This window comes from Lepidochelys olivacea (assembly GCF_965140295.1).
Source record: "Lepidochelys olivacea isolate rLepOli2 genome assembly, chromosome: 14".
NCBI classification, from domain to species: Eukaryota; Metazoa; Chordata; order Testudines; family Cheloniidae; genus Lepidochelys; species Lepidochelys olivacea.
The window spans coordinates 43,104,685-43,169,194 of record NC_140424.1 but is presented as its reverse complement, the minus strand read 5'-3'; the positions used below and the strand labels follow the sequence as shown (position 1 = coordinate 43,169,194).

Genomic DNA, 64,510 nt, shown 5'->3' with positions numbered 1-64,510 from the left:
CCCATTGCAAGCCTTAAGACGCTGGTCTGCCTCCAGCAAGCTACAGCTACAAGCTCAGATGCTCATCAAACCCTCTTATCCCTTTTGACCCAAACGACTCGCCAAAAATGTGGCGTCTTGCAGTTACGAGGAGAAACGGACAGTGGGGTCTGGTCCCCTTTCATACAGTCTGGCTTATTTACAAAGTACAAAGTTGTGTTACTCCAAACACGGGAAGAGTCAAACGATGGGAGACAGTTTCCTTGCTCATAGTTCCCAGCCTCTTTCAGCCAGCACTGTGCCCAAAAGCGCCCTCTCAAGGTTCCTTCTCAGGGTCCCTCTGCCAGCGCTTCTGTGTCTGGCTTTCTGGCTGCCTGCTTCCTGCGCTTCTCTGGTGCTTTTTTTTTTTTTTTTCCCCTCTGTCTTGTGCACACATACACACACACACATCTACTCACAAACAGTACCCAGGCAAGCCCCTCTCCTACATAGCTCAAACTCCTGAGTAGCCCACAGATGTTGGGATAGGGGTGCTCTGATTTCATAAAGGAGCTTAACTGTAAGAAAGAATTATTGTAAAGGAAGGGTGGTGGTTACACCCAGTAGCTTCAACAACAACCACCTAGAACGTGATCAAGTCTCTTTGGGGGTCTGCTGAGCCTACTAAGGCTGCTTGTTAGTGATGGTTGTCACAGGACAAGCCAGACCAGTGTAGCCAAGGTGTTAGAAGAAGCCAGTCCCCAGGTGTCTGTCAGAGGCAGGTATGCCCCACCCAGGATGGGTTCACATGCAGCGTTTGGGGGTTGAACCCCTGTACCCTGTTATCGTTGCTGTCATTCCTCTTCTGGGGGCAGGTCACTCTGTAGCACGATGTCTCCAGGGTCAGCCTTGGTTTTTCCTTGTTGCTTTTCAATGAGACTTATTACAGTTGAAGACAATGTCTGTCACTCCCTGATATGTGGGACACTGCAGTGAAAAATGCCTCTGTCACATCTAGTCCACAGTCTCCCCTCACTATACAGTACCAGGGAACCTGCTCAGGTTTGTGGAGGGGTGTGTGCTGTGGGGATAGGGTTGGGTTATTTGTTGTTGTTGTTTTTCTGTTGGGGATTTTGTACCACACCCAGAGCCATGGTCCCTGGTTGTTAGGATCTATGGTATAAATTAACAAAACAGGATGTTTTCACTGAGAGTAGGTGGGGAAATTGTCAGTTAAGCTGTTTTTTAAATGTAAATGACTGAAACGGTCATCATATTCCCCACTTCACTAGGTCAAAGCTCGCAGGAGTCATGTTTTCCAGTGGAACACAGGCAGAGTTAGGTAAACAGGGGAGGTGGCGAGGAGACTAAGGTGTGTATTTTAGGGCTGAGCTGCATGGGAGATTTATACAGGGTATAACTTCCCATGTGGACATTCTTATTCTGCAGTAAGTCTGGCTTTTTTGGTTTAGCTTGAACCCCTTCCAAAGCAATGTTAGCTGACCTAAAGGCCGCTCATATACTGGAATAAGAGCCTCCCCATGGAAGGCTGAACAGGTATAACTATTGGTTTAAATTCCCACCTTGGCTTACACTGGGATCGCTTTCCCATACAGACAACCCTTTATATTCCAGTGGATGGCAACCGGTGGTCTGAAGTTTGTGGCTGTCTCCTTGGGTAGGAAGAGCTGAAAAAAGCTGGTTCGGAGGAGACTTCTGGGCATCAGACAAAATCTGCCCTCTGCTCTTCTAGTTGGCTTTAGCTGAGATGGCTTTAGATGAGCAGGCAAAGACCAGAGCCAGCTAAGGGATGATTTGAAGCACCATGAAGGGGCCTGATGCTCTTTAGAACTAGAATTTGGGAAGGAAATAAAAGGAACCTAAGACAATTGCCGAGGGAGGTTGTGGAATCTCTGTCGTTGGAGGATTTTAAGAGCAGGTTAGACATACGCCTGTCAGGGATGGTCTAGATAAGACTTAGTCCTGCCATGAGTGCAGGGGGCTGGACTAGATGACCCCTCGAGGTCCCGTCCAGTCCTACGATTCTATGAAAAGAGACTGACACAGCAAATCACCAAAAAGTAAAGCCCGGCACCGCCCCTCTGGGCCCTTTGTGACTTGTACTCTCAGCCCACGCCCAGTCACTGGACTTTGGCCGAGTTTTCCAGGATCTTTTAGCCCAACCATCTTAACTCGAAAACTCAACCATCTCGGGGAGCCTGAAATATGTCAACAGCCTTTCAGTTTTCCCAGCATGCTCAGCGGGACTTGAGCTAAGTGTCTTCAAGCCTCTCCCCAAAATTCCAAGCTAACAGACCGTGCTCCAGAGGCCTCAAATCCATTTGGGTCTTTTTCACTGTCTCCTGGAGGCAGAAGCCACTGAAACAGAGGACGCCCATGATGATAATCCCCAGGTCTGACAGCCCTTGTCATCAGGAGATCTCGGAGCACTTTACCAAGGGAAGCCAGTATCGCTCTCCCCGTGTTAGGGAGGGAAACTGAGCCCCAGAGAGGGGATGTGACTTGCGCAAAGTCAGGCAGTAGCAGAGTTGAGAACAGAACCCAGGCCCCAGTATCCCAGGGAAGTGAGCTGACTTAAGCAGGTTGTCCCTAGTGAAGCAGTGGGGATAGGTGGGTGTAGGACCCTGCCCCCAGCTTAAGGGGAGAAGCCACTGAACCCAGGCTTTCAGCTGGTCACTGTGGGGACAACAAATGAAAAAACAGGGATGGGAGTGAGGGTCACAGATTCAAAATCCGGGATTCAGAGAGGGACACCGAGAAAAGAACCCAGGACAGCGCCCATCACACCTCACTGGTGTCCTGGGAGCCATTGGACACGGCGCAGAGGAACTCTGCCCAGAGACGTGACTTCAGGAGGGAACAGGTTGCAGGTGGAGAGATGTGCTGAGATTCCCTTCTCCATTTCCCTCGCTCTCTCTGACTGCTTTTTCCTGCTCCATCCACCCACCCCAAATTCCATACTGTCCTCTGCAGACCCCTCCAGCAGAGCAAACATCTGTATGCACCTTAGCAGGGCTGCAGAAGTGGGGTGCAGGGTCTGGAAAGGGCTAGTGGGGGGCAGCCAAGCAGGGAGGTGCCCTGAATTTCACTTGTCTAGCAGATGAAGCCAAAACCGACCTTTAACCATCTCACTGTTAAGTTGGGATCTGGGGGTTTTTTACAAATTTTTGGGGTTTTTTAAGTTTCTAACTCGTGACAGTCGCTAAATAAAACTAACTTGAATTATATGAACAGTAGTTTAAGAGGGGAGAGTAGGGGAATTTATCACCCGCCCACTGATTGCAAATGTACTGTAAGTGCCCTGTTTTGATTTACCTTAAATCGGTGTTTGGGTTTTTTAATTGGGTTTTTTGAAGTGATTCATTTGCTAAATCAAAAGAGGACACAACGCTTAACATCTCAACTAGGATTGTCACTGCCCAGACTTGCCAGAGAGCCAACACAACACGAGGGGTGGGTGCAAGTTGGTGTTGACCAGTCCCCAACTCTGCAAATGTCTAAGCTTCTGTTTAAGGGACTGTCCATACTGCAGCCAGGGGCGTGTTTGCAGACCTGAGCTAGCTTTCATTTAGTGAGTGGCACTAAAAACAGCAGCGGAGCAGTGGCCCGGCTTTCAGCATGGGTGGTGTGAGCCCCTCTGACCCCCCACCCCGTATGTACCTGCCTTCCTAACTCGCACCAAACCCTGCACTGACGCTGCTCGCTGCTAGATTTTGGCGACACTCGCTAGATCCGGCACGTCCACCCGAGCTGCAGTCACACCTGCCGACTGCAGTGTAGACGTCACCTGGTCCCCTCCACGCCAAGGTCTGGCTGATGCTGGAGGAGGGTGAATGAGCAGCGGGAGGGATCGAGGGCAGGGAGGATGCAGCGGTGGGTGGGGGAAGGGGTCATCAGCCAGAGGATCAGCAGTGGTTCGGAAGGGAAGGTGTCAGCTGTGGGTGGGAGAGATGTGTGTGTTGGGGGGGCGGGAAGCAGCAGTGGTGGGAAGGGAGGGGAGGAAGCAGCGGGGTGGGACAGGAAGCCAGTAGCAAGGGGGGAGGGTGTATGGGAAGGGAAGGGGCCAGCAATGGATGGGGTGGGGACGATGCAGACTGGAAACCCCTGAGCAGCGTGACTGGCGCATAAAGCGATCACAGGATGTCACACGGACGCCCACGCCCTACAGGAGCGTTGGAGCAGTTCCTTGCTTGTGACTCAATGTTTCTAGCATCTCGGTCCCTGTGTAGATGTCGGTGCAGACGGCTGTTAGCTGCGGCTCTGGGGCTGTGACGCTCGGACGGCCTGGGAAAGCGGGGAAGGGAGCTGAGGTACAGCAGCCCCTTGACCGCCATAGAGAGCCAGGCAGCGAAGGGGAACCAGCTCGCTGGAGCGTCCCTGGCTGGAGAGAGGCTGCGGCTTGCACAGGTGGGGTTCTATTTTCAGCGTTGGCTGTAAACGGCCAGGCCCTTTGGGGCAGCGGGGAGCTGATCACCGTTATGAGCAGGGCAGCCGGTTTGCACTCGCAGCTGCTATATCCTGTGTGTGCATCTGGGATCAAGGCCGTGTCCTGGGGGGTGGGGGGACTTGGCAATAGCCCCTTTATTTCCTTTATTTAGGTCTCCCTTTATTCTCCTGCCTTCCTGATCCTCTTCCTTCTGTTGTTGAGGGCGAGATTTTCACAGGTGCATCCACCCCAGTGGGCTCCTACAGGCCTGAACAACCAGCTGGGATTCTGACTGGGGGGAGTGTGGTGGGGAGGGGCGGAGCAGATATATCCTGCGGGGCCTCATCTTGCACCCCCATTTGAAGATCGGCCCTGTCTCTCTCCCTTCACCACCTCATGTTCCTTTTTCCTGCTGTTCTTTGGGGCCAGTTTTTCCCCGTCCGTGTGTGTGGACACAGGCGGTCCTGCCGCATGTTTCCTGTTCCCGTGTGTTACAAACCCCCCTGTGTGAACCCCACCGTCCTGCACAGCTGCTGGGACTGCAACTCCCTCAGCTCATTGTGCACACCTGACTCTTTGTAGCTGTGAGTCACACTGATTGGGGGCAGGATTTTTTCCCATTCACCCCAGCACTGACTGTTGAGGGAAGGGTGGCCTAGTGGTTTGGGGGCTAGGCCAGGCATTGGAAGACCTGGGTTTGATTCCCTGTATGACCTTGGGCAAGTGTTAGTCTCTCTCTGCCTCAGTTTCCTATCTTTACAATGATCAGAACAGTAATTCCCACTCTCACAAGGCAGCTGTGTGGATAAATTCATTAACAGACTGTGAGGTGTTCACATGTTGTGGACGGAGGGGCCAAAGAAGACCTTACCTAGATAAGGCAGGAGATTTTTTATGTTGGGGGCTGATCTAGTTCCCCCAGACCCCAAGGACTCCTCTCCCCCAGGGGCTGCCTGGGTTCTTTCCGTCCATATCTGAGATCATCATGAATCGTCAGTGAGCAAAGATTCAAAACTCCTTCAGAGGAAATGCGTAAAGCTGGTGGGAACATTTTCCATCAAAATATGTAGCTTCATTGAAGCTAAAATGTTTTGCATAGTTGTATCAATTTTGATGGGAAGGTTTCTGAGGTCCACAGTGCTCTGATCACTTCTGAAGAGAGAGGAGCATATGTCTACACTGCGGGAAAAGGTGTGTTCTTAACTGGGGTAGGTAACCCACATTAGCTCACTTGGGTGAAAATAGCAGTAAAGACATGGCAACTCGGACTAGCAGCTCACATTAAAGCCTGAAATGGAGCCTGGGGTTGAACTTGGGGGGCTAACCCCAGTTGCTTTAAAGGTCTTTGCTGCCATTTTAACCCGAGTTAGCTCATACAGGGTAGCCAACCCCACTTCAGAACATCCCTTTTTCTTTGCAATGTGGACGTACACAGAAAAAGGCACTTTTGAAAAATTTGTGGTTTGAACTAAAACATATGAAAACTATTTTCCAAAGTGAGAAAACTATCACAAAAAGGAATTGGCATCAGCTGGCCAGCCTGGAATGAGTTTCTTGTGTGAAGAAAGAAACTCTCAGCTGTCTCTGGAGCAGCCCAGCCTCTTAGGCACAGCTAGGCATGCAGACTTAGTGTCTGGGAGAGGGCACAGGCTGGGCAGGGGCACAGACTGCCAAGTGAGGGTGAGTCCCACACTCCTGTCCCTTCTCCCACGTTCGCTTGGAGCCAGTCGCCCTTGGGACATTCTGCATGCCAGCACTGGGAGAGGCCGGGAAGGAGCAGGGAGTGGAATTAAACAGCCCCGTTCATCATGTGGCACAGGCCGGGCAGCTGGGCTAAGTAAGCCGCCATCTGGGCAGTCATCCCTCATGCAGCCAATGAAACTGTTGCACGCAAACTGCATATAGAGTAAGGACGGCGATTGGTTGAGTCACCTCTGACATCACGATGGTCGAGGCCAGCGGTTCATTCGGGATGGTTATTTTTTACGGCCGGGAGCGCTCTCCCCCGGCGATAAAGCGACACTGCACTGCCCATGTCACAGCGCTGCCGTGGCCGTGCCCTAACGTGGGCCCTGAGGCCCCCCCAACATGCTATAAAAACTCCACGGCCCACCAGTGCCACGACAACTGTTTTAGAAGGTAGCAAGCAGGGCGGCTGCCCGGGGCCCCAAACCACAGGGGTCCCCAAGACTAAGTTGCTCAGGTTTCTGCTTCAGCCCCCGGTGGGAGGCTCAGGGCCCCGGGCTTCAGCCCTGCACAGCGGCGCTTGGGCTTTCGTCCCTGGGTCCCAGCAAGATTAACACTGGCCGTGCTCGGCAGACCCCGGAAACCTGCTTGCGGCCCCCAGGGGGCCCCGTATCCCTGGTCGAGAACCGCTGGTCTAGGCTCTGGGCATGGCATAGATATATCCCTTACTGTCGCTGTACACTGCACAGTGTAATCTGTAAAGTCTAAATGGCTGAGAGCTTAAAAAGTAGGTGGTAGGAGGCCGGGGATGTCAATGGTGAATGAACCTGGTGATATTCCAAACAAAAAGAGCTTTCAACCATATTAGTAGCTACCTCCATGGCTTCCCAGTAACTCTGCAGACATCGTAGGCTCCAGAGTGACACACACAGACAGACTGACACTCCTGGGCTCCTATTCCATCGATCGCTAACGGCAGCCATTCAGCGCAATGCTCCTTGCCCCAACGCAGCTCAGACCCTGGTGCCGCTACTGACTCCGGGTACCCCGCTCTCAGGAGGATTAAGGGCTTTTTCTCTTTCAGGTGATGGCCGAAGCTGCAGGCTCGGGACGTGTACAGTCGCAGTGAGCGTTGTACTTGTCATTCTGATTGCTGCTGTTGTTGCTCTGGCAGGTGAGTGGCTAATCCCGGGGTCTACGTGTTCCATTTACATCGAGCCGGCCACGCCGCTCAGGGCTGTGAAAAATTCCATGCCCGGACCACCACGGTTAGATCAACCCACCCCCCGGTGTAGACACGGCTGGATCAACAGAAGGGTCCTTCCATCGGCCTAGCTACCGCCTCTCGGAGAGGTGGGTTAACGACCGCGATGGGGAAAACCCTTCTGTTGATGTAGGACGTTTCTATGCTCCGGCACGACCATGGCACGGCTGCGGCCTCCTAGCAGTGCCGTTGTCGTGCAGACGTACCCAGCGTCACAGGCTGTCTCCTCTCAGGCATCAGCCGTGGGGGCCAGGAATGCATCCTCAGACTCTCCTTCCTTCCTGATCCCTTCTGGAGCCTTGTTTGTGACAACAAAACTGGCCCTTTACGCTGTCTTCCTGGGGAAGTATGTATCTTTGTAACGAAAGGGAAAAATGTCAGTTCCTGAGATAATACAAACGGGAAAGGAACTTCTCCTCCAAAGAGCCTACCGTGTCGGGGATGTCTGCCCTACGGAGACTACACTGGCATAGCTGTGTCGCTCTGGCTATGCCGGCATAACACCATAGTACAGACCCAGCCTACGCTGACAAAGATTTTCCCTCGGTGTTGGAACACCACCTCCCTGAGCAATGGTACCCAGCCGAGCATGGGACAAACCACAGGTCATGCCCCAAAAATCATGAGATCGGCTTAGAAATTATGTGACTTTAAAAAATAAATTTGGGTTTCGACATCTGCACTGCAGTTTATAGCCCTGCAGGCCGAGCCCCATGAGCCCAAGTCAGCTGACGTGGGCCAGCCGCAGGTGTTTTATTGCAGTGTAGATGTACCCTAAACTGCAGCTCCCAGAGTATGTCTACACTGCACTGACAAGGAACAGCGACAACTAAAGGCCTGTTACATTGATTCCGGGTTTGACCTGGACTCTAGAAACTCCCCTGTACTTATAGTGTCACCTAGTGGCTGGTTAGAGTAATCCCAGAGGTGAATAAGACAGATCTCATGACCTTTAATATTGCCTCACCATCACCAGTACGGATAGAGGATTATGTTCTCACCAATGTAGAAACATTCACATACTTGGGCAGCACCATCAGCCAGGACAGTGGAACAAGCCAGGACATCTGGAACAAAATCAATAAAGCCAGGAACACCTTTAGGAGCTTAAATAAGGTCTGGAAACAACACCAAAACCAAACTCAAGATTTATCAGAGCTGCGTGCTTTCAACACTACTTTATAGTGCGGAAAGCTGGGGAATGAGAAAGTATCACATGCCCAGACTGTCTTCATTCCATACGACCTGCCTCAGAAAAATCCTCCATATCTTTTGGCCCAGAACAATCTCAAACCAAGGTCTATTGACACGGTGCAGCCAAGAGGATCTGAGGAGCATCATTGCCAGGAGGTGTTGGAGATGGATCGGCCATGTGCTTTGGATGGAAACTGATTCCATCACCAGAGTAGCAATAAGATGGACACCTGAAGCAAGCGAAAACGAGGCCACCCGAAAACAACATGGCAAAGAGCTGTGGAAGCCAAGCTAAAAAACCTGGGGCACAGCTGGGGAACCATTGAAAGACTTGCCAGAAACAGACAGGCATGGAAGAGCTTTGTCACGGCCCTAAATGCCAGAGGCGTAATAGGAACATGATGATGATGAACTCCCAAAGCTGATTTCGGTACAGAAAGGTGGTAGATGTGTGTCTCATTTCTAGCCTGCAGGGGGCAGTGGGCCAGGCTCAGCTTTCCTGTTTAACAGTGGGCGTTTGACTGTGATGTGGGATTTTGGTTTCTGACTGCCGTATTCCCCAGATTTCCTTTTCTACCTCCCCACTCTCAGGGGAGCGGCCAGATTTTTCAGGACTGTGGACCCCAGATAGGGTGACCAGACAGCAAATGTGAAAAATTGGGATGGGGGTGGGGAGTAATAGGAGCCTATATAAGAAAAAGACCCAAAAATCAGGACTCTCCCTATAAAATCGGGATATCTGGTCACCCTAACCCCAGATGAATTCATCACACAACGCTGCCCTGTTCTTTGCACACTGAATGAGGCAGGGGTCCTGTGGAAAAACATAACAGGTGACCACATATAGTATCATAACTAGGGCCCTGTCAAATTCACGGTAGTGAAAAACCTGTCACAGACTGTGAAATCTGGTCTTTTGTGTATTTTTACCCTTTGCTATAAAAGTACCCTATACTATATGGTAAAAGTACACAGAAGTACACAGCGTTTCTCAAACTGGGGGTCCCACCCCCAAAGGGGATTGCAAGGCTATTGTAGGGGGGGTCACGGAATTGCCATCCTTACTTCTGTGCTGCTGCTGGCGGCATCGCTGCCTTCAGAGCTCGGCACCCGCCTCTGCACTCCGGCCACCCAGCTCTGAAGGCGGAGCAGAAGTAAGGGTGGCAATACCATAATCTCCCTACAATAGCCTTGTGCCCCCCTTTTGGGTCAGGACCCCCAGTTGGTGAAACGCTGAGTCTTACGGGCTTTACGTGTTCATATTTTGCCATTTTTAAATACGTATTCGTGTTTTGTTGTAACACCGTGAAACGTAAGTTTTAAATATCTGAAACCGTGAAATTCAAGATTTTTAAAACGCTGTGACCATGAAATTTAGGAAGATGAACGGTGAATTTGGTAGGGCCCTAGTCATAACTGATACACATAAAAAGGAAGCAGCAGGGAAACCTTTGGAGCCTTTCCTCATTTCCATCTGGTGGGTATTTGCATCTGGGGGAGGGAAAGGATGAGCTCTTACCCTTATGTCGCTCTCTCAATTTCAGTGCTGGTACTTAAAGCAGAGCCCCAATTCATGGCCTGCTGCCCGGACGGCTGGATCGGATACCAAGGGAAATGCTACTATTTCTCCAAGGCTGAAGAGAACTGGAACAACAGCCAGAGACGCTGCTCTGTGCTCGGCGCTTCCCTGGCTCTGATTGACAGCGAGCAGGACCTGGTGAGAAGAAAAACAGACCCATTCTGGGGACAATAGGCTATGCTAGAGTTATGGTCAAGGTCTTCAAGGCGCTCCGGGGCCTGGGCCCAGGGTGTCTAAAAGAGCGTAAGGCTCCAGGATGAAGACCTTGGTTGACAGCTCTGCTCCTCTGGCACCATTTAAGGGCAAAACTTCTCAGTGAGGGAGATGGAGCTTCCTTGGTGGCTGGTCCTAGTTTGCAGAATGGACTCCCCCAGGAACTAAGGATCCTCCAGAACCTCACCACCTTCTGCTCCGAGAGCGAGGTGCACTTTGTGCTGTCTTCTTGGATATCAATGTAACCCACTGGTGAGTGTGTCACTGGTTACACTCTGCTCGTCCACACAGGATCTGTGCTGACTGGAGAGGGTTGCCTCGTTAACTCCAGGGGGCGTGACTTGGGCTTTTTCTCTATGGGGGTTCCCAGTGTGTCAGCCAAGATGGCCGCCTTCACATAAACACGTAGCGAGTACACTTCAAATAACAAAACCCTACCAAAACAAACTGCTCCCCACACACACACCAATTCTCCCCCTTGGGAGAGAGAACGAATCACATGTAACTTGTTAATCGTGTCACTTAATTCATGAGTGGAAGATGCTGAACTACAAGGGGGTGGGGTAAGACCCCACGTAGAACAGTGCAGGCACACGGGATGATGCATATTGTTAAAATCGCCTAAGCCACTGGTCCCCAAACTGTGGGGTGTGGCCTCCCCTAGGGAGGTGCGGAGGAATGTGTGTGGGGGGTGTATGGTGGGGCCTGAGCCAGACCCCATGGGGGGCGGGGAGGAAGCCCCAGCCGAGGTCTGGCCCCAGCCGCAGGGCCGCCCCGCCCCGCAGCTGCAGCCCCACCCCTCAGCCGCAGGGCCGCCCCACCCCCAGTCCAGCTCCGCCTCCCAGCCACAGCTCCGCCCACCCCAGCTCCGCCCTCATTCCCTCTCCTCCCCCAGGCCAGTTTTGGCCCCAGCTGCAGCTCTGCCTCTCGCCCCATCCCCTCCCCCATCCCCAGCTCCGCGTTCAGCTCAAGCCCCCCTTCTAACAGATTCCGTCACTGGTACGTGGGGACACGACAGGAAACATTTGAGCACCACTGGTCTAAGCATTTCCATTTTTTCAGTTGCTTATAACTGTGCCCCGGGTTTTCCTTTTGTGTTCTTTGGGGCGGGGCAGGGCAGGGGTTCAGGGGTTCTCTGAACTTTACTCTCTCGAGGGGAGGTTTTTTTCCTGAAAGTTTCAGCAAATCCACTTGATTATTTTTCTCGGGGTCGCACCTAGGAACTCCAGCCCGCAATTTTTCAGTGCATTTACGAGTCACCAGAAACTTGCCCAGCTCTAACTGGAAGTAAGTCAAAGTTCCCAAGTGCCACCTTAACTCTGGTTTTCCTTCTCCTTCTTTCTGGTGTGGATCAGTTATGATCCAGTCTTTAGTTATGTGATTCCCCTGCTGTGGTTTCCCATGGGACCCCTGCCTCATTCAGCAGGCAAAGAATGAGGCAGGGTTGTGTGATGAATTCCTCTGGGATCCGCAGCTTCTTGCCACGTTCACTGCACCAGTTGTACAAGGTGCCGTGACTGAGGCGGGGCTGAAGGGACGGGCTTGAGGTTAAGCCACTAAAGTGAAACCCAGGAGTTCTAGTTTCAGTTCCACACTTTGCTTTAACTAACTTGGGAAATTTTCTGTATAACGTGACTCTGTCCTGCCCGGAGCCCTGTGAGCAGCGCACATGGAATCCAACTCTTTCGTTTTTCTCTGTTACAGGCTCTCATGATGAGATACAAAGGTGTCTCCGAGCACTGGATTGGCCTCTGGAGAGAGCAGGAGGGGCAGCGCTGGAAATGGGTGAATGGCTCTGATCTCAACAGCTCGTGAGTCCTTTTTCTATCTGTTTAGGTTCTGAACACTAGGTTGTGAGGCTGAATTCAGACGGAGCCAACATTCACCATGTAAACCTCAACAATCTCCCCCTTTATGGGCTGGGCTCCCCAACTGGACTACAACTCCCATGGTGCAGCATGGCCAAGGGATTCCATGATGCACCACCTCCCCTCACCAGTAGAGATCGGGGGCACCATGGGAGATGTAGTTTGGACTTGGAGCTCGGCCTATAGAGAAGAATGGGAGTCTGAGGCTGTTGCACTGCATCTTCCATGATGTATTGACTCCTCTTGACCAGTAGTGTGACCATGGTGCACCCTGGGAGAGGTAGTCCGAACAGGGAACCTGGCCTATAGAAGAAAAGGGGAGCACGAGGCACCTGAACTACAGCTCCCATGAGGCACCACGGCAGCCTTTCCAAAAATTGAAATATTTTAAGTTGTGATTTTTTTTTTTTTTTTTGGTCAAACTTGTCCGGGCCGAATCCACCCACCTCATTTCCTCCCACTCAGACTCCAGTCCCTGGAGAGCTGCAGGCCCGATGCCTTTGGAGAGTCTAGAGGGAGTCGGAGGCTGAAGGAAAGGGGTGATACCTGGTCCGGGGCTGTACGTTTGACACCCGTATCTTAGACTGAGACAACGTTAAAAAGAGGGAGCAGAGTTTGCATGTGCGTCAGGATGACTGAACACAAAAGCGGCCACCTGTCTCCACAGACTGCAGAGTCCTGTGAGATTCAAGGGAAAGCAAAAGGCACCACAGTGAGTCAGTTCCACCACAGCTAACAGACCTCACGGTTTGAGTTACCCACATGGCGGCGACCGTCCATCCGAAAGGGGCTGCAGAGAAACCCTCCTGAGTGGAGACTGATTCCCATGCTCACAGCCACACGGGGCCACCTTTAGGAATTGGGTTGCTCATTGCAGCCCAGCTAGGCCAAGTCCTCCATGAGCCTGTCACATACCCAGGAGCACAGGAAGTCCCAGGCTGGTTCTGACCAAAGGTCCATTTGGCCCCATCTCCTGTCTCTGACAGTGGCCAATGCAGGCTGCCTCAGAGGAAGGTGTATGATCTAGAGCTGTCGGAATGAGCGATATTGCCGTTCGCTGGCTGAACTGAAAATTGGGAGCAGAAGAACCTGCATCAACCAGAAACTAAACATTTTCAGTTTTCTGGGCAAAACAAAGCGCCAAAGATTTTTACTTTCACGTCAAATGAAATTTCTTTTGTTCAACCCAAAATGAAATATGTCCTTTCAGTTTCAGGCATTTTTAAACTGCCCTTTTTTTTTTTTCTTTTTTTTTTTTTTTTTAATTAAAAGCAAAGGAAATTTGGAAGCACCAGGCACAAACCCAATGGTGGTGTCCGTCCTCCATCCCCCGTACTCCCTAGTCCTTGGTTAGGGCACTCCACCTGGGTCTTCTGTATCCCAAATCAAGTCCTCGCCCTGTCTCATTCGAAGTAGAAGTAGCGCCCTGTGCTATTCTCATCCCGGATAAGCAGGCTAATGACCTGGTGGCTATCGGGTTTACCACCCCGTCTTTCTCCAGTTTTGTGAAGGGCACCCAAGTCCCCTTGTCAATTTAGCCTGAAGAAAAAATTAATTTAGGGCCAAATGTTTCAGGAGACCTAAAATTCCATTTTTTGGTGAATAAATTCTTCATCTGAAAAACGTTACCTGGCTCTAGCTAGAAAACCCTTCCCACACACACTTGCAAGAGTAGATGTGGGCTCATTTGGCCCCCCTCACACATTGGGGAGAGCTACAGTAGTCCAGGCTGCAGGTGTTAGCTCAGCAGTTCCCAAACTGGGGGTCGTGCCGTCAGCAGATGGGGGGGGGTGACCCCTAGTGTGCGGAGGGTGCCACTTTGCTCCACACGGCGACCCCTCGCATGTACAGTTCCTGCGAGGGCACGGTGCATGGAGGACGCCATTTTGCTCTGCAAAGTAGCATCCTCCACACCGCATGACCTAGGCATGAGCTCGCGCTGTGGGGCGGATGCCATTTTGTAGAGCAAAATGGCGTCCTCCGTGCGGCGTGACTTTGCACAGGAGACCACGCTGTGCCATAGGTGCCGACTTACTCAGATCCCAGGGGGTGCTTGACCCTCCCCCCCGTTCTGCCCCAGGCCCTGCCCCCACTCCTCCCCTGCCTCCCCCCATGCCTCTTCCTGCCCCTGCTCTGTCCCAGGCACTGCCCCCACTCACCCCTTCCCCCAAACCCTCAGCCCGGCCCCTCCCCTGCCTCTTCCTGCGGCTGTTCCTCCCCCTCCCCGTCATGCATCCTGCACGCCGCTAAGCAGCTGATCCGCGGTGGGTGGGAGGCATTGGAGCTGATCCCCGGGGCCGCCAGCAGGCAGGAGGCGCTGCAGGGGAGGCGCTGATCCGCAGGTGGCTGGTGGGTGCTGAGCACCCACGATTTTTTTTTTCCCCATGGGTGCTCCAGCCCCGGAGCACCCACCGAGTCAACGCCTATGCGCTGTGTGGAGGACGCCATTTTGCACTACAAAATGGCGTCCTCCATGCTGCCTGGGAGGAAATAATTCATTAACATGGGGTCATGCTGGCAAATGCATCAGGCACATTCTCCCGCTGGCAGTAACAGGACAGGCCCATCTGCTGGCTGACGACGGCTTCGTTCTCTCTCGTTGCAGGCTCCCGATAAGAGGAGGCGGTGACTGCGCGTACCTGAACGACAAGAACGTCAGCTCTTCCAGGTGCATCACCGAGAGAAACTGGGTCTGCAGCAAACCTGATGCGTTTACAAGCCAGAAAAACGCAAGACAGAGCAGTCAGGAGCTGAAAAACCTCACGACAAGCTATTAGAGAAACTCGCACAACCGGTCTACAGCCGAGCTTATAAACGAGGATTAAAAAATAAAATAGCAAAATTTCCAGTGGACCCTGAATTATTAGGTTAATCAAACTGAAAAACAGGAGGAACTTCAGCAGGATCTAGCCACGTGAGGGGAACGGGCCACCCACTAACAAATGAAATAGTCTGACAAATACAGATAGGATCCAGTGGAGAAACAATTGAGGATTACTCATCCATCTTCCTAGCTGCTAAAATAACTACAACAGCTCAGGAGAAGGAGCAGGGGTGAACTGCTGACCCCATTGAAATTTATGCGCATTTTCCCATTCAATTCAAGGAGGCCAGCATCTCACCCAGGGGTGTCAGTGGAGATCGCCCAGCGCAGACCTCGGCTGAGCGTGCAGCAGCTGACAACAAAGCAAACAAGATGTTGGGGGTACATAAGGAACGCACTAGGTGAGAATACAGAAAATTCTCTGATGTCATTATATGAATCAAAGGGACACCCTGATGGGGAACACTGTGTGCAGTACGGGTCACCCATCTCCAAAAGGACACTGCAGAACTAGAGGAGGTTCAGAGACTGGTGACAAGAATGATGGGAGGCCACATGGGACTTTCGTGTGCCGAGATTGGAGCTGTTCTTGTCAGAGAATAAGGGGACGTGAACAAGGGGAGAAAAACAAAGACTGGGCCGGGGAAGGTAGATTGGGGTGCTGCTATTCAGTCCATCTCTTGATACAAGCACAATGGGGACGCTTAACAAAATTGAAAAATCAACAAATTTGAAACTGATCGAAGGACCTATGTTTTCCCACAACGCACAATTAGCCTGCGGAACTCACTGCTGCAAGATGTCATTGAAGCCAAGAGCTTGGCAGGACTGTTTTTAAAAATGGACTGGGTCATTAGCTCCTGTTGTTCATACAAGAGAGGAAATGGACAGGAGTTTGGGAAGGGATCCAAACCTTCTTTCTTCAGGGCATGAACCACCATCTAAGTAATGAAGATCAGGAGCAAACTTCTCCATTTGGCCGGTTATTCCATCACTGTCCACTAGGATTTCTCTTGACCTGTCTTCTGAAGCCGCTGGTGCGGGCCATGAATGCACTACAGCTCTGAATTAGTCTTGCACTTACTATGTTAATTGCCTCGACCACGTGACCTTGCCCTTTAATAACCGATGGTTTTTTTCCTGAGCCAAAGACTAGTCATGCTGCTTTTAGATATGAATTCAGCGTTAGTTTTGCTTCCTGGGGCAGGACCCCTGGGCTGTGTGGATTTTTGCCGAGCAGTGCGGCTGGATAGCAGCAGATCTTCCGGATGTCCTCAACCAAGCTTCCAGCCGTGGGGCTCCTTTTCAATAGAGCATTTTCCCTGCTGGAGCTGCCCAGTGCTTGGGAAGGAGCATTTAAGAGAGTGCTTCTAAGCTCCATGGTGGATTATGCAAGATGGAATTGCTTCGTTTGATCTCATTTAACTTATTTATTATTAGGGTGACAGTTCTGAATAGCTGATAGACGGTTTGGAAAACAGGGTTGGTTTCACTGAATCTCCTGACTCCAAATTTATTGGGGGAAAAATATTTTGAAATTTTCAAAACAAAATGTTTTGACGCATTCAAACCAGAATGTTTTGGGGCTTTAGAGCCGGAACAACGTTTTCTTTTGACATTTTTAGGAATTTTAACTGTGGGGAAAAAAAAGTTACAATGGAAACATTTTGAAATTATCAAAACCAGCGGTTTCAATGGACCCAGAATGAATTTTTGGTTTAGTTTATTGACTCTGGACAATTTTCTAGAGTTTGACTCTTCACCTTGATTTGGGATGGGATAAAATGTTGAAATCTCCCAAATTCTCATGCATGGGAAAGGAGTTTCCCACCTAGCTCCACCCCAAAGCCACACAGATGCTTTTGAAAATTACATCCTCTGGGCCCACTTGTGTAGAACGAGGCATCTCCAAGCTCTGCCTATATACCAGTGTTGGCAACTCCTGCAGTTTATGGCACTGTATTTGTTGCTTTTTGGCAAAGCCTGGTCCTTGGAATGAGCTGATCTGAGAACCTCAGCTTTCTGCTGTTATTTTTTTAAGCAAGTTTTTAGCCCACAGTATCATGGCGAAAAGCTTAAAATTGTGACTCGAGTTCTTCCTAGAGACTCACAAACCAGAAGGCAACGAAAAAGAACCCAAAATTTTTAAAGCAAATTTCATTTTTCATTATTTTTGTACATCTGGAGTTGGCAGTAGTGGGTCTCAGGCTGTCAGAGACTTGTAGATTCCAAGACCAGAAGGGATCTCTGTGAAAATCTCAGATGACCTGTGTAACACAAGCCGTACGACTGCCCTGAATTAATTCCTGTTCGAACTAGAGCAAATCTTCTAGAAAAACATCCAATCTTGATTTTAAAAATTGTCAGTGATGGTGAATCCATTGCAATTCTGGGTAAATTGGTCCAACGGTTAATTATCCTCACTGGTAAAAATTTGCATGTTCTTTCTAGTCTGAATTAGTCTGTTACTTGTTTACACATTGCCTTCATTGTACTATGTGTTTGTTTGATTGTGAAGTGTAAGAAATGGATAACTGGGTTACTACTATGCAAATGTTATTTACTGTTCATAGCCTTTATCCACATGTCTTTACCTTACTGTATATTCATGTGGGTATTCCTAGAATCATAGAATATCAGGGTTGGAAGGGACCTCAGGAGGTCATCTAGTCCAACCCCCTGCTCAAAGCAGGACCAATCCCCAACTAAATCATCCCAGCCAGGGCTTTGTCACGCCTGACCTTAAAAACTTCTAAGGAAGGAGATTCCACCACCTCCCTCGGTAACGCATTCCAGTGTTTCACCACCCTCCTAGTGAAAAAGTTTTTCGTAATATCCAACCTAAACCTCCCCCACTGCTACTGTATTGCCTTTTGTTACCTCCTTGAAACAAAATAAAATTAAATCCTGTTTGTAACTGCGCGGCATCCACCTCTCACCTCACCTTCTAGCCGGAAGGGTCTGCAGTCTTTCAGTTTGTGAGGAGCCCTGTCGGTGATTTCTCAGGCGCTTTTTCAGTGACTCAGCCCCCTGGCCGACTCTCACACACCGTCTGGGGTATGCAGCCCACCAGAGGCCTACACCACTACCCCTCTGTTGGTATCGCTGTAGCCCTTCCTCAGATACACTGAAAGGGTTAAACTTCAGCCATTCACTGACTTGCATGGTCATCTTTCCCGGCTGCTGGGTCTGAGGAGAGCAAGGTCTCACTGAGTATAAACTGGCTTGGGTTAGAGCCACTCTCAGAGCGGGTTAGAGCAGTTCCCAGAGCAAGCCACGATCATGAAAACTTGACATTGGTTAGACAGCTGAGATCCCAGCCAGTCATGCTGACCACGATTGTCCCATTGTTTCTTTGTACTCCCACTGTCTCTGTCTGTCTGATAGATTCCAAGGTTAGAAGGAGCCCCTGTGACCACCCAGTCTGACCACCTGTATAACATCGGCCACACAGCATCCCTGAATTAATTCCTGTTGGAGCCAGAGCAGATCTGTTAGAAAACATCCACCTGATGTCGCTTGTCTTAGATTGTGGGGCCGGGACTGTCTTTTTGTTCTGTGTTTGTCCAGCGCCTAGCACAATGGGGTCCTGCTCCAGGCGGGGGGCTCCTAAGCACTGTGGTGATACAGATAGCTACTAATCATTATAATAATAAAATCTCCCAGCCCGCTGCCACTCCGGAAGCTCTAGCGCCGCCCTGTGCCCGTTTCATGTCACTGGGTCTAAATTACAGCCTATTTCCTGAGAGAGACAAAGTGGGCGGGGTCTATGAGGGTACGTCAACACGGCAACGAGACACCTGCGGCTAGCCCGGGCCAGCCGACTCGGGCTCGCGGGGCTCTTCCATTGCTGTGCAGACGCCTGGGCTTGGGCTGGAGTCTGGGTTCTAGGACCCTCTGTGGTGGGAGGGTCCCAGATGTCTACACAGCAATGAAACAGGCCCCAGCCCGAGTCGGCTGGTTTTTCTTTGCTGTGTAGACATACTCATAATGGACCCATTTTGGTTGGTGAAAGAGTCAAGTTCTCGGGGCCAGACCTGACCCAGACCTTAATAAGAGCTCTGTGAATCCTGAAAGCTTGTCTCTCTCACCAGCAGAAGTTGGTCCAATAAAAATAAAAACTCCTCGACCTTGTCTCTCATGTCCTGGGACCAACACGGCTATAACCCTGCAAACAGCATATATCTGATCTCTTTCCCCTCCCTTTTATCCCAGGTTCCGCCCTGTGCCTACACGGTATGCAACGCACGGAGCTGAGGTCCTCTTAATATACACAATTATCATATAAACCACCACGTCCCTCGTCCCTCGACTGCCCTGTGGTACTAAATCATTGGGCTGTCTCTCCAGGGCACGTTTCTCCTCGAGTTTAGATCCAAACAAACCTGTTTCATCACTACTTTTTTTCTTTAACAAAAAAACGGCTTTTGGAATCAAATGATATTTTTGCAAAAAAGGAGTTCAATTTCTATTGAAAGTTCTCAGCCCCGCCCTGGGCCCTGCCCCCACTCCTCCCCTGCCTCCAACCTCCCTGCCCCTATGCCTCCAGCATCAAGGGAACAGTTCCAGACCGAACAGGAAGCAGATGAAAGTCTCCAGAGAGCTTGGATGCACGGAGCAACCCACCGCCTCTCAGCTCTTCTAATTGGTCCAGGTTTGTTGTAGAAAGAAGACTTTTATACAAGGAAACTCTTTCTGGTGGACACCAGGAAGACTGGCATCCTCAGAGACAGTTGGTAGTTCCAACTAAGTACCAGGTCAAGCTCTTGAGCTTAGCCCATGATCATCCTAGTGGCCATGCTGGGGTGAACAGGACCAAAGACCGTTTGTGGAGGTCATTCCACTGGGAAGGAATGGGCAAGGATGTTTCTACCTACGTCCAGTCTTGTGAGGTACGCCAAAAAGTGGGAAAACCCCCAAGACCAGGTCAAAGCCCCTCTCCAGCCACTCCCCATCATTGAAGTTCAATTTCAGCGAGCAGCTGTGGATATTCTGGGTCCTTTTCCGAAAAAGACACCCAGAAGAAAGCAGTACACGCTGACTTTCATGGATTTTGCCACCCGATGGCCAGAAGCAGTAGCTCTAAGCAACACCAGGGCTAAAAGTGTGTGCCAGGCACTAGCAGACATTTTTGCCAGGGTAGGTTGGCCCTCTGACATCCTCACAGGTGCAGGAACTATGGAAAGCCTTTGGGAAGCTCATGGGGTAAATCACTTGGTTGCCACTCCTTACCACCATCAAACAAATGACATGGTGGAGAAGTTTAATGGAACTGTGGGAGCCATGATACGTAAATTCGTAAATGAGCACTCCAATGATTGGGACCTAGTGTTCCAGCAGTTGCTCTTTGCCTACAGAGCTGTACCACATCCCAGTTTAGGGTTTTCACCATTTGAACTTGTATATGGCCACGAGGTTAAGGGGCCATTACAGTTGGTGAAGCAGCAATGGGAGGGATTTACACCTTCTCCAGGAACTAACATTCTGGACTTTGTAACCAACCTACAAAACACCCTCCGAACCTCTCTAGCCCTTGCTAAAGAAAACCTACAGGATGCTCAAAAAGAGCAAAAAGCCTGGTATGATAAACATGCCAGAGAGCGTTCCTTCAAAGTAGGGGACCAGGTCATGGTCTTAAAGGCGCTCCAGGCCCATAAAATGGAAGCATCGTGGGAAGGGCCATTCACGGTCCAGGAGCGCCTGTGAGCCGTTAATTATCTCATAGCATTCCCCACCTCCAACCGAAAGCCTAAGGTGTACCATATGAATTCTCTAAAGCCCTTTTATTCCAGAGAATTAAAGGTTTGTCAGTTTACAGCCCAGGGAGGAGACGACGCTGAGTGGCCCGAAGGTGTCTACTACGAAGGGAAAAGTGCTGGTGGCGTGGAAGAGGCGAACCTCTCCATGACCCTTGGGCGTATACAGCGACAGCAGAGCCAGGAGCTGTGCACTAGCTACGTGCCGACGTTCTCAGCCACCCCAGGACTGACTGAATGGGCATACCACTCCATTGACACAGGTAATGCTCACCCAATTAAAGTCCAACCTTACCGGGTGTCTCCTCAAGCTAAAACTGCTATAGAACGGGAGATCCAGGATATGTTACAGATGGGGGTAATCCGCCCCTCTAGAAGAGCATGGGCATCTCCAGTGGTTCTAGTTCCCAAACCAGATGGGGAGATACGTTTTTGCGTGGACTACCGTAAGCTAAATGCTGTAACTCACCCAGACAACTATCCCATGCCACGCACAGATGAACTATTAGAGAAACTGGGACGGGCCCAGTTCATCTCTACCCTGGACTTAACCAAGGGGTACTGGCAGGTACCGCTAGATGAATCCGCCAAGGAAAAGTCAGCCTTCACCACACATGTCAGGCTGTATGAATTTAACGTTCTCCCTTTCGGGCTGCGGAATGCACCCGCCACCGTCCAAAGACTTGTAGATGGTCTCCTAGCGGGATTAGGAGAATATGCAGCCATAAGGAACGGGCCACCCACTGGCAAATGAAATAGTGTGACAAATACAGATAGGGTCCAGCGGAGGAACAATTGAGGATTACTCATCCATCTTCCTAGCTTCTAAAATAACTACAACAGCTCAGGAGAAGGAGCAGGGGTGAACTGCTGACCCCATTGAAATTTATGCGCATTTTCCCATTCAATTCAAGGAGGCCAGCATCTCACCCAGGGGTGTCATTGGAGATCGCCCAGCGCAGACCTCGGCTGAGCGTGCAGCAGCTGACAACAAAGCAAACAAGATGTTGGGGGTACATAAGGAACGCACTAGGTGAGAATACAGAAAATTCTCTGATGTCATTATATGAATCAAAGAGACACCCTGATGGGGAACACTGTGTGCAGTACGGGTCACCCATCTCCAAAAGGACGCTGCAGAACTAGAGGAGGTTCAGAGACTGGTGACAAGAATGATGGGAGGCCACGTGGGACTTTCGTGTGCCGAGATTGGAGCTGTTCTTGTCAGAGAATAAGGGGACGTGAACAAGGGGAGAAAAACAAAGACTGGGCCGGGGAAGGTAGATTGGGGTGCTGCTATTCAGTCCATCTCTTGATACAAGAACAATGGGGACGCTTAGCAAAATTGAAAAATCAGCAAATTTGAAACTGATGAAAGGACCTATGTTTTCCCACAACGCACAATTAGCCTGCGGAACTCACTGCTGCAAGATGTCATTGAAGCCAAGAGCTTGGCAGGATTGTTTTTAAAAATGGACTGGGTCATTAGCTCCTGTTGTTCATACAAGAGACCGTCCTGCCCGGCCCTTCAGCTCCCAGCCAGGGAGTGCTATTCCCCCTCCCCCGCAGCCTCAGCTCGCCGTGCTGCCCGCGCTGTGGGCGGCGGGGCTGCGAGCTCCTGCTGGGCAGTGGGGCTGCGAGAGTTGCCGGCCTGCCCCGGTGCGCTAGACTGCGTTGCGGCATGGCTGGCTCCGTCCGGGCGGTGCGGCTGTCAGTTCTGGTGCTCTGAGCCGCATGCTAAGGGGGCGGGGGGTGGGGTTGGATAAGGGGCAGCGGCGTCTGGGAGCGGGGTGGGGGAAGTCAGGGGGCAGTTAGATGGGGTGGAGGTTCTGTGGGTGGGGGGCGGTCAGGGAATGGGGAACAGGGGCAGTTGGATAGGCGTGGGAATCCCGGGGGGCCTGTCGGGGGTGGGAGTGTGGATAGGGGTCAGGGCAGCCAGGGGACAGGGAGCAGGAGGGGGTTGGACAGGGGGTGGGGTCCTGTGGGGGGCATTTAGGGGCAGAGGGTTCCGGGAGGGGGCAGTCAGGGGACAAGAAGCAGGGGAGTTTGGATGGGTGGAGGGTTCTCAGGCGGGCAGTCAGGGGGCGGGAAGTGGGAGGATGGGGATGGGGGCGGGGGCCAGGCTATTTGGGGAGGCACAGCCTTCCCTACCCGGCCCTCCATATGGATTTAGAACCCCGATGGGGCCTCAGGCCAAAAAGCTTGCCCACCCCTGCACTATATACTCGTTTGATTCCGAGGAGTAAGAAGTAGGTAACTAGCTTATTAGTATGCAAATGTTAGTTACTGTTCCTATCCTTTATCTATAGTCCTACTCGTGTCTTTGCCTCACTGTATATTCATTTGTATTTCCATTAGTTGCCTCTTTGAAATTAAATAAAATTTAATCCTGTTGTTCACAATGGACTGGGGAGTTGTGAATAAAGCAGATTTCACGGTCACACTGACTCCACTTTGACTGCCTCTGCACCTTTGTCATTATCGAAATTGGACTGAACCATTTTTTGCCTTTGCTTAGACTTCACCAGAAAAAATTCACCTTTAGGCAAGAGCTCAGATGTGACCGTTTTCAGCCCAAAAGGCACAAGGAAGAGTTCGGCAGGTGGTGAGCTAGAGGAGTCAGGGATATGCTCATGAACTCCGTCAACAAAAGTGAACTCTGCCCATTCCGCATGCCAGAATGAGAAGCCACTCCCAGGAGCTGGTGCACATGTTCAAAAGGTGACCATGCATGATCCTTGGACTCCCTGGGTTTAGATAAAATATATTTTTCTATAAACTTGTTTTAAGTGATTACAAGTAATGAGGCATAAAAGTCAGAATTGGTTACAAAGCAAATAAGATAAACCGCGTGCTAATACTTAACTCAACAAGCTAAATGAACTTAAAAGCAAAGCATTTCTCTCACCATAAACTTACAGCTGTCTGGCTGGATTGCTTCAGCCAGGACCTCCCACACAGTTCAGTGATGCTTCCTTTGTCTTTCAAACATTGTAGCTGCCATGAGTAGAGATGAGGGGAGAGAAGTAATTTGTGTTGTGTGTGTTCTCTATTTTTATACAATTCTCCCCTCTTTGAGGATTAGCTCCAGCTGGCATTCAGGCGACAGCCCGTCTGTTTACACAGGATGTCCAGCTGTTTCCGTTGCCAATATGTAAAGTTCTTGCTCACACCATTCTTCCTGCCAAAGAATGGCCGCTTAACTAGCTGATAGTCCATGACAGTTCATTTGATTATGCTGATGCCTGCCTGGGGCACCAGTGTGTCTTTGTCTCTGAAGAACAGGTCTGGGCCTGATTGTCTAACTCTGGAATATGTCACAGCAATGTAATACAGTAGAATCTTATAAATTTACAAACAATGATACTGCAAATATTTTACCTGGACAATAATGTTCAGCAGATTATGAGTTCTCAAATGATACCTCACAAAAATTATCATTAGCTGGTAAAAAGGATGAACAGTCTGTCCTACCCATTATTAAGCTGGCTGCACCAGATCAATAATCATCCTCTGACACTCTCAGCGTCCTGGAACAAAGCTGTATACTGTGGTCGTGGACATTCAGCGCTATGGACCTCCGCCATCTAAGTGTATTGTTGTTGTCAATGTCCCCCTGGAAAATCCACAGCCAAGCCAGCTTCCAGGTATTATTACGCATATTACTATATACCCAGATACCCCAGTAAAGATATGGGTCCCATTATGCCAGGTGCTGCCCAGCAGAGACAGTCCCTGCCCCAGCTGAGATCAGGGCCCCGTTGTGCTGTGCTGCACAGACACACAGAGACACAACCACAAGTCCCATCCTCCTTCTGCATACAGCACCCACATATGAGCTTTCTAATTCCCAAAAGGTTAACATGCTTTGAGCTGTAGATAACACAGAGCTGTGTTGCAATTTGACTATTTTCTCATTTAATGCTAGTTTATGGCATTACATTTGTGAGAGCAGTGAAATCTGGTGGCTATGCAAGGTACTACAATGTGTAAAATGCAGTAAAATAAGTCTTTTTATTTGCTAATTTGCTGCTTTGTGGTGTAAAGGGCTTGGCAGTTTTAATTTTTTCTTTTTTTTTTTTGCTTTGTCTTAAATAGATCAGTAATATCAATTTTTGTAATTTTTTTAAAAGTTTTATTTGGTCAATATTTTTGAAATATAAGTTGGTTTGTTTGCGGGAGTTTTTGGTCAAAAATGACCTTTTTCTCAACATCAATATTTTTCATTAAAAATAATTTCTTTTTAAAATTTTCCCCCTATTTTTAGCAAATTTTCCCTTGAGCATTTGTTGTTTATTGCTTTCCTTTTGCAAACAATTTTTTTTAAAAATGTGAAATAATTAAATAAAAATCCACCATGTGCCTAAACTGCCAAAAACATTAAAATAACCTTATTCTGAAAATGAAAGATTATAAAATGTTGATAATTTATTAAAAATGAGAAATGAAGAGAGGTGGTTAGAAATTACAAATGATTAAAAATTCACAAAAATATGAGAAACGCGTTGTGGTTAGCAACGTTCTGATTTTTTCTTTTTTTGTCAGAAAATGCCAACTCCTCGAAACTGAAACTGTTCAAGAGCCATTGTCAGCTTTCATGAAACACCTGATTTGAAAAACATTGGGTTAAAAAGGTTTCAAGGTTGTCAAGGAGATGCTGAAGGAAGGATAGTCCGAAAAGCAGGAGAAGACGCAGGAGAGCTGAGGAGATGGCAGAGAGACCAGATCCAGGAGAACAAGGATGTGAAAGTGTCCCTCCCACTGGGCTAGGTGGAGAACAAGGGAATTAAAGTACCGGGCGTGAGAGGCAGAAAGCAGAAGAGGTGAAGGAGGAAGGGGTGGAGCCAGGGAATCGATGATGGTGGAATGGGAGACAGTGGGAGGAAGAGGTGTGCTCTTGCTGGGCCAGAGTCAGTGGTGCAGTGTTCACGTCCATGAGATGCGCCTTTGGCCTTGGGCCTGCTTTGCACACGCATTTACCTGAGTTGAAGATACACATAGCTGGTTTGAGGATGCATGTACATGTCTCCACAGGCACATCCGGTCCTGGAAGTCTGGCCCGAAGACTGAAACCCAAGGCAGTGTACCGGTCTGTTACAGGAATGAGTGTCTCTAATGCCACTGTTTATAGCGGCATGGCTTCCTTCTGGCAAATCCATTTGAATTCAGCACTGCAGGTTTCAGAGTGAATCCGATTCCCTTTTATCACCCCGCAGCTGTTCACGTCAGCAGGACCCGTTACAGGGAACCTGTAAAACAGGAGAAAGGAAGTCAATGAGCCAAATTCAGACCCTCTGTAACTCTGCCGAAATCAATGGAATTGATTACATCAATCTGAGGCAAATTTGTCCTTCTGTGTGTAAGCAGTGTCAGGATGAGCTCCACCCTGACATCTGGTGGTGAGGTGTGGCAAGTTGTGGAAAAGAACTTCAGGGGCTGATCTCATTTGCATAGGCACACCCACCACGCCTAGAATGAGACCATAGCTAACCAAATGGTCACTTTGGCTGCTGTGGGATCCCCAGTGTCTCTGTTATTGGGGCAGGAAGAATAAATTGTTATTACCCTGATTATGGGAACTGTGCTTGGAACTGTACGTGGCCTTTTGTTATGATGGAGGGATTCACCATCAACTAAGTAGCACTCGCTAGGCAAGGGTCATGGGTTCCAAAACTGTGTGAATGGAGAGAGGCTGGGGACAAGTATTAATACTTGGTGGCATGGGCCCCCTGGTGAGGGCCTTACATGCTAATTGCACTTCCTCCTCTCTCCACTGTGGAATATCAGAGCTAATTTTGATTTCATTAGAAGTCTAGTTATAGGCTGCTGAGCTCACTTTGGGCTGAGAGTGCACCAGCACTGGTGCTCCCCTATTATAAGCTGAATTCACCTAAGAGCTGAAATCACTGAGTGTTGTGTTAAGTAGTGGGGGAGCCTGAAGATATATTGTGGAGCAGTTTGCGGGACGGCTGGTGAAGCAGTTCGACGCGGCGCAGTGTGTGGATGGCAGGAGCTGCTTGTGGGCCGTGGAGCTGAGTGAAGGAGTTCGTGGGGCGGCTGACGGAGCGGAGCGGAGAGCAGCTGAGTGAAGGAGTTCGTGGGGCGGCTGGCGGAGCGGAGCGCAGCTAAGCGAAGGAGTTTGTGGGGCGGCTGGCGGAGCGGAGCGCAGCTGAGCGAAGGAGTTTGTGGGGCGGCTGGCGGAGTGGAGCGCCGCTATGGAGCTATGGGGCGGTCAGCTTCAGATCACGTAAGGTGCCTCTTACCCCTGTCCCATTTCCACCCAGGTTGGGAGGTAAAGCTCCGCAGATAAACTTTCGAACTCTGGGGCTGCCCTGACCGGGGACAGAGACTTTTGGGGCATTGGACTTTTGGGACTTTGGGTGATTTGGGGTTGCTGGACTCAAGAACCAAAGGGAAAAGGGCATGCCCCCAATTTGCCTGGGGTGGGTTTTTTGCTCATGGGTTTTGTTATGAATCCTGTTGGTGGTGTTTCCCCAACATAATGCCACATTGTTTCTCTCTGTTATTAAAAGACTTTTGCTACACTCAGACTATGTGCTTGCGAGAGGGGAAGTATTGCCTCTTGGAGGTGCCCAGCGGGGGTGGTATATATTGGTCCCAGGTCACTGGGTGGGGGCTTGAGCCGGTTTGCATTGTGTTATTGGAATGGAACCCCTAGATATTGAACCCGGCCCTTGTTGCTGCCAACTCTGACGGGCAGAAGGGTTACATGTGCTTAGATTAAATAAAAGGAACCTAAAGTAGTGGAGTCTTCATTCTAAGCCAAAGGGCAGTTTGAATTCTTTCATGAGCTCTGTGTAATCCATGCTCGCCCGGGGTCTCTCTTTGTGCCTGTCTAGTGGCTACACCACAGACAGAGGCTTATGAGGCTGCTGCTAGAGCTAAGCAAATCATTGACTTTTTTTCAGTTTGGGAGCTGACCTGAAAAATAAAATAAAAATAAAAAATTTGTTTGGTTCAAACCAAAACTGATTTTTGCCCCCTAGGTTTTTCTTTCTGGAATGAAAAACTGAACAGGGAAAAAAAATCATTACGAGTTGAAAAACAACCCTCCATTAAATGAAACGAAGATAGATAGATATTATTCCTTGTTTTGTTTTGGGAACTTTTACATCTTTTCTTTTTAATACACATCGCTAAATTTTGAAACAAAGCATCATTTCGAAATGAAAAGTTGCAACACTGCATTTCAAACAGTCAAGCAAACCATTTAAACATTTTTTGAGGGGGGGGAATTGACAGCCAAAACTATTGGCTAATTTGTGTTGACTTCACAACTAGTTTCATTGCCCCGAAAAATACCTTATTTTTTCCAGTGAATTTACTGGTCACTGACAAACATTCACCATTGTAGTTGCTCGAGTCCCTATGCTCACAGAGTTGGCCCTGGTGCCGAAGCAATCTTGCAGTTTGGTTTGTTTAGATGCACGGCTACATGTGCTCAAGGCCTAGGAATAGCTAAACCAGAGGGTGCCATTACATATGCTTTTTTAAAAAATAAAATAAAATAGCAACCACTGGGCAACACTCACAGAGTTTGGTCTAACATGGAGCTGTCCACCCAGGTCCAGTTCTTCCCTGGAGATGTAACCCGGAGCCCGAGCCAGACATGATATAGACCCCGTGTGATGTTCTCTATGAACGCCTGGGGGGTGAAGACAAAGGGTGAGTGCAACCTGCTAGACTTCTAGGATTCTTTGCTTCAGCCAGCAAACTTGACAGTCTGTTCTCAAAACAGGCACTTAAGTATTTAGGCCCCATCTGCACTGGAAGTTCTTCTGCTGCTATGTCCCAGCATTTCTACCATCTGTGTAGCAGCACCGTGGGAGTGCTCATGTAAACGGGGCTCAGGGCTAGATGACGCAAGTGTCTCCGGGAATTAGGAGCAGAAGTAACCGTGACAGTCACGTGGCACCCCATTGACCGGGACTGATGCTCCTAACTCCCTTTTGAGCTTCTGAAAATCACACCCAGAGTGGTTAATATACCTCTCAACCTCCTGCCTTGCTGTTCCCCATGCTTGGATCCTGATGGGGAAGGAGCATCCATCAGCTTGAGACAGGAGGAGGAATAAGCGGAGGCAGGGGGACAGATGGGGTTGGGGCGCTCCCGGTTCTCCAATCCCCCCGTTGATGGGGAGCAAAGCATGTGGGAGCTACGCCGGCTGTAATGCTGCATTAGCATCCTCAGGAAGAAATCCCCTTCACCTCTGGCACATCTGGGACCATGTAACCAGTGACCCACTCCAGCAGAAGTCTAGCCCCCTCTGTTTTACTTTACCATCTCCTCCCCATCCTGGATCACTAGCTTTCGAGAGCTTTTCGCTGAGCAGTCAGCACGGCTCTCGTTCCAGGTTTTGCTGTCTTTGGAAAACCAGTAACACTTTCCCCTGTGCGACAGCCAGTCCATGGGGCAGAGTTTGCAGCTGGAGCCGTCTGGAGAGAGATGTGGCGAGACAGAGCATTAATGATTGTTAGCCCCAGGGAACATGCTTACAACAGCTCAGAGAGGGTACAAATCCCACTGAGTTAGGCACTATCAGTGATCCCATCCAGAGACTTTCTCAATATTTAACAATGAGAGCTGGTCAGAACATTTTCCTCAAAACCCTTTTTCAGTACAAAAGCTGTTTCAACAAAATGTTCTCACGAAACCGTGTCAATTTCGAGACATATTCTCACAGAAAAAGAAGTTCCAGAAAAACAAGTTTTTTTTATTGTGGAAAATGTTCCGTTCCGAACATTTCAAAATTTCACTTTGAAGTTCATTTTATGGATTCTTATTTTTATACGATTGGTATAATTCTTTACATTGTTTCATGCCGTGTTATAATAAGTTGAAAGAGTCTGTGATTTAATTTTATAATTCCTTAAGGGCAGCTGCTACTTTGTGCTGATCAAAAACAATGTTGATAAACTGCAGAGGGTTCAGAGAAGAGCCACGAGAATGATCTAAGGATTAGAAAATCTTTTGCACAGTGATAGACTCAAAGAGCTAGAGCTACTTAGCTTAACAAAGAGAAGGTTAAGGGGTGACTCGATCACAGTCTGTAATCATCTATGTGGGAAACAAATATTTCATAATAGACTACTAGCAGAGAAGTATAACGTGATCCAATGACTGGAAGTTGAAGCTAGACAAATTCAGATTAGAAATAAGGTGTAAATTTTTACCAGTGAAAGTAATTAACCATTGGAACCATTTACCAAGGGTCGTGGTGGATTCTCCATCACTGACAATTTTAAAATCAAGATGGGATCTTTTTCTGAAATATCTGCTCTAGGAATTATTTTAGGCAGTTCTCTGGCCTGTCATACGGGGGTCAGACTAGCTCAGGGGTTCTCAAACTTCATTGCACTGCGACCCTCTTCTGACAACAAATATTACTACACGACCTTAAGAGGGGGGACCGAAGCCTGAGCCCTTCCCAGCCTCACCGCCCTGGGAGGGGGACCAAAGCCAAAACCTGAGACCCATCACCCAGGGCTGAAATCCTCAGGCTTCAGCCCCGGGAGGTGGGGCTTGGGTTTGGGCTTTAGCCTTGGGCACCAGCAAATCTACCACCAGCCCTGGTAACTCCATTACAATGGGGTCGCGATCACTTCAGGGTTCTGACCTCCAGTTTGAGAACTGCTGGACTAGATGATAACAGTGGTCCCTTCTGGCCTTGGAATCTACGAATCTATGCTTGAAACATCTGATTGTCTTTTCTTTTCTAGATCAACCGGTCTCTGGTTTGCGTTGTAATGAAGTAGTCTGGCACTTTGTGTCAAACTCTTTTCATTGCGTGGCAAAGAGGAGACACTTTGATCTCACTGGCAAACTGTTTCACTGTTTAATTATGACACAAAGTGGAACAGTTTCAACAGGAGAGATTTCCCCTATAAGACTCAACAGCCCAGGGTTTGGGGCACTCAGCTGGGAGAGCTGGGTGCAATCCCCAGTTCCAGATCAGGCAGCATTCAAACCTGGGTTTCCCACCTCCTGGCAGAGGGCTGTAAGTGGGAGTAAGAGAGACGCGCTACCAGCCAAAATCCTGTAGCAACCCCAGCTGTCCTTTATGCTACACACCTACAGAGTTAAGTGGCAGCTGGGAGTGGGTGTTGAGGATCTCAGCAGTATCGAAATGTTGGATTTAGTCTCCTCGATGGCAGTTAATCATCTAAGTCCCTTTGTGGATCTAGCCCTAGGGTCCTCACTCAGCGTTACGCCCGTCACTATCGCTGCACCCTCGACCGTCACCCAGAACCACCCGGGCATTCCCAGCCCCAGGCATCAGCCACAACTAGCCTGACACGCTCAGCCTCAGCCATACCCGGCTGCCTCCGCGCTGCCCCTGATCTCCACTCCTCTCGCAGGCCGGAGCAAAACCCGAAGGACGCCCTCAGCCCCGACAAAGCAGATCCGCTTGGTTCCCAAACCAGGGGCAGTGTAACAGGCAGACGTGCTGCTCTGTTGTTACAAGAGAGCGTCTGAGGTCACTGCTCAGGTTTCTGTGTGAGGGTTGGGGGGAAGCCGGGATGCCTTGTGCTTTCTGGTAGCCGCTGGAGGTGGGAGTGAAGGCCTCAGAGACCACTGGAGTGTGTTTCTGACAGTGCTGTAGGCAACATGACTGTGCCTTTGGGTGGATGGATACTGGGTACCCTGATGAAATCTTTACGATCACTAAATACAGTCTTTCTTGGAATTCATTATACTAGTATCATAGAACAACCTGTCCTGCTCAATAGAGCTGGGGGGGGGGGGAATTTCAGTAAATAGTAAATTTGCCAAATTATGCATTTTTTTTGCACTCAGGCTGTTCACAATTTTGGATTGAATTCTTCCACCAATCGTTTTGGCCCCCTATGTTGTTTGTTTTCCGGAAAAAGACAAAATGGTTCATTTCAGCCATATCAAAATGTGTCATTTCGACCTCTCATTTTGAAACAGTATTTCAACTTCCAGTTTGGCTATTATAAAAATAAATACATTTTAAAAGGGCAAAATACCCCTGAAAAATGAAAAAAAAAAAAATTAGTATTAGGTTGACAAAATGAAGCTTTTTCATTTTTTTCCAATACATTGAAAATCTTCCAAAAAACTCAGTTTTGGTTTGAACCGTTGTTTATTTTTTCTCCCTCCTGCCCCCCTTAGCCCTTAGTTTTCTTGGTTCAGCCCCTGAAATGAAAAATCAATTATTCGCTCAGCAATCCTGCTCACCCTGAGAATTGCCCTAACTGACCCCTAGAGGTCACTGTGCCCCACAATCCCCACTGAGAGGCATCCGACCTGCCGTGCTAGGTGGCCAGCAAACATTGTCCAAGTTAGATCACAAAAGTATTTGCTTGTCTGTCCGTTGCCAGCACTTCCCACCTTCCCCGGTGCCTCCAGACAAGGAATTCAGGCACCCAGAGTCTGCCCTACCTCCAGCCACTGCTGGCACTGGGGAGACTTGGAAAGAAATTTCCTTCCTCTGAGCCTACTTGGATGGGGGAGGTCGGAAATGGCCGTGTCTCCTACCCCTGGCCAGTGCTTTCTCTGATGGCCTGGCCTCACTGGGGTCTGGTGCCAGATGCTAAAATCCATGCTTCCGCTCCACCTCCGGCCTCCCTCCCATTGCTGGGGAAGGGGAAAGATGCCCCGGGCTCATCTTCTCCTGGTCTGAGGTTGGCGGAAGGAGACTCTCTCTCAGCAGCACCACTTCTCACAGACTCATAGAAATGTCGGGCTGGACGGGACCTTGAGAGGTCATAAAGTCCAGTCTCCTGCGCTGAGCATGACCAAGTAAACCTAGATCATCCCTGGCAGGTGTTTGTCCAGCCTGATCTTAAACACCTCCAGTGACGGGGATTCCACAACCTCCCTAGGAAGCCTGTTCCAGAGCGTAACTCCCCTCAGAGTTAGAAAGTTTTTCCTAATATCTAACCTGAATCTCCCTTGCTGCCGATGAAGCCCATTGGGTCTCATCCTGCCTTCAGTGGCCACAGAGAACAATTGATCCCCGTCGTCTTTATAACAGCCCTTGACATATTTGTTATCCTTGGAGGAAAGATGGGAGAAGATCCCCTTCTTGCCTCCCCCATCCACAGTGCCCCCCCTCTGGCCTCACTGAGTGAGAGAAAATCTCCATGGCCCCCTGAGAACTGGGATGGGAGGAGGAAAGAGGCTAGCAGGCTGGCCTGCCTGTCGCCTGCCTCCTTCCAACAGGCCCCTCTCTACCTGCACGGTGGCCAAAGGGCTCAGAGCCACAGCGAGTCGCACTTACCTGCTGAGGGGCTCTGGGCTGAGTGACACAGACCCTGCTTCAGGCGAGACACCAAGTCCTCCAGGCTCCTGTTGCATTCTGTGCCAGGGGAGTTTCTCTGAGCGACATTGCTGCTCTCGGGGACCGATGAGACGGCGCCCATGTCCGTCTGCGGGGAGCGGCCCTGGAAAACTTCCAAGCAACAGCCAGGTGAGCGGTCGCTCCTGTTGCTGTTATGGCTGCAGGAGCTTGGGTTGTGCACTTTAATCGTCCCGGATGTACGAGCTCCCAGGGGCCCCTGGAGTCCCAGGGCTTTCCCGAGGTCCCTTGTGCTGCACAGCAGCTGCCCCTAAAGAGGGCTAATGGCCAGGGCACCCATGCAGACCATGCAGTCCTAGGTGAGCGGCTTGGACTATGGGGGTTTCCCCAGGGCTGAGGCAGGAACAAGGAACAGGGTGAGAGTGCAAGAGACAAAGAGGATATCTGCTTCTTGGTGACCGGCACTGGGGCTTCTGCCAGGGGGCATTGCGAGGGAGCAGTTTATGACCAGGAACCAAGATATCTATCTATCTATCCCCACGCACACCCTATCTATCTATCTATCTATCTATCTATCTATCTATCTATCTATCTATCTATCCCCACGCACACCCTTCCTATCTATCTATCTATCTATCTATCTATCTATCTATCTATCTATCTATCTATCTATCTATCCCCACGCACACCCTATCTATCTATCTATCTATCTATCTATCTATCTATCTATCTATCTATCTATCTATCTATCTATCCCCACACACACCCTATCTATCTATCTATCTATCTATCTATCTATCTATCTATCCCCACACACACCCTATCTATCTATCTATCTATCTATCTATCTATCTATCTATCTATCTATCTATCTATCTATCTATCTATCTATCCCCACACACACCCTATCTATCTATCTATCTATCTATCTATCTATCTATCTATCTATCTATCTATCTATCTATCTATCCCCACGCACACCCTTCCTATCTATCTATCTAGTAAATAAACTAGATAATATCCTAGGAAATATCCTGGGATCTGCATTACCAATCTCTCCTCCAGACAGACCTGTCAGACCCTGAAATCTGCCAGCACCCCGCAAAGGGGTAAGGAATTGGAATGATCATCACGATTTAGGGATCTGAACAGTGAGAATGTGATGACATGAAAAATCACCAAGGAGCGTCTGTTGACCCTGGTAGGGACAGAGGTGACGGAGTGTGGCAGGAAGGAAGGAAGAGCTTTGTTCATGATGAATATTCTAATCCATTGCATGTTTTCCTTCATATCGTGATGTTGAAAGTTCTCTTCCAGGGGGTGTTTGACCCAAAGACAATCAGTGGCCTAATGAAAGCCAGTGGGAGTCAAGCAACCTCCTTCAGGCTCAACAAAAGGAGCAATTAAGCCCCCTTACATGGCAGAGACAGCTGCAGGCAGCAGAGGTTACCACCCACTGCAACAGGCCACGTGGGAAATCAGAGCTAAGCCAGGTGGGCGGAGAGGTTTCCTGGTTGGAAACCCAGGGGTTAAGTTATCAGTTGTAGACTCCATATGGGGCCGACTCCATGGGTGCTCCAGGGTTGGAGCACCCACGGGGAAAAATTGGTGGGTGCTCTGCCCCCCCACCTCACCTCAGCTCCACCTCTGCCTCCTCTCCTGAGCACGCTATGTCCCCACTTCTCTTCCCAGCGCTAGCCGCTGCAAAACAGCTGTTTTGCAGCATAACAAGCTCTGGAAGGGAGGGGGGAGGAGCGGGAATGTGGCACACTAAGGGGAGGAGGCTGGGAAGAGGTGGGGCCAGAGCGGGGATTTTGGGGAAGGAGTTGGAATAGGGGCAGGGAAGGGGCGGAGTTGGGGCAGGGACTTTGCGGAAGGGGGTGGAATGGAGGTGGGGCAGGGGTGGGAGGGGCGGGGCAGGGAGTTGGGGCAGGCCCGTGGGCAGAGGGGGGTCGGGCAACCACCGGTGCCAGCAGAAGTCGGCGCCTATGGTAGCCTCTATGTGTTGGGGATGGGGGGGAAGCCAAGGAGAAGCAGTTGTGAGCATGACCCCTGAGAGGAATCACAGGGACAGAAATTCTTGGGCATAGAGCTCAGTGGAGAGGCAGGCTTGGGGATTTCTGAGCAAGGAGACTTCCTGCTGCTGTTTGTTTCTCCTGTGATTAGAGAAACAGGACTTTATGCACATTTTTTTGTAAATAAACAAGATGACACGAGAACAGACCTGACTCATACTGATTTCTCCTAACAGCAACAGCCCTGCAAGGCCATGAACAGCAATAAACCATTCGAACCAAAGGGGCAACAATATCTGACAAAGATCAAATTTCCCCCCAACTGGATGACCTGAGTTTCAGGAACCAAGCTCAGTCTGGACCTTGTTCTTATAGCACTTTGCCCAGGTTGTGATGAAGCGTCCAGTCATCTACTGACAAGTGGAGCAAAACCTCAAGGGCACCATGCCGGGACAGGAGAATTGGGGCTACATCGCTGAAGAGTTAATCAGCAAACGGATTCTCCGTTTCCAACATTTAGAAATTTGTTTCCATTCTGAATTGGAATGAAAAGTTGAAATTTTGACAAAACTTCCCGCAAAATTTTGACGAAATTTCCCGCAAAATGGAAACTCTAAAAAAAAGCTCCGTTCAGAAACAGTTGTTTCGATAATGTCAAAAGGTTTCACCGTGGTAAGGTAAAAAGGCATTTCGTTATGACAAGTCAAAACATTTTCATATCATATTCAATATGATGTTAAACGTGTAACATTCGGAGATATAAATATATCATTAACATTTCGCTTTTTGTGGACTATAAATGTAGAAACAAAATGAATCAAAATGGGAAAGTCAAAACGAAACATTTTACCTTATCGGAATGAAACATTTTGATCTTACTGAAACCAAATAAGTCAAACTGAAACATGTTTACCTCATCAAAACAAAACATTTCAACATTATTGAAACCCAAGGAGGAAATTTAAAGATTTGTTTGGATCGTTTCCTGGTGACAATTTTATTGACACTGACGCATTCCCCCAAAACTCGTTCAGTTCTGATGCACCTGCATTTCCCAATGGAAAGCCAATCCAGTGAAAATTTCCCAGCCAGCCTCTGTCACAAGGGACCTGTTCCAATGGATAGCAGGCCATGAGCTACTCACCCTGCATGCCCAGTGCAATTACCGCTGTAGCCAGGATCACGTCGCCAGCCAAAGCAATCCACAGAACGAACCCGTGCCAGTGTGAAAATCCCCGGAGATCTGTGAGATGCAATATTTAGTGAAGCACTTTCTGTAGCTACTTAAACAAAGAGGCGTATGTGCTTATCTGGCTTTCTGTCTCTCTGGCCACTCGGGGAGATGTCTACACTGCAAACAAAAACACGCAGTGCCAAATCTCAGAGCCTGGATCGATTGCTTTGGGCTCATGGGGCTTGGGCTGTGGGATCAAAAATAGCAGTGTAGACGCTCTGGCTGGATCCCAGGCTCTGAGACCCTCACAGGATTTCAGAGCCTGGGGTCCAGTCCAAACCTGGATGTCTACACTGCAATTTTTAGACCCGCAGCCCGAATCTGTTGGTCTGGACACTCAATGCCATGGGTATTTCTTTGCAGTGTAGACATACTCCTGACATTAAAGGCAATATGCTGCTAGAGCCAGTTGTAAAGCCGTCAGACAGGAATATGCTATTCTTAGGAGCCCCCCCATTGACCAGCTGGCCAGAGTGCTCGACTGGTATTTCCAGAGCAATGTGAAACTACTGGAAAAGTGGGTCAGATTTCAGCAGGGGTTTTAATCTTCCTGTCCCCACCGCAGTCCTGTCCAGTCAGCCCAGGAGAAAAGCCGCCAGCACCAGAGTGATTTGGGGCTATCTACCAAACAGACATACAATCCATTGCAGTTCATGGGCCAGATCTGAATTGTATCTAAACATACTGCTCCTGACTCGTGCTCAGCATTCCTGCTCGTTGGCTTAGTCCATGCTTTCAGTGCTGGGCCACGAAGCAGAACCCTTCAGCATCTGTTCAGACTCCTCATGTCCTTCTCTTCGCTATGTGCTGACGCGACTTGGCATCACTGGCGATGCTGAACATAACAACTTAGCTCAGAGGTGAGAGCTGCTCTGGCAAGAAGGATAGGTACTCCTCAGGCTGAGCCTCCCACACAGTCATCGGGCTAACTTTGTTGTGAGTTGTTGTCAGTTTCTGGTGGTGTGAACCCTGATGGAAATTCTGCTGCGGGAACAGGAGGCAGCCGCACAAAACATCCTCCCCCACTGGTGCGAAGGGGTGAATGCACACACACACACTCAGAGACACACGGGCACACACAGGCAACGGGCTTAGCTGGCAGGGAGAGAGACGCTTTAGAATTCCCTGCCCCAACAGTGATGAATTTGGCCCACTGCCCTACGATTAACGCGCTCTGGATTTTCGTTGAGCCTTTGAGCTGGGAGAACTAAACAGTTTCTAAATCCAGTGATGTTTCACTTGCTAGTAAAAGGGAAGAGAGTCATTTCTCGGCAGCCGGTTCAGATGTGAACGCATCTAATGGCAGCCACTGGGATAACCTCACTTTGTCCTTCTGGTCCTTCCACCTTTCTACACAACTTCCATCCATCCCAGCCCCTTTCGGACTCCCTAGCTAGTTTTATTTGCAGCCCCAAAGCCTGTCTCTGCCGCGCTCGCCCTGCATCACCTTGCGCTGGCTCCTGATTCGGATCTCAGTTGCACTCACTGAATTCAGAACAAGAAGTGAAAGCAGAACCTGGGCCTGAGTCCGAGGACTGCAGTGGGGTCACCGGGTTTACACTGGGCTCACCGACATCAGGAACTTGGCTCCTCCCGCCAAATCCAATAAGCAAATTCTGCTCACTGAGCCTCCCAGGGTGTTTGTGCTCAATTGCCACCCTGAACTTGCCCCTTCCTTCTTTTCTCACTCCCAGCTAAACCAGCCAGAGGTCCATGGGAGTCAGCAGGCCTGATCCCCAGCTGGTGTATCAATATAACTTACTGAAATCCCCCAGAAGATGTATAAAAGCTATTACATTTTACTGCCTTGGCATGTGAGTGGAAATGATGTTCCCAGCTGCAAAGAGTCCAGTAATGTTTGTACACTCATGTGGCTATAAAGAGAAACCAAGTGTTCTGTGTTATGCCAAAGAATGGCAGATACCAGGAGAAGCTTTTCCTATGGCAATGAGCAGCGCCTGGCAGCTAGAAAATTGCCCTCTGAACTCTGCCGGCTAAACTTTAATAAACGCAAAACGCATGTGTGGAAAGCAGAATCCCGAACTTAGGACAAATAGGGGGAGAATAAAATCAAATACACTTACCATGGTGCTTAGGGGGAGAGGGTTGGCTGGTGGGGGATGTGTCTTCCAGAACATTTATATCAGCGTAGATAATTTCCTCAGTCATGGTCCAGGCAGCAAAAGAAGGCAGCACCCAGCAAGGGATGCTGTGTGGAAGGGCAGCCGCTGAGATATACGTGCACACCAAGGCGAGCGATGCCTCCAAAATCAAGAAGTAGCATCTGTCAGAGGCTGGTGGATTTCCTTCCTATCTCTGCGCTGGGGATTTCCTTCATGAGCAGGTCTCACATCTTTACCCAAGAGCAACTGACGCCAGAGGCAGAAGCAATATTAGCACCTCCGGGTTGCTAACAGAAAGCCGTCCAGTTGGGCAGCGAGCCCCGGCACGAGAAATTCTGCCTTCAAAATGGCCGTGACAATAAAGTGTTCAAAGATTCAGTGGCGGTTTCCTGCTGGGCTTGGCCATCTTGAATCCAGACATGTTGCCCTTTCTTCCCCGACGGGTTTGGGATGGCCAGGCCCATGCATTGATGCTCCCGTGTCTACCCAGCTGGTGCGTTCGAGGGACGCTGGGCGTGAATCCCCCTTCGCAGGGGCGGCTGCTCTGCTGTAGCGAGGTGAACTTGAGCGTGAGTCACAGCCGTGTAGAACCAGGTGTTAAGTCACCGGGTTCCCACAAGCAGCGGGGGCTGAGTTTTGAGGGGTCCTTCTCACCTTTATACGCCCCCGAGGGCCCTGCAGCCATCCCCGCTCATGTCAGCATCGTGACGACTGACTCGATGGCCACCCAAAAACAGCAGGGGTGGAAGTTCAAGTTAAGTTTCCACTGCACCCAACTCAGCCACTGCTCTGCTGACCCTGGGCCAAAGTGTGGCTTGGAAGCGAAGAGGCCAACGACTGGGCCCGTCCTGTGGAGAGAACGATTGTTATTTCATCTTTTCCCCAAGCCCCTGGCACTTGGCGCTCCCCAGAAACGAGCTTTGCCCCTGCCTGCCAGCACTGGCCACGAACGCTCGGCTGTGAGACACCGAGCGAGGGTCGCCCACGGGCCCAGGCGAGAGGAAGGATGAGGGTAACACTAACAGGTTCCCACGGTTGCTCAGTATATGTGTGAAGGTCGTTGCTTATGCAGCTGACAGCCCAGTGAGCTATTAGGAGGGCTTAGAATGAGGCAACCTGGTGATGGGGTTTGGCCACCATGCCCCAGGCATAAGGGAGAAGATATATTCGGGGCCACTCCCCTCCCTGCTAACTCAGTGGTCCCAAAGGCAGTCAGCTGTGGGAGCTGCTTATGTTCACAGCTACAGGCCTCGGCAAACCCCTTCTCTGCTCAGCTATTGGACCTGCCTGCACCCACCTGCTGCTGGAGACCCCTCCACGGCTTTCAGGGAGCGGGGAGCATGGACGAAATGAGCAAGAAAAGACGAAAAGGGAGGAAAGGCAGGAAGGAGAGAGAGCAAAGACGACTCCAGACTCCTTGATGAGTCGCAGTTCCGTTTCCAGCCTGCAGGGGAGCCCCAGTTTGGGACAAGCGTGCTTGGGAAGGGGATGCCCCAGAATTGGGAGTGTCCCGGAACAAGAAGAACTCTGGGGCTCAGGGCAAGCTCATTAATCCCTGCAGACCGCATTCACCCCACAGAGGTAGGTAACTCCCTGGGAAAGAAAACTGCGTGCAGAACATTAATGGCATTACCAGCTCTCCCAGGGGCAGGACTGGACTGAGGTGCCTTGGCAGAAATGTGGGTGAGATGACCCAAGGCTGAGACATCGGGGGGCCTGTGCATTGGGATTGATGGGCGCAGCAAAGTGACATTTGTATGGGAGAAGCTGGCATCTGCCAACTCCCCAGGCTTGGCTCTAATCAGCCCCTAAGTGAATTCACTCACATGAACATTTTAAGAATAAAATGCAGATTCTTTCAGAGGCAGCCCTGCCAGTCACTGGCCAACAGGAACTGTGGCATCAGCAGCCCAGATTCTTTCTCTTATCAGCCAGAATTCATTCTGCTTTCCATGGGAGGAAGGGCGCTGATCCACGACTCAAGGGATCGAGGTACCCACCTCTGCCACAGGCTCTCTTTGTGCCCTTGGGTGAGACATTTAAAGTGGGCTGTTTCCCTTTAAGAACATAAGAACGGCCATACTGGCCAGTATCCTGGCTGCCGACAGTGGCCAATGCCAGGTGCCCCAGAGGGAATGAACAGAACAGGGAATCCTCAAGTGATCCAACCCATCACCCATTTCCAGCTTCTGGCAAACAGAGGCTAGGGACACCATCCCTGCCCATTGATGGGCCTATCCTCCATGAACTTATCTAGTTCTTTTTTGATCTTGTTATAGTCTTGGCCTTCACAACATCCTCTGGCAAGGAGTTCCATGGGTTGACTTTGGCAGCATTAGAAAAAAACCTGCCAACCTTTGTGCCTCAGTTTCCCTTCTGTAGACTGGTCCTCCTGTTGAGAGAAAGTGTGGCCTAGTGGCTACTGGAGAGGGACTCAGGAGGCCTCAGTTCTGCCAGCTGGGTGACCTTGGGCGCCACTCTGTGACTCAGTTTCCCCATCTGTAAAATGGGGATAATAACACTGGCATTCCTTTGTGAAGAGCTTGGTGCTCTATGGATGAAAAGTGCTAGCTAGGAGCGAGGGATTATTATCAGTCTATGTGAGAAGCTTAGATAGTACAGTGAGAAGGGACTGAGTCTGTTCTTGTGCCTTCAGCCTGGCAATGTGCTTCCATACTAGTCATTTCCCTAGCGCTAAAAGCAGGCAGGATTTTTAGAACAGACTCAACTAGTCTGCTTCAAGGCCTGTTTCTATGCAGGTATTGGTCAGTGAGAGCTGCGGTCTGTCTGGAAATTACCTTACCACACACACTGCAACAACAGTGACTGTGATTGACCCCGGCTAACCCACAAATGACCTTATGGGCTTGGTTTTTTGCCTATACTCTGTGCACCATCCTTCCACTTGCAATAGGTGAGGAAAGATGTCATCTCTCAGATCTAGCTTGTGATGGCAGCCCCCTGACTTGCACCCTCTTGATATGTGGACCTGCGTCAGAACGTTGTTACTCTGTGTCCGCACTCGACAGCAGCCCCTCGGGGTGAAGACCGTTGCTGGGAAATGGTTTTCTTTTTCCTCTGTGGAAATGTCAGGTTGGTGAAAAAAATCAACCCCCAAAATATTTAAGAGTCCCAAATGTCGCTGCAGTGCCTCGTGAGACCTGTAGTTCCCCATAATTCATAGATTTCAAAGCCAGAAGGGACCACTGTGATCCGCTATACCTCTGGTATAGCAAACACCATAGAACTTCCCCAAAATCATTTTGATCTGAACTAGAGCAGGTCTTTTAGGACTAGTCTACACTAGAAGTGCTACAGTGGGGCAGCTGTATGTATCCTGACAGGAGAGAGCTCTCCCGTTGGCATAACAAAACCACCTCTGCGAGAGGCGGTTGCTATGTCGGTGGGAGAAGCGCTGTCATACACTGGCTCTTAGGTTGGCGTAATTTATGTTGTTCGGGGATGGGGGCGGGGAGGTGGCTTATTCCCAGCCCTGAGCAACATAAATAATACCGACATAACCTGTAGTGTAGACAAGCCCTTAGAAAACGTCCAATCTTGATTTAAAAATTGCTAGTGATGGAGAATCCACCACAGCCCTTGGTAAGTTGTTCCAATGATTAATTACACTCGCTATTAAATATCTTGCACCTTATTTCCAGCCTGAATTTATCTAGCTTCAACTTCCAACCACTGGATCTTGTTAGATCTTTTTGCCTGCAAGATTGAAAAGCCCATTATCAAATATTTTTCCCCAGGTAGATACTCACAACCTTCTATTTGTTAAGCTAAATAGATTGAACTCCTTGAATCTATCACTATAAGGATATGACCCAGTTGCAACTATGTGGACGAATCCAGACAATCACTGTGCTGTCCAATGAACTCACACAGGAAAATGTTAAAAAACAAAAACACCCCATCACCTGTGGATGAACACTTTTCACAGAGTGATCACTCCATATCTGACCTCTCAGTGCTCCTCCTCAAAGGAATCCTGCACAAAACCTTCCAAAAAAACGAGCCTGGAAGCTTAAATTCATTACTCTGCTAGGCTATGTCTACACTACCGCAGTAAGTTGACCTAAGTTATGCCACTCCAACTATGTGAATAAGGTAGCTGGAGTTGACGTAGCGTAGGTTGACTTACTGTGGTGTCTACACCGCACTGGGTCGACAGGAGGCACTCTCCCCTTTACTTATCTTACTCTTCTCATTCATGGGGGAGTACTGGGGTCGATTGTAAAGCGATCTGTGGTTGATTTGGCAGGTCTTCATTAGACCTGCTAAATCAACCCCCAGTGCATTGATCACTGGAGCGTCGATCCGAATGTAGTGTAGACATAGCCTAGAAACTAAAAATCCTGGACTGAACAGAGACACTGGATTTATGGCTTATTACAACAATTGGTAACCCACTAACCCCGTAACTGCCTTTTTTGTCCTGTGACTGCAGAGGTGTTAATGGGCCATTCCACCTTGAATAGTCCCTTTCAATATATGCTAACTAGTTATGCTACTTATGGACAACAGAATGGCAGCTGAAATTCAATGTTGATAAATGCAAAGTAATGCCCATTGGGAAACATAATCTCAACCCCACATAAGAAATGATGGGGTCTAAATTAGCCGTTACCACTAAAGAAAGAGATCTTGAAGTCATTGTGGCTAGTTCTCTGAAAAGATCCACTCAATGTGCAGCGGCAGTCAAAAAAGCGAACAGAATGTTGGGAATCATTAGGAAAGAGAATAAGACAGAAAATATCATATTGCCTCTATATAAATCCATGGTATGCCCACATCTTGAATACTGCTTGCAGATTTGGTTGCTCCATCTCCAAAAAGTCATATTGGAACTGGAAAAGGTTCAGAAAAGGGCAACAAAAATTATTAGGGGTATGGAACAGCTTCCATATGAGGAGAGATTAATAAGACTGGGACTTTTCAGTTTGGAAAAGAGACGACTAAGAGAGGATATGATAGAGGTCTATAAAATCATGACTGGTGGAGAAAGTAAATAAGGAAGTTTTATATACTCCTTCTCATAACACAAGAACTAGGGGTCACCAAATTAAATTAATAGGGTCAGGCTTAAAACAAAGAAAAGGAAGTATTTCTTCACACAATGCACAGTCAACCTGTGGAACTCCTTGCCAGAGGATGTTATAAAGACCAAGACCATAACAGGGTTTAAAAAGGAACTAGATAAATTCATGGAGGATAGGTTCATCAATGGCTATTAGCCAGGATGGGCAGGGAGGCAAAACCATGCTCTGAAGTGTCGCTAGCTTATTTTTGCCCGAAGCTGGGAATGGGCGACAGGGGATGGATCACTTGATGATTCCCTGTTCTGTTCATTCCCTCTGAAGCACCTGGCATTGGACAGTGTCAGAAGACAGGACACTGGGCTAGATGGATCTTTGGTTTGACCTAGTATGGCGGCTCTTATTTTCTTAATCTGTTGCACCCTGCATTTTGCTATGACACTGGGAGAACCTTTCCTAGCCCTGAAGAAGAATTCAGGGTGCCTCAAAAGCTTGTCTCTCCCCCTCAGCAGAATTTGTTCCAATAAAAAAATACCAGCTCACCCACGTTGTCTCTCTATCACTCTCCGGCAGGTTTTCTAATCCTTTAATCATTCTTGTGGCCCTCCTCTGACCCCTCTGCAAGGTATCAACGCCCTTCGTGAATTGTGGGCACCAGCACCGGACACAGGAGTCCAGCTGCAACGGCACCAGGGCAGAATCCAGAGGTAAAACCATTTTCTATTCCTACTCACGATTCCCCTGTTCACGCATCCAGACATCACAGTGTCGCACTGGGAGCTCGTGTTCAGCTGATTATCCACCGAGACCCCCCCAGGACTTTTTCAGAGTCCCAAGATAGAGCCCCCAGCCTATCAGCAAGGCCTGATTTCTTTCCTCCTACATGGATAGACGTACATTTTTGAAGCATTATCATTAAGGGACTGAGCTGCAGGTTGGAGTAGGAAATTCCCTTTGATCAATAAGCCCTGTGGTATGTGGGCAGTGTTAGTATTTGCACTACAAGGCATCCTGCAGATCATATCAGCATTTGAATATAGGTGCGATGCAGGAAGCAGTGGGCGTGTGACTGCTGATGCTGCTTCCCGTCATTCTAACTAATATTGTCTCAAAAAGAACAGGAGGACTTGTGGCACCTTAGCGACGAAAAAAAAAATTTATTGGAGCATAAGCTTTCGTGAGCTACAGCGCACTTCATCAGATGCAATTCACGAAAGCTCATGCTCCAATAAATTGGTTCGTTGCTAAGGTGCCACAAGTCCTCCTTTTCTTTTTGCGGATACAGACGAACACGGCTGCTACTCTGAAACCTAATATTGTCTCGTTTCCTTGTAAACCTCCCCCGCCCCGCCCCCATCTGTCTGTATCCATCTCTTATCGCTTGTCTTAGAATCATAGAATCAGAAGGGACCCCCAGGGTCATCTAGTCCAGCGGCTCTCAACCTTTCCTGGCTACTGTGCCCCTTTCTGGAGGCTGATTTGTCTTGTGTACCCGAAGTTGCTCCTCACTTAAAAACGACTTGTTTACAAAATGAGACAAAAAACACAAAAAGGTGTCAGCCTCTATTATTGAAAAAATTCTGCCTTTCTCATTTTTCCCGTAGAATGATCAAATAAATCAGTTGGAATATAAATGCTGTACTGACATTTCAGTGTGTAGTCTATAGAGCAGTGTAAACAAGTTATGGTATGAAATTTTAGTTTGTACTGACTTCGCTCGTGCTTTTTATGTAGCCTGTTGTAAAACTAGGCAAATATCTAGATGGGTTGATGTACACCCTGGAAGACCTCTGCGTACCGAGGTAAGCTACCTCTAGTTGAGAATCACTGATCTAGTCTAACCTCCTGCCAAGAAAGAGGCAGGATCTGTTGTGTCTATTCCATCCAAGACAGATGGCTTAGACTTGGATTGTCAGCTTTTTGGGGGCAGGGACTGTCTTTTCACCCTTCATTTGGACAGAGTTTAGAGCAACAGGGTCCTGGGACATGCCACTACGATAATGCAAAATAATAAATAATAATAATAATTCTCTGGCAGTGGAGCCTAGTGGGTCAAGCACAGGACTGGGACTCAGGAGACCTGGGTTCCATTCCCTGCTCTGCCACTGGCCTGCTGGGTGACCTTGGGCACGTCACGCCACTCTGTGCCTCAGTTTCCTCATCTCTAAAATAAGGATACTGCCCTCTTTTGTAAAGTACTTTGAGCTCTACTGCTGCAAGGCACTAGAGAAGAGTGAGGTGTTATTCGCCAGGAGGTCTGACTCAGTACTGCCAACCTCAAACGTCCAAAAATCGTGAGTCAGACACTCAAACGATCTCAGGAGATTGGTTACGATTCGTTAATAAAACTCCCGCTTTCATCTAGCCCAACGCAGGAGTCCAGACTCTCAGCTGGCAGCGTTTGCTTTGATTAAAGACAGGCAGCAGAGCTGGAAGATAAAGGGAAGTTGCTTTCAGGGCTTGTCTACACAGGGGGATAATGTACACGTACAGGAGTGTGATTTCTGAAACCCATTAATGTGTTACGTGCTAACTAGTCCATGTAGGCCCTGCTGGTACACCCTAAAGTTTCCTTAGTGTGTTTTAACATCATGCTGACTACATTAAAGTGCACTAGGAAACCTTTAATGCACACCAGCCATGCCTGCACAGACCAGTTAGTGTGCAAGATAGTAGTGCGGTGTAGAAATCACCCCCCCGGTAGCGTGCATTGCAGCACTGTGTAGACAAGCCCACTGCATCATTTAGATCTAGGCTGAGATCTTCAAACGTGACTAGTGATTGCAGGTGGCCAATTTTTGATTCCTGCTGCATTCAGGGAAACAGAACTTTTCTTCTTTGTGAATAAACAGGATTGCAGCAAAGAAATACTTGACTTGTAGCATAAATTTCTCCTGCTAATGGAAACAATCCAGCAAGGCCCTGGATAGTGGTGAACCTCTTGGGTCAAAAGAGGTAGCAATAAAACCAACCACAGGATGAGAGGTCACTGGTTTTGCTCTGTTAAGGAGAGCCTCGTGGTGAGGATGTTTCGCTTGCAATCTCAGCATGCCGTCACTGAGGGTGTGCAGTTCCTGGAAGCCCAGCTGGACACTGTTTAAGCAGCATTTGCTGAGGAGACCCCCAGCCCAATCCGAGGGACTGGTCCTTAGCTCCGTAGGGGCCTCACATTATGAAAGGGCCAGGCCACTTGGGACAGAGGCACCGTCCGTTGTGCTGTTGTGGGGCCAGATCGAAGTGGAATGGCATATCAGCACTTCTGCCGCATGGAAGGTGCCATTTGGTAGAGCATGACACACAGCATGACCTCCCACTTCTACGGGTCTCTCTAATATCCTGGGACCAACACGGCTACAACCACATGGCATAGGATAAATCTGTGACCGTTAATGTAGACTGCACAGAGACACCCCCGAGGGAGATAGCCTCGAGCTTTTCGCATCACAGGGGAGCTGGGAGACGCCGCAGCTGTTTGCATGATCATTGCATGTAACAAAGAACTCTAACCTAGCTCAGTGCATGGGCTCCTGGCAATGCACAAGGCTCAGATTGGCAGGTGCGATCAAAGGGAGGGGCTGTAATTGACAGTCAGTGACATGAAATGGCCACAGGGTGGCCCCACAACCTCAGAAATAGGAAAGAGCCACAATGGGGCTGGTGAAAAAAGAAACGATTTTGAGAAAATCAATAAATAAATTGGTTTATTTGAATTTTTTGGTGAAATTGTTTCATTTTTTTGATATAACAATTTGAAACAAGACTAACGCGACATTTTTGTTTTGTTTCCAGTCGAAGTATGTTTATTGGGTTCAGGTTTTGAAACCTAAACTATTTTGGGGTTTTGATTTTCAGGGGCGATTGAATTTTTTTTCTTTATTGTCTGTTTTTTGAAGACAAAGAGGAAAGAAAGAAATGGAGGAAGACAAAAAAACCAAGCACATGCTGAATAGAAAACCAAAACCAACCCCTCCCCCCCCCCCATTTGAGCTGAGACAAACATTTTGGTGGAGTTTAATTTACTTTTAATTGCATTTGGTGGGATTTGATGCCAAACCAAACCCATTTCATTTTTCTGAGAACTTTCAAAAGAAATTGAACTTCTTGTTTGCAAAAAATATCATTTGATTCCAAAAGCTGTTTTTTTGTTAAAGAAAAAAAGTAGTGACGAAACAGGTTTGTCTGGATCTAAACTCAAGGAGAAACGTGCCCTGGAGAGACAGCCCAATGATTTAGTACCACAGGGCAGTCGAGGGACGAGGGACGTGGTGGTTTATATGATAATTGTGTATATTAAGAGGACCTCAGCTCCGTGCGTTGCATTCTGTGTAGACACAGGGCAGAACCTGGGATAAAAGGGAGGGGAAAGAGATCAGATATATGCTGTTTGCAGGGTTATAGCCGTGTTGGTCCCAGGATATGAGAGACAAGGTCGAGGATTTTATTGGACCAACTTCTGCTGGTGAGAGAGACAAGCTTTCAGGATCCACAGAGCTCTTATTAAGGTCTGGGTCAGGTCTGACCCCGAGAACTTGACTCTTTCACCAACCAAAATGGGTCCATTATGAGTATGTCTACACAGCAAAGAAAAACCAGCCGACTCGGGCTGGGGCCTGTTTCATTGCTGTGTAGACATCTGGGACCCTCCCACCACGGAGGGTCCTAGAACCCAGACTCCAGCCCAAGCCCAGGCGTCTGCACAGCAATGGAAGAGCCCCGCGAGCCCGAGTCGGCTGGCCCGGGCTAGCCGCAGGTGTCTCGTTGCCGTGTTGACGTACCCTCATAGACCCCGCCCACTTTGTCTCTCTCAGGAAATAGGCTGTAATTTAGACCCAGTGACATGAAACGGGCACAGGGCGGCGCTAGAGCTTCCGGAGTGGCAGCGGGCTGGGAGATTTTATTATTATAATGATTAGTAGCTATCTGTATCACCACAGTGCTTAGGAGCCCCCCGCCTGGAGCAGGACCCCATTGTGCTAGGCGCTGGACAAACACAGAACAAAAAGACAGTCCCTGCCCCACAATCTAAGACAAGCGACATCAGGTGGCGCTTTTCTAACAGATCTGCTCTGGCTCCAACAGGAATTAATTCAGGGATGCTGTGTGGCCGATGTTATACAGGGGGTCAGACTGGGTGGTCACAGGGGCTTCTTCTGACCTTGGAATCTTTCAGACAGACAGAGACAGGGGGAGTACAAAGAAACAATGGGACAATCGTGGTCAGCATGACTGGCTGGGATCTCAGCTGTCTAACCAATGTCAAGTTTTCATAATCGTGGCTTGCTCTGGGAACTGCTCTAACCCGCTCTGAGAGTGGCTCTAACCCAAGCCAGTTTATACTCAGTGAGACCTTGCTCTCCTCAGACCCAGCAGCCAGGAAAGATGACCATGCAAGTCAGTGAATGGCTGAAGTTTAACCCTTTCAGTCTATCCCAGGGAGGGCTACAGCGATACCAACAGAGGGGTAGTGGTGTAGGCCTCTGGTGGGCTGCATACCCCGGACGGTGTGTGAGACTCGGCCAGGGGGCTGAGTCACTGAAAAGTGCCTGAGAAATCACCGACAGGGCTCATCACAAACTGAAAGGCTGCAGACCCTTCCGGCTAGAAGGTGAGGTGAGAGGTGGATGCCGCGCAGTTACAAACAGGATTTAATTTTATTTTGTTTCAAGGAGGTAACGAAAGGCAATACAGTAGCAGTGGGGGAGGATTAGGTTGGATATTAGGAAAAACTTTTTCACTGGGAGGGTGGTGAAACCTGGAATGCGTTACCGAGGGAGGTGGTGGAATCTCCTTCCTTAGAAGTTTTTAAGGTCAGGCGTGACAAAGCCCTGGCTGGGATGATTTAATTGGGGATTGGTCCTGCTTTGAGCAGGGGGTTGGACTAGATGACCTCCTGAGGTCCCTTCCAACCCTGATATTCTATGATTCTAGGAATACCCACATGAATATACAGTGAGGTAAAGACACGTGGATAAAGGCTATGAACAGTAAATAACATGCTCTACAAAACAGATTTACAGATCTGATGCAAGCAACTTAAGCTCTGTGTGACCTCTGACCAACCACACTGGGACGTGCAATGGCTCACCATCAAATGGAGGATTTCCGCTTCCATGTGTCTGGATGGCTGACCTCTACCCTGCAAATACTCTTATCCTCATGCCCTTCGCTTCTGCCTCATGCAAAGTTACGAATATCTGCTCCTCTCTGCTGTCTGCAATCTATGGCCCCTGTTGCCTTCCCATCCTGCCCTCAGTGACCCCTCTGAAGTCCTGTTGCCATCAGTGGATTTGCACAGCGGGAACTCACTGCAATTTACTATATAATTCCAAGGCTGATGCATGAGCCTGAATTGAATCCAGCTCCCAGAGCTGAGCTCACTCCACAGAGAGGCGAAGGCACTAACAAGTTATCTGAGTTTCTGTAGTCAGGAGTTGGGACTTGGATACCTACAGGGAGCAGATCTGCTGAGCGAAAAAGGACTGCTTTTACAGAGTCATTTCTCAGAGGGAAATTGCCTGCAAAGTGTCTAAGTCTGCTGCAGAAGCTGACTATAGTAAAACAAACCCACTGGAGATATAGGTAGCTGCACCCTTCTCGTTGTTCTTTCAGTCCAATGCAGAAGCCAGCCCTACTTAAGTTCATGCACAGAGATCACAGAGTAGTTACAGGAAGGACTGAGCGCTGATAGCTTCCAATATCACCAGTAACACCTGTTGGTAGCTATGCCACTGAATTACCACAGGGCTCATTGATCAGAGAGAGTTTTCTGCTACAATTCATGAGTCACTTTCTTATTCATACATTTGCCAAGACAGAAAATTGGTCTCGTTAAGTGGCTTTGAATCCTGATTGGTTGGTAATTGGGAACATAGGACTGTCCAGTCTGGATCAGATCAGCGGTCCATGTACTCCAGAGGTCTCCAAACTCTGGAGCGTGCCCCCCTAGGCGGGCATGGAGGAACATCTGGGGGGGGTGCGGTAGGGCCCAGGCCAGCTCCCATGGGGGACGGGGAGAGAGCGCCACCCAGCCCCACTCTGCCCCCAGCTTTGCTCCAGTCCTGCCCCCAACCGCATCCCTGACTCCGGGCCCTGCTCCTAACCCCGTCCCGCAGCCTCAGTGCAGCTCTGCTCCCAGCCCCACGCCAGCCCCCAGCTTTGACCACTGGCTGCGGCTCCGTTCCTGGCCCAGGGCCGAGGCTGGGGGTGAGTCTGGGAGAAGAGCCGGACCAGGCTGCTAGCCTGGCTGCCGGCCCCCACCACAACCCTGCTGTGGCTCCACCCCTGCCCCCAGCCTCGGCCCCTGGCCACAGCCCCGCTCCTGACCCCAGACCCACCAGCTTCCCAGCTGCGGCCCCAGCCTCGGCCCCCTTATCCCGTCCACATTCCCCCACTCCCCCGGAGCCGCAGCCCCAGCCCCACTCTTGGCTCTGGTTCCGGGGTGGGGGAGAGGGCGCAGACAGAGGTAAAGGGGGGTGTGACCCTCAAAAGTTTGGGGACTGCTGATCTACTCTGTGGTCAGAGAGGGGAGTGTGAACCCAGCCCCGAGTGGACAGGTTTGGAATTCCCTCTCTTGCTAATTGACTCCGCTGGTGAGTTTTTAACACCCCACTGCGGTAGGTCAGCATTATCAAGCCTATTTTATGGGTGGGAGACTGAGCCATAAAGAATTAAGACCCAGATCTCAAAAGTATTTAGTATTTTAATGGAAGTTAGGAGCCTAAATACCGTTGAGCGTCACTGACTTGGTCAAGGAATCTGTGGGCAGAACTACAATCTGAACTCAGATCTCTGAATCTTGAGTGCCCTAAGCAGAAAACCAGCCTCTTCTTTCACCCTCCGGTTGATTGCAGTTTGTCTAGGCTAGGATTTAAAGGTTTGGTCTCAGGATATGCTAGTTAGCACGTTGTAAAATTCCAGTCCAAGTACAGCCAAGACCATGGAGACTGTACAGATGGTAACTCATCAAGATGAAGCTGTCAGGCTACAAAATTGTTTAATTAAACTTTTTGTTCATCTGTGCGTGTGAAAATTTTTAATCAAGAAAGTGTTTTATGATGTTTTCATTTTTGACTAAGAAAACGTCACGAGTGGGGTTTTTTTCAATGTAGGAATAGTGTTTAAAAATAAACGTTAATAAATCCCACCATTTGATTAAGCTGATAAATCATATTTTGGAAAACATTTCTTATTTCAAAAGAGGAAAATACTTCACATGGGTAGAAGGGAGAGAGAGAAAAAACAATTTTGGTTAGAAACAGTTACAGTTTTTTAAAGAAATGAAACAAAACCCCTTTCCAACATTCTGCAATTTTTTTACTAGGCTTGTCTGAGGCCTTGTTCTTAGGCTCAGGCCTTTGGCTAAGCGGCAGGGGCAGCCATAAGCTGGGAAGCGAACGGTCACATCCTCACATCCCAAACCAGGCACATTGAAATAAGGTGCTATTGGGCTGCTAGGAACACAGTCCTGTCCTGATCGTGCCCATCGCCACCAGAGAAAGAAACAGATCTTAAGATGGTTTCAGAGTAACAGCCGTGTTAGTCTGTATTCGCAAAAAGAAAAGGAGGACTTTTGGCACCTTAGAGACTTAAGATGGTTAAAGAAAACTTAGTCTGATAGCCTCCGGTCTGGCAAGAAATCACTTCTCAGTGTTTGTGGTTGTGAAACCCTCATTTCTGTATCGTTTTATCTTTATGGCCCCCACTTTTCTATTGTTAATCTGTCTGGTTCTCTAATTGTTTCTGTCTGCGGTATAATTTATTTTGCTAGGGGCAAGTTAATGAGGGTAGTGGGACATAATTGGTTAGAGAATTATGTTACAATATGTTCGGATTGGTTAGTTACATTTCAGTAAAATTATTGGTTAAGGTACAGCTGAGAATATTACTATATAAACTGGGGTCAAACAGGAAGTGGGGGGACGGGAAATTGGAATCATGTTTGCTAAGGGGGGAACGGGAACAGGGAATAGGGAATGCAGCATCAGAGTTGGGAAGGGGGACGCGGGGTAAAGCAGGGGTTCTCAAACTGGGGGTTGGGACCCATCGGGGGTTGCAAGGTTATTATATGTGGGGAGGGTCACGAGCTGTCAACCTCCACCCCAAACCCCGCTTTGCCTCCAGCATTTATAATGGTGTTAAATATATTAAAAAGGGGGTTTTAATGTATAAGGAGGGTCGCACTCAGAGACTTGCTATGTGAAAGGGGTCCCCAGTAAAAAAGTTTGAAAGCCACTGGGGTAAATGCTCTGCGGCATGGGAGCTGGGAAGGGGGGGACGCGGGGTAAAGGCTCTGCGGCGTGGGAGCCGGGCAGGGGGACGCGGGGTAAAGGCTCTGCGGCGTGGGAGCTGGGCAGGGGGGCGCGGGGTAAAGGCTGTGCGGTTTCGGAGCCGGGCAGGGGGACGCGAGGTAAAGGCTCTGCGGCGTGGGAGCCGGGCAGGGGGACGCGGTGTAAAGGCTCTGCGGCGTGGGAGCCGGGCAGGGGGACGCGGGGTAAAGGCTCTGCGGCGTGGGAGCCGGGCAGGGGGGCACGGGGTAAAGGCTCTGCGGCGTGGGAGCCGGGCAGGGGGACGCGGGGTAAAGGCTCTGCGGCGTGGGAGCCGGGCAGGGGGGCGCGGGGTAAAGGCTCTGCGGCGTGGGAGCCGGGCAGGGGGGCGCGGGGTAAAGGCTCTGCGGCGTGGGAGCCGGGCAGGGGGACGCGGGGTAAAGGCTCTGCGGCGTGGGAGCCGGGCAGGGGGGCGCGGGGTAAAGGCTCTGCGGCGTGGGAGCCGGGCAGGGGGGCGTGGGGTAAAGGCTCTGCGGCGTGGGAGCCGGGCAGGGGGACGCGGGGTAAAGGCTCTGCGGCGTGGGAGCCGGGCAGGGGGGCGCGGGGTAAAGGCTCTGCGGCGTGGGAGCCGGGCAGGGGGGCGCGGGGTAAAGGCTCTGCGGCGTGGGAGCCGGGCAGGGGGGCGCGGGGTAAAGGCTCTGCGGCGTGGGAGCCGGGCAGGGGGGCGCGGGGTAAAGGCTCTGCGGCGTGGGAGCCGGGCAGGGGGACGCGGGGTAAAGGCTCTGCGGCGTTGGAGCCGGGCAGGGGGACGCGGGGTAAAGGCTCTGCGGCGTGGGAGCCGGGCAGGGGGGCGCGGGGTAAAGGCTCTGCGGCGTTGGAGCCGGGCAGGGGGACGCGGGGTAAAGGCTCTGCGGCGTGGGAGCCGGGCAGGGGGACGCGGGGTAAAGGCTCTGCGGCGTGGGAGCCGGGCAGGGGGGCGCGGGGTAAAGGCTCTGCGGCGTGGGAGCCGGGCAGGGGGACGCGGGGTAAAGGCTCTGCGGCGTGGGAGCCGGGCAGGGGGGCGCGGGGTAAAGGCTCTGCGGCGTGGGAGCCGGGCAGGGGGGCGCGGGGTAAAGGCTCTGCGGCGTTGGAGCCGGGCAGGGGGACGCGGGGTAAAGGCTCTGCGGCGTGGGAGCCGGGCAGGGGGGCGCGGGGTAAAGGCTCTGCGGCGTGGGAGCCGGGCAGGGGGGCGCGGGGTAAAGGCTCTGCGGCGTGGGAGCCGGGCAGGGGGGCGCGGGGTAAAGGCTCTGCGGCGTGGGAGCCGGGCAGGGGGGCGCGGGGTAAAGGCTCTGCGGCGTGGGAGCCGGGCAGGGGGGCGCGGGGTAAAGGCTCTGCGGCGTGGGAGCCGGGCAGGGGGGCGCGGGGTAAAGGCTCTGCGGCGTGGGAGCCGGGCAGGGGGGCGTGGGGTAAAGGCTCTGCGGCGTGGGAGCCGGGCAGGGGGACGCAGGGTAAAGGCTTTGCGGCGTGGGAGCCGGGCAGGGGGATGCGGGGTAAAGGCTCTGCGGCGTCGGAGCCGGGCAGGGGGACGCGGGGTAAAGGCTTTGCGGCGTGGGAGCCGGGCAGGGGGATGCGGGGTAAAGGCTCTGCGGCGTGGGAGCCGGGCAGGGGGACGAGGGGTAAAGGCTTTGCGGCGTGGGAGCCGGGCAGGGGGGCGCGGGGTAAAGGCTCTGCGGCGTGGGAGCCGGGCAGGGGGACGCGGGGTAAAGGCTCTGCGGCGTGGGAGCCGGGCAGGGGGGCGCGGGGTAAAGGCTCTGCGGCGTGGGAGCCGGGCAGGGGGGCGCGGGGTAAAGGCTCTGCGGCGTTGGAGCCGGGCAGGGGGACGCGGGGTAAAGGCTCTGCGGCGTGGGAGCCGGGCAGGGGGGCGCGGGGTAAAGGCTCTGCGGCGTGGGAGCCGGGCAGGGGGGCGCGGGGTAAAGGCTCTGCGGCGTGGGAGCCGGGCAGGGGGGCGCGGGGTAAAGGCTCTGCGGCGTGGGAGCCGGGCAGGGGGGCGCGGGGTAAAGGCTCTGCGGCGTGGGAGCCGGGCAGGGGGGCGTGGGGTAAAGGCTCTGCGGCGTGGGAGCCGGGCAGGGGGACGCGGGGTAAAGGCTTTGCGGCGTGGGAGCCGGGCAGGGGGGCGCGGGGTAAAGGCTCTGCGGCGTCGGAGCCGGGCAGGGGGACGCGGGGTAAAGGCTCTGCGGCGTGGGAGCTGGGAAGGGAACCCTGGGGAACAGACTCTATCGGCGTATAGAGATAAGCCCGACTGGTGTGAAGGCCTCGGAATATGCTTGCTTGGAAACGAACCCCAATAAACGTCGCATTGTCTGCCCTTCGGACTTCTGGTCTTCTGCTTTCTGTCTGTGTGACAAGAACCAGGGGAGAGGGTGAAGGGAAACCCCTCTATCACACCACATTGGTTCTGTTTTACAGGAGACTGCAGCATGAGGGAGCCCTTCCTAGGCCGTCTCTGTCGTGGGAGCACAATTGACACCTTTTGCGAGCAGCAGCCCAAAGAGATCACACAGGAAAGGAAGGCTAAAGGTCGGTGGCGACTCAGGGAACGTTTGTTACGATGTTGAGGCTTCTGAAGTAGAGACTTTCCAGTAAAGGAGACAGGCCTCAAGCCAAATCATATGAAAACAGTGCATGCTGCACAGTGCTGGCAAAACCGAGGGCTAGTTTCCCCTCAGAGTAGAAAGGGGCAGGACCTAGTCAGAAGATTTTCTTGGTATGGTTAGTTTATTTATAGAAGGTACAAATACCCGTGCCCAGGACTTAGCAGCTATTCCTCAGCCTCTCTGATGAGCTGGCAACATACTAGCTAATTAGTGACCCCAGTTGGATGTAATGGGGCTAAATTAGAAACCGAGCCCAGCTGTGGTGGTGAAGAAGGCAGAACATTACTCACTAGGGCTGGGGACTCAGTAGAGGAGGAAGACCCTGGAGAAAGGAACAAAGCAGGTTCCCCTCCAGGAAAAGCCTGAGGAAGTCAAGTGTAGAGACCCACCTAGAGCAGAATCAGCTCCTGAGGGGTAGCCCTGATTGAAGCCCTACATCGGGGAAGAGAAGAGAGGCCCAGGAGGGGTGGGAAACCAGTTCATGTGGAATTTTGGACTCCCCACGGGGAAAAAGCCTGGAAAGTCAATGCCTTGACAAGAGTGAGGAGAACTGAGAGAAGCCCAGGAGGGCTGAAGGACCTTTTGTGTACGTCAACTGGGACGCTGAGTACCCCAGAAGCGGAGCGGACCATTACGTGACTCCGCTGGAGGAGAACACTCTGAAGGTGAGTTGGGAGACGACGCAGGCTGAGAAAGACCATTGCACATCTGTGGGAGAGCCCAGTAGGGGCACCAGAGAGGAGGACCCCATGCAACACTGGGGCCAGAGACAAAAGGGCACCCACAAAGCAGAGACATGCTCTTCCAGTCCTGTTTCTTGAACAGAAGAGGTTGCAAACGGTTCACAGGCAATCCTTGCAGAAACACCAGCTAAGGATATGTCTACACTGCAAAAAGAGGTATGTCTTTTAACTCACATTAGCTAACTTGGATTAAAATAGCAGTAAAGACACAGCAACTTGGGTTTTATCTCAGGGTTAGCAGCTCAATTCCACCCCCAGCTCCTCTAAGGCTTTAATTTGAGCTGCTGACCCAAGTTAAAAGCCAAGTTGATGGGTCTTCACTGCAATTTTAATCTGAGTTAGGTAACCCAGGTTAAGAACCCATAGGGTGACCAGACAGCAAATGTGAAAAATCGGGACAGGGGGTGCAAGGTAATAGGAGCCTATGTAAGAAAAACACCCAAAAATTGTGACTGTCCTAATAAAATCAGGACATCTGGTCACCCTACGAACACACCTTTTATTTTTCAGTGTAGACATACGCTAAAGCCCTGTCAACAAGGAGCAGCTTTGTCTTTCTGGGAGTTTGTCTTCACTGCAAAGTCAGCTGAAGTTATAACTCAAATGCTGCCCTAACTTGAGTCCTGTCTGCACACAAAAGCCCTTATTTCAAATGCAATGTTGCTCGTAGCTCACGTTGTTGTCCCATCGGCGAGTACCACTTGAGTGAGCACAACTGATCAGCTGCTAACACAGCTGCTCTGTAGTGTGGATGCAGGCTAGCACAAATTCAGTGCCACGAGTCCTCCAATGCCTTCCCACAATTCCCCAGTGTGCCCCAAAAGGACAGACAAGTTCTCCAACAATTCACTGGGAAAGAATTCCTAGAGCGGCTCAGCTCACTGGAGAACTATAGGATGTATCCCGAGAAGTTGTAGCACCACATTCAGGTGAGAGCAGAGCCATTGTGGACACGGCAACATGAGTGGTATTTCTGTGGCCTGGGCAGTCTCACTGGAGCTAGGCTAACTCAGGAGTACAGCTCTGCAGCTAACTGGTTTCTCAGTTCACTGGCACTCCTGAAATACAAGGAAAAAGATTAGTTTCAGATCAACCCAAAATGAAAATGTTTCAAAATTTGCAGCATACCAAAAAGTCAGAAAAAATTCATTTAGGGTCAAAGAAAAATGGTTCATTTCACCCACAACAAATGTTTTGTTTCGATTTTGAGCTTTTATTTTATATTGAATAAAATTGAAGGAAATTTCAAACTGAAAAGTTGTTTCAAATCAAAATGTTTTCAGAATTTTTTTTAACTGAAGCAATTTGGTAAATTCAGCACAATTGCACAAAATGTTTCATGCCCCAAATCTGCATGTTCCATAAAAAACAAAGTTTTGGTCGAAAAATTCCCCCCGCCCCCCGAATTCTATGTGAGACGAGTCACTCCAGTGCAAATCAGATGAGTTAGCTCTGCAGTGAGGATGTAACCTGTGGACTCTTGCACAAATCTAACTTCTTAAACCACTCTGTGGCCCGTTTCCTTCCTCGGTGCCTTGATTTTACACCCAATGAAAGCCGCTCATCTAAGATGGCCTCAAGAGATGGCCTGGCTACTAATCCTGAGATTCCTGTGTGCATAATGGGAGAAGTTTGCACCTCTTGCCATAACCATACTCCGTGATTCCAGCACTCCTGCCTAAGAAAAATATTGCTATTGAGGCAGCTGACATCAGGCCTGGGTCTCAACAAACCAGCAACATAAAGGAAGATATACAAATGGTCTTTTTTCTGATCGGAGAATGAATCAGAACTTATTGGTTAATGACAGGCAGTGCCGAATATGGAAGAATCTGCTATTTATTTTTTAAAACATGTGTACATGAGTTTATTGCTCACGGGAACAGAGAGATCTGACACCGTGTTCGGTTTTTTAAGGATACCATTTGGCATAGCCGAAGCCCCGGCAGCGTTTCAGAGAAAAAACAGTGACACTGAGAAGGTCATAGCGGTTGTAATGGAAATCAGCTCCACACGAGCTCTCAGTGTGACACTGTGGCTAAGAAGGCCAAAGACATCCTTTGATGTATAAGGAGGGGCATATCAAGTAGGAATAGGTGTTACATCTGTATGCAACATGAGTGAGACCCTTACTGGTCTGTCCAGCTGTGACATCAACTCTGAAGCTCCTGGCAGGGTTGCCTGGGAGGATTGAACCTGGAATCCTGTGAAGCACCGAGCTTCTGCTACCTGAGCTAAAGGGCTGCTTCATTAGCCCTGAGGCAGTCGCAGACTCCTAAACCACTAAACCTGGTTCAGCCACTAGAGGGAGACATGGAGGCACATTGGGTTAACCTGCTTTGCACTTAATTTAGCTAGTCAAAAAATTTTGTCAAAATGTTACTTTTTCCAATGGAAAATGGATTATGTGCAAAACAGACATTTTAATTCAAACTGTTTGGAATTTCATTGAAAAACAAATCTAAAATTGAATTTAAGACTAAAAAATGTTCGTTTTTTCAGATTTTTTTCTTTGTTTTTATTAACAGATCCATTCTTTTAGAACAGAAATCTTATAACTTAAATAGAGAAACTTAGTGTTACACACAAATACACATTTATAAACTGGCCTATGGAAGTCCCTAAAGCTGCATTGGCAAGACCTGCTACCAGTCACTTTCCTCAACTTTGTGATCTTGATCACATATTGTGGTTGATGCTTTTCTACTCTTTGTCTTCCTCTTCTATCTTTTCAGTTGCTAGCATCAGTTAAAGTCTTTCATCTCACGTTTAGGTCCAAACTTTGATTTTTCTTGCATTTTAGTTGTGCAACCTACGTATTAGCTGTCCCACCAAAATGCTGCAAAATGTTAAACTTCAAACACACACACACACACACACACACACAGAGAGAAAAATATCAATGAAGATAAAAAATGTCTCATTTTCACTATTTTTTTTTCCTGGAGAGGGAGGGGGGACATTGCTGTACAGTTCTATGTAAAATGTTAGCTCAAAAGTGTATGTTTTGCCCTCTGTGTTTGAAAACCTGTAACAGCGATAGGTATTTCATTTAAATACATTTAGACAATCTCTTTTCCGCCATGCCTATAGTTCTTAATTTCTTTCTGCTTCTGATATTGTTTCTGGTGGTGGGTTTGCCAGGTCATGCTGTGACAATGGACATACTCTCCTTGAAAATAATATTTGGTTTCACTTAAAATGGTTTGTAAAACTCTCCTGTGAAATAACCATTTTGATTTAAAGAAATCTGTTCCCGTTGCAGCAGCGGCTCTGAACGCTCCAGAGACAAGAAACACTTCTTGCTCCATACAAACTGGAAAACACTTTGACAACGACGTTACAATTGGCATTTGGCAGATTTGCACTTTTTAACCTCTATCAAGCATTTGGAGGATATAGTGGTTTGTGCAACTGAAGCGACAAAATATTAAGACTATTTTATGTCTGACCACCACAGAGGCGGGTCGAGTTATTTTCCGTATAGGTTTGGTACGTGTTCAGGGCAAAGCCACACATATCTGGGTAGCAGCTAAGCAGAGATGGGGGCTGAGTTTGTTGCAATGGAACAAAAATTTCAACTTCCGCAGCACGTGTATATATATATAAATATATATATAAACAACCAGCCACTCAACATTGTTTGTGTGCCTTTTGGTAGCATCTATAGAACACAACTGAAATCAGGCCTCCATTGCACTGCATACTGTAGCAGGAAGAGGGCCTGAAACATAAACCTTTGAATCAGAGGCCTGGTTTGAGGCCTGAGGCCTGGGCTAAAGTAGTGGTCCAAGCTTTGCTAATATAAAGCAAAGTCAGGGCTGATAGTGCAAAAACACACATTCCTAAGGAGTGCTAGGCACAACGCACTCACGAAAGCACATTCCAGAAGGGTGGTACCAGAACACCTTGATACCAAAATGGAGTCTCAAAGAAAGTGTCTTTGGCCAGCTGAAGGGATAGTGAAAAGTCCGGCCACTAACTGAGCTGTATCCCTTGTCACAGGCATACATGCACTGAGTGTACTTGTAGCAATCATAAGGTACCTATACAGTGCTTCAGCAACAATAAACCAGGCTGGGTGCCTTCATACCTTAACGGATCTTGTGGTCATTGGGAGGTTTGCTCAAGGTCTGCTCTGCCAGCTGTCTGCATGGAGCTGGGATGGCAAACAGAGAGAACACACACACACAGCCAAATATCTGACGACACATACTGTACAAATACATCGTAAGAGACAGCCCGTGCCCCAAAAAGCTTCCAATCTGAATGGGAAGGAGAAATGAAGGACTGAGGCCCAGAGATTTAAGTGACTTGCCCAAAGTCACTTAGTGAGTCTGTGTCACAGAGCTGGGATTTGAACCCCCAAGTTGTTCCTTATCCACAAGAGCATCCTTGCTCACTAAGGTTTTCAGAGCTTATGTAAGGTAGCCTACATACGCTCCAACTCTATACTTGTGAGTCTGGTCCCTGTGCGTTGCGAAATCTATGGAACTTGTGCACAGACCCCGGACTCTCAAGTTACCCCTAGCAAAATCCAGCATAGCAGCCTCTGGGACAGAGACAGGAAGGAAGAAAGCAGCTGTGATATGCCATCTACCCAACGCCGTCTCTTTTCAAAGGAAGCATCTGTATAAGAGCTTGACGATCCCAAAGCTGTGGGAAAGGGAGAGGGGGCAGGTCTGGATTGGGCTGCTCCCAGCAGGTCTGGGAAATACCCGTTGTAATTTTATTTCCACGCCCTTTCTCAATTTTTATGCAGCAAAAAATGCCCCCCCCCCCCCAGCTCGCAGAGCTGCAGTTTACAGGAAAGCATGGGGGCGTCTGGAAGCCAATCAATTCAATGCCTCCCAGCTCTGCAAGTGCAAATGCCTTGATTGAAACGACGCGATCGTTTCAGTCCTTAGCCTTAAACGGCAAAGGGAATCCACAGAGCGGTGATAGGAAAGAAATTCAACAGCTTCTGATAGATAAGACTTCCTGGCTTTGGATGTGGTGTTCATTTTGTTTTATGCACAATAGGTGGTTCTCCTGATTCACAGCTCCGCTTACTGGTGTGCTCTCTTCTCGGGCTGTACATGCCATGGCTGGGGACGTCGTCTATGCTGACTTAGACATCCCGGGAGCCCGCTTACCTCGTTCATCTCAACCCCACAGTGAGTGTGTTCTTACTTCCTACTTTTGTGCTAAGACTGGGATTTTCAGGTACATCTCCCGGTGTCTACCTGGAGAGGAGTGTACAGAGATGGGGTCCAAAACAGAGACACTAGTTTGTGTAATATAAAGTCATAGAAATGTAGGAGTAGACGGGACCTTGCTGGGTCATGTGGTCCATCCCCCCGTGCTGGACAGGACCAAATCTGGGCCTTGGGTCTAGCTGAGTAAATGACTATTTATTAGTTGATATGTATAGTACAGTATATTTTAAACTTTGTACTGTGTCAATGTAAATGTCTCCCAGGCCGCTTCAGAACCGACTGTACTCCTAGCACAGAAAGACAGGCAGAGTATAGTTTTCTCAGAGTATCCTTAATGCTTATTTTAGTTTATTATTTACAAACTTGGGGTGGAAACAAGTTAATGCCGTAGGTGACAATGTTTCCTGCCGAGTGTCTCTAGAATAATGGGGTAGGTAAAGGCTGGCACGGATTCACAGGGTCTCGTCTGTACCCCTTCAGCGTCCCAAACCCCCAGGGTTCACGCAGTGCCACAGTGGTCCATGGACCCCAAGACTGGGTCTTTGGGCACACGTGATCCCTGCCACAAATCCAGCCAAGCCAGAGCCCTGTGGGTGGCTTGTTCTGTATCCCTCCAAGGGCACAATGCGCTCAGGGAGTATTTGTAGTGATGCAGGCGGCCTTTTCCGAACACGGTAACCATTTACTAGTCACCTGGCTACAGACTCTGAACATCCTTGGGTTGGCAAAGAAGCAAAAGTTACATCATCGTCCATCCTGGCCAAGCCAGTGCTATGAACCAGCCAAGCTGCAATGGATTTCATCTCTGGCTCTCTCTCTGTCCCTTTGTCCTCCCCAGGGGAGAGCTTCTTAGTCCCTGCATAGGGAAGTCCCTATTCCAGCCACCGAGCACCATTTTCCCTTTTGTTCTCCAGCTCTGTTCACATGTCTCACCTGATGAAGTTTCCTGCTCTTAGGCATTGATGGTTCAGTCCTTGGGACTTCTCTCTGAACCTTCTGTTGATCTGGGTCGGTTTCAGCCAATGCATTAAGGACCCAATTCATGCCAGCCAGGCAGCAAGGTGACACACACACCCATGTCTCCTTCACTTTTCCAGGAGCAATGTTAATTCCCCTCCTGCCGACACGTTGGTGGCAATGCAAAGTTCAGAGGAAAACTGAGTCATGCATAGGAATCATGAAAATATTACAAATTTTTCCCACTTTGTCACAGAAGGGATGAAAAAAAGCTTCCACGGTTCAGTTTGGGGAAGAATGAGCGAGAATGAGCATTGAGATTCGGGATGCTCAGAGAGTGAATTTAAATGTATTATTTCAGAAGCAGGGCAAAGACCCTGCTCTCATTTAAACCAGTGTAAACCCAGACTAACTAGTTCTGGAGTCACTGTGGATTGACACCACGGTCACTGAGATCAGGATCCAACCCCGACTCCATTGACTGCAGTGAGGTCACTCAGGATTTACACCAGGGTCCGTGAGATCAGAATTTAGCCCTGAATCCTTCAGATAAGAAGCTTACATTTGCAACCGAAAGAAAAGGAGGACTTGTGGCACCTTAGAGACTATCAAATTTATTTGAGTATAAGCTTTCGTGAGCTACAGCTCACTTCATCGGATGCCATATCAGCATGGAGTAGAGCAGCAGAATTACTTCTTGTGTCTTGCTTACAACACTCCTGTTAATACATCCCAGCACGATGTTAGGGGTGGGGTTTTTTTTGTTGTTTGTTTGTTTTTTGCAACAGTGTTAAACTGCTTACTGATGCTTGGTCTGAAATAAATAAAAATCCTTAGATGTTACCTGGGGCTTTTCACCCCTAGATTTCAAAGTGCTTTACAATGGTCAGTATCATTATCCCTGTTTTACACATGAGGAAACTGAGGCACAGAGCAAGAAAATGACTTGCCTGGCATCCCCCAGGTGGTCAGTGCAGTAGCTGGGAAAGAACCGTGGTTTCCTGCATCCCACTCCACCGGTCCATCCACTAGGCCGATAAAACAAAATGAAAGTGACCTTGGTTTAAAGCCACCCCCTCCATGTTCTCTCTCAGCAGTTGATTTCCTCTCCCGGGGCCAGGGCATTACATTTATTCACTCTGACATTTTCGCCAGCTGCTAGCCGCCCCCAGGGCTCTGATCTCGTTTAATCAATTATGTCCCCATCCAATTTTGGTGTCGTCTGCTGATTTGATGTACGATGTTAATCAGCTGTGATAAGGGCACAGGTAGAGCTGTTTAGTTTTGGTGTTCGTTGCCATAATCTTGTTTTCTGGACTGTTAAATGTAAGACACCTGGCTGGGGTGTGAAGGGATTTTAGAAGGAGGATCTTGAAAAGCAAGAGACACCCTCTGTTGTTTCTCTCACAACGACTCTATTTTTGCTCTTTCTGGTTTTCTTTGGTCTCGGATAAAAACCTTACCCCTTTGGCTGAGAGGTAGCCATATTCTCAGCCGGCCAGGCCAGCTTTCCTCTGCCTGAGCCCAAAGAAACAGCTGCCGTGCCTCTGTCCCTCTCCAGGGATTCACACAGATCAACACCTTGATTCAGCTGCGTCTCACTAGAGTGGCCAACCCTCCAGGATTGTCCTGCAGTCTCCAGAAATCACAGATTAAATCTTAGGTCATGTGATGAAACCTCCAGGAATAAGTCCAACCAAAACTGGGAACTCTAGGAGTGCCAGAAAGGGGGGCGGGGGGGGGGGGGCTAGACGGCCATAAGGGTGAGCGACAGGGCAGGGAGCAGAGAGGAGTGAGCGGAGGACGGGGTCTTGGGAGAAAGAGGCAGCGCAGGAGCAGGGCCTCGGGGGAAGACCCAACACGCTGCTGGCTGGTCGTAGGCTCACACCAAGGTTCAGGGACAGACACGTTCTCCCACAATATGCTGCAGAACAATTGCTATTGTTTCACTACTTCATGATAACATTAGGGGCTGCATAATTCTGCCTAGGCAGTTTCAGGGATGCTCTTAAAATGGACATTCGCTGATGGACAGCTGTATGGTAGCCCCCAGAATCATGATTTATTTATCGTTCGATGAGCCAAGGTAGGGTGGTCTGGTGGCTAAGATGCTGGACTGTGATTCTAAAGATCTGAACTTGCTCTGCCATAGACTTCCTGTGTGATCATGGGCAAGCCGCTCCAATCTCTGTGGACCTGAGTTCCCAGCTGTAAAATCAAGGTG

General features: G+C 49.6%; 1 protein-coding gene and 1 pseudogene across 2 annotated transcripts; one reads left to right on the top strand and one right to left on the bottom strand.

Moving 5' to 3' along the window:
* Positions 1 to 4,150: 4,150 nt before the first annotated feature.
* On the top strand, positions 4,151 to 17,937 carry LOC311530756 (C-type lectin domain family 2 member B-like). Its single transcript, XM_084647633.1, has 5 exons — positions 4,151 to 4,386; positions 7,176 to 7,265; positions 10,094 to 10,266; positions 12,046 to 12,152; positions 14,815 to 17,937. The coding sequence occupies exons 1-5, from the start codon at positions 4,209 to 4,211 to the stop codon at positions 14,984 to 14,986; spliced, it is 720 nt and encodes a 239-aa protein (XP_084503759.1). The 5' UTR covers positions 4,151 to 4,208; the 3' UTR covers positions 14,987 to 17,937.
* Positions 17,938 to 25,914: 7,977 nt separating this feature from the next.
* On the bottom strand, positions 25,915 to 33,424 carry LOC311530757 (killer cell lectin-like receptor subfamily F member 1; annotated as a pseudogene). Its single transcript has 4 exons — positions 33,058 to 33,424; positions 29,091 to 29,245; positions 28,343 to 28,455; positions 25,915 to 26,038 (listed from the first exon to the last, which is right to left on the bottom strand). The product of its transcript is annotated as a killer cell lectin-like receptor subfamily F member 1 (transcript).
* Between the last annotated feature and the right edge of the window lie 31,086 nt (positions 33,425 to 64,510).

Bases quoted from the DNA above. Each gene is read 5' to 3' on its own strand.
- LOC311530756 (XM_084647633.1), top strand. From the start codon at position 4,209: ATGTCGGTGCAGACGGCTGTTAGCTGCGGCTCTGGGGCTGTGACGCTC. The intron at 4,387-7,175 runs GTGGGGTTCTAT...TTTCTCTTTCAG, and splicing joins AGAGGCTGCGGCTTGCACAG to GTGATGGCCGAAGCTGCAGG. The intron at 12,153-14,814 runs GTGAGTCCTTTT...CTCTCGTTGCAG, and splicing joins GGCTCTGATCTCAACAGCTC to GCTCCCGATAAGAGGAGGCG.